Here is a 72089-nt window from a genome sequence, read left to right on the forward strand (position 1 = left end):
TGTAGGCTGCCGGCTCGCCCGCTCCCTCCGCCGCGCAGCATCCCAGCTCCGCCGGGGACGGACCCTCCGCCCCATGGTGCACAGTCGCTCCCTCCGCGGTTCGAGCGCGGATGGTCGCGGAGCGCCCCGCACCTCGGCGTGTGGCCCCGCGCCGCTCCCGCTCTCCTCGGGGCAAGGAGGTTGGCAGCGCCTTTCCCTTTTTTTTGAGGGGTGTGGGGGGGTAATGCTGCAAGGTGCGTCCGCAGCCCCGCGATGCGACCCCCCCGCCGCACCCTGCACGGCTGATATTTAAACCTGGGGTCCGTGCGCCCCCTAAGCGCCAGCGCCGCGCAGCGCATCCCCCGCCCGCCAGCCCGAAAAATAAATAAATAAAGCGTGTGGCTTTTGAACTGCCCACAGACTGTCACAGGGAAGGGGGGAGGGAGGGAAAGAGGGAGGGGGAGAGAGTGAGAAATGCAGAGGCAGCAGCCGCGGTAGCGGCGGCAGTGCTCCAGCAGGCACTAGGCACTCCAGTCCCGGCGAGCGAGCGGGCGAGAGCCACAGCGCTCCGAGCGAGGCGAGGGGGCTCTGGGCTTCCTGGGACTCTCTTTGTGACACCGCAGCACACAAACACACCGACAGGGACAGAGGAAAAACACACAAAGGTAAGACGCGGTGTGTCTCACTTATGTCATTTAAACAGCAGCCCGCGAGAGTTCTGCCATTTTTATCATTTCCCCCCCTTCCGTTGTGTCTCGATTGTGGGGAGAGGAGATGTGCGTGTGAATCAGTAAAAGCAGAGAGAGCGGAGCAGCCCCGGGAGGCGCCTGCCCGGGCACATTTTAGGAATATCGCTGCGAGGAGCTCGATTCCTCGAGAGGAGACCACCTGGGAGCGGGATCGAGGCACACAACGGACCGAAGGCGATTCCGTGAGGTTTAAATGCTCGGGAAGGCTCTCCTGGGGAAGGGTGGGGGTAGCGGTGGGTGTGGTGGGACTAACAGTGGTTTATGCTCAATTTCTTTTCGGTGCTTTTAGCCTGTTTCCAAAGGGAGTCTGCTTATATAGTAATATTAATTTAAAATAAAAAGAAAAAGAAAAAAAAAAAAGAAAGGAAAAAAAAAAGGAAGATGCCCCAAGCTCTCCATGAAAGGAAGCGCTGAGAGAAGAGCACGCACGGCGCCAGAAAGATGGCAGGGCGGCTGGGCGGGGGGCGGCGGTGCTGCAGGGGGATCGCGGGGGGCCGGGCGGCTGGTGGTGGGCTCCGCGGGGTGCGGGGTGCGTCGAGGCGGGCGAGAAGCAGGGAAGCGGCGCTTGCCCATTGTGGCCGGCGACAACGCGATTGTCCCCGGCGGGGAGGCGCGGAAGCGGCGCTGCCTCCGCGGTCACGCGTGCGCGTGGACGCGCCGGTGGGTTTGCAGCGCCGCTCCCGGCGGGGCAGGACACGCCGGGGCTCGGCTGCCCGAGCAGGGGCTACAGACCCGCCGTCAAACACGACAGGGACACCGCCGCTGCCGCCCGCCGCGCTACGCCCCGATGCGCCTATTCTATGAATATTCACCGACTGCCGCCCCCCGCTTCCCACAGGTCCCCATCAGCCCTCTGGCTTTCTGTTTTCCGTCCACCAAAGAAAGCTACAAATCCCCTCGACCTTTTTCTTTCCCCTCCCGACCCGCCGTGTCGCCTCTCCCACACGCACACGCGTGTCTTTTAAACGCGGCTCCCGCAGGGCGCTTTCCCCGCGCCTCAGCTGGGCGTGGCGGCTCACGCGGGGGAAAGGGAGGCGGACACGCGCACACCCCCGGGACATCCCCACCCTCCTGCCACGCCGGGTGGGCGCCGCGCGGGGGGATGCGGGACGGTGGGGGGATGCGGAGAGGAGGGGGATGCAGAGCGGAGGGGGGATGCGGGAAGCCCCCGCCGCCCTGTCCGCGCCTTTGTCTGTGCCCGGCGCATGCGCGGAGGCGGCGGCGCCGTGGGGAGAGCGGCGGAACAAAGGCTCCGCGCTGCGCCGCGACCCCCGTGCGCTTCCCCCCGCCCGCCCTCTGCCAGCCCCAGCGTGGGTTCATCGGGGTGATGATGAACCCTGGAAGGGTGCCCAGCGGTACCCCAGCACCCTTCCTTCCCCGTGCTGCGCCTGGCTTGGCTTTGGCGTCTGTTACTGTGCGCGATGACGAAGAGGACCCGTGCGCCCCCGCCCGTGTCCCCCCCTCATCTATCTCACCGACACAAAATTTGGCATTTAGGAAGGGGAAAAGGCCGGCCGTGCTGGCCTCCCCCTAAACCGCCCGCAGCGGGTTTCAGTCGGCGGCAGGCGAGCGCCCGCGGGTGCCCCCAGAGCTCCCCCGCCCCGGGCTCCAGCACCTGCCCCGCTCCTCTCGGCGGCCGTGGGGGGCAGGAGGTGGGGGGCAGGGGGTCCCTCTGCAGCAGCGTGGGGTCCTTTCTGGGTCCCTTTGAGCTAGGAGGGCGAAGCGGGTGCCGCGTACGTGCCGCAGGAGGCAGCGCCGCAGGGACGTGCTCCCTGCCGGGTTCCGTCCAGGAGACACACGCGTGCTCTGCGTGCCCAGGCGGGCGGTCTCCTGGAGCATCTCCCTCTGCCGAGGGGAAGCAATCTATCAAGAGAAAGATTGTGTGCGTGCGTGTTAGTGCGACATCTTGAGATCTCTTTTGTTCGAATTGTTGCGTCTCGATGCTGGCATTGGTGCCTGTTCCTTCTTCACCACTCGTCTTTCTCAGCTCTTGTCCAAAATTCGGATATATATCTCTCTTTAGAGGTACCATGCTTAAGCCTGTTTGAAATGGATAATTTTGTAACCTAATGACAGTTTCTCAACAGAAGACAGCTGGTTTGTTAGTCAGGCTGGAGTTAAAGCTGACAAAAGAATATTGCCGCTGGGCTGCTAAACAGGCGATGGCAGTGGATTTTATTGCTTTCCCTCGAGGGTGATGAACAAGCACTAGAAAACATACACCCCAAGGCCCCTTGCATAGCAATTACTTGATATTTCCAGTGTTTCCAATTAAAATCTCTTCTGAAGAAGCTATCAGAGCCCTAAAATATGCCTAAATGCCCCTTCTCTGCTTTCCAGATGCTTGCCAGGCACCACCTAAACTGGTGGCCAGGCTTCAAACACTGAAGGGTTTTTTCCCCTGCGTAGATTTCTCCATTAAGCCAGGGAGAGTCTGGAGTGGGAGTGCCATACTGAAGGAAGATGCAGCATCTGCTGCTACTGCTCTCTCCAGGGGAAGATACCTTGTCCCACACAATCCTTTTGTATTCAGGGTGTTTCTGAGAATTCTAGGCAACCTTTAGGGGTGAGAAAAAAAGAAGAAGCAAGGACATGGCCAAAGGTTTTTGCGTTTGCTGTCTACTCATTGTCTCACAGAACTTCCTTTGAGGGAGCTTTGTTTTGTGATCTCCCTTGCTAGTGGATTCTATGCAGTGGGTATTTTCTTTTTGTCTGGCTGTTTCAGTTTAGCCGGGGAACACCAACTGTGATCTGTGGACAGAATAAACACAAAATGTTGGGAAATTTATGGTGGCTCTGCCTATTCTTGGATGGTTCATGTATGAAATAGCTGGTTGTGTAATACAGGGAAATTGTATGTAGCTGCCAAAATGCAATCATGAAGCAGTACTTTTCTGTTGATTTGAACCTCTGAGTATATAATATCCAGTTAAAATCAACATTAAAGAGGTAAAAATGGTAAAATCACTGTTCAAGTTATTGCCCGAAGCAATGATCTGGTGAATTTTTTTCTCTTTCCCCCACCCTCTTCCATACGTCTTTGCATTTGAAATGCAACACTCTCTGAAGCAATGTGGTGACACAAAGTTGATTTATTTCAGAGAGTGGAACACTTTGGGCGCATATCCTTACCCTAAGACTACAGGGTATGCAACCTCCATAATTTTCGAGCCATGTCTAGAGCTGTCTCCAGTCCTTAAGTGTTCTGATCTTTCAAAATCAAGTCTGTGGAATAAATTGCATTTTCCAAGTGAAGCTTCTTCTGTTTGTGCTGTTTTCCACTGGTAGCTTTGTCCCATGCAGTGAACCATGAAGTCCTTCAGCAGAACCTCCTGCATACACAGCAGCTTCCTCCTGAACAATGATAAATTCTTCCCTTGTTCCAGCACTCACCCATGGCCCAATGGCACACACTGAGCAGGGTAGGAAAAAAAAGTTGGTTGCAGGGTAGAAGCAGGCCTTCCCATTAAATCTTGGGAGAGTTCTGTGTAGTTACATTTTCAGACACTCAGCTGCCATTGAGCTAGTAATTATTTGGAAATCTGCCATGGAAAGCTGATGTTGCACTAATTTTGAAAACAAGAATTTTGGAGGTTTTTTTTTTTTTTCCCATCTGTATGAAGAGTATTCTGCAAGGGTTTTTTGTATGTATTTGTGCACAAATCCCTGGTCTTAATTTAGTGTGTAGGTGTAAGCATAGTGTCCATGGGTGCGATGTGAATTTAATGGGTATAATCTAGTTCTTCAAGTAAGAAAACTGGATGATCTTCAGTTATGTAATGAAGAGTATAATAATCAACCAATATTCAAGGCTTTACCTTCATCCATATAAGGGTAGTAAAGGCAGGCCATTTTGAGGTACGCTACAGAAGTATGGAGGCTGATTTATAACTAAAGAAAGATCCCTAGGAATGACTTGGATTGTTTCTTCTGTGTCAATCAGGAATGAAAAGAATGAGGTAACTACCAGAAATCAAAGAAATTCTGAAAGCATTATAGACTTGATAACAGAAACCATATGCAGCATAATGGGGGTTTCATGCATAAGTAGGAAATGCTTTCAAGATTAAAAAAATATGCAGGGGGAAGAAGGGGAGGAATCTCCTGCAGAATGGAAAGGAGTTTGAAGTCTTCCTTACCATATCTTGTATCTCACAGTTCTCTTCCCTGAAAGTGATGCCACCTAAGCTTCTTACTTCAAGATGGAGAAATGTGATTTTTATATTTAAAAATGTATCTCTTGGTTATTTGGTATGAAAATTCATAAGTTTAAAATAGAAATAGATTGATGGCCATGTGATTCCTCAAACATGAAAGATTCCTGACTTGCCAGAATCAGAAAATAAATCCTTTGACTTTCTTCTGCTCACCAGTAAATGTGAAGATATACTGATTTGTAACACATGTGGAATGGTCAGGTTTTTGCCTGGGAGCAAGATGTGTAGTAATTCCATCTTAAGTACGGTTAATGGAATTTAACTCTGAGGAAACAGCTTTATTAATAAAAACCTTGTGTCTTAGGATATAAATCATAGACTGATCTCTTTTGATGTGTTTGGTATTGTCTTCTGCAGAATAGGAACGAAGCAGTCTGTGTAGTTGCCTGACTTGTTGGGTATACGCTGCCAAGTACCCCACCAGTGTGATAGCATTGGGAAAGCCACATGCTTTTTAGTCTCATGTTACATAGTTTAGATTGTAGCCTGGTAAGTGGTGCCACATATGATTATGATCTGCTGATCCAGGGATTGTTTTTTCAACCTTTAGGAATTTGAACGCCTTTTCAAAATATTTTATTTTGTGTACACTGCCTTAGCAGTTGTTCAGAGCAGCGTGACCTGGTACTTCATGTAAACCATAGGACTGATGGCAGGATCTTCATTTTGATTAGAGACTTACTGTCCTTACAAAGGATACAACCCTGAATGTATACTAAGACTGGGCCTTAGCTACCAATCTTGATGAATGATATCACGATGGTGATTGTAATACCACTGATGCCTTGGCATGAAGAGGATATGAATGCATTGCTGAAGCATAACCTTTTCCTTCAGGCATAAGCCTAGTATCAGTAATGACAAAGTTTCCCAAGGGTTAATTTTAAAGACAGAAATCTATGCCATCATGACTTTGCGTGACAAATGGAAGCTAGTTCTGTATGACAAATGGAAGCTAGCAGTGAAATCGGGGCTGCTGGCTATTTCCTGTTTCAATAGTCTTTAAATACTCAATGGATGCAGAGTGTAACCCCTGCAGAAGGACAGAGCCTGGTTACAGTTTTTGAACTTACTTGCTGCTATTACTGTTTTTCTTGTGTGGTTGGTTAGTGATGGAGGGGCTCATATGCAAAATTTCATCTTGATGTGATTAACTATTTTAGGATGAAGTAGAAGGTCACATAGCGGGATCCTGTAGATGTGCATCTGCTAGAAAAATTTAAGATAATTGTTCAACTATGGAGAAGAAATGAAGCAAAGTTAGACAAAACAAAGGATGATCAAAATGATAGAACTGTGACACTGATGCAAGTGTCTCTCATGTTCCTACCTTAGAAAAACACTTGCCAAATGTGCACAAATCGGGATGTAGAAAACAATAAAAACCCGATTACTAGCATAGTCAACGTGGAAGAGTTGCACCATGAGAAATTCTTTGGTATGTGCTTGTCTGAGATAGACTGGAGCCAGAGAATTGCTACATCAGCTTCCTATAATCATCCTTCCTCAAGGCAGTGAAGCGGTGTCATTAGCAGAGAATGAAAACAAAAACAAAAACAGGGTAGAGGTGGTATAAAATTATGAGTCTGGAAAAGAACAGGGTGAAACTTGTCACCCCTGGATGAGGTGTTCAGACTATTTCTACATTTCCCTTTCATACACAAAGTTTCCAGTAACGCAGAGTTGCTGTATTTTGGCCAGTGCTGGTAAGTGAATGATTGACTTTTGCTGCTAATTTTGCAGATCTGGTGGGAGGAGGCAAATTCAGGGAGATCTGAGCTGGTGAAAACAGTCCTTATGGGTTTCTTGCTCTCCCCATAAAAACTGAAGCAAATGGGGAGGATGTGCTAGCTGCTGTATCCAGCCTTTCCTAACTAGATATGCTGAGAGAGTGGGGCTCATTTTCCTCCCACAGTTTCACTTAACCCTGCGTATAAACCCTGCTCCAGTGAATGTATAGTCCGCACTGGGAATAGCTGGTGTCACTGAATAGAAGCTGAAAGATGTGTGTTGGCCGTTGCTTTGCTTTTCAGATCTACAGGCCTTGCAAAAAGCAAGGGAGATGGAATTTCTCCAGAGGATAAAATTAAAAATCAGTCCAGATTTTCCATGCTCTTCCATTCCACACTTTGCTTGAGATGTAGGAGAGTAGTGTTGGTTGGTAGCTTTATTTCACTTGGAGCTTTCACTAGGAGCATGTGAGGCTTCTGTAGGGTACCTGACTGCTCAGGAAAGCCCCTGAGCCTGTAATTCAGATGCTTAAATTAGCAGAACAAAGCAAACGTGGAAATGTGGAAACCCTTTCCTTGTTTGCAGTCCACACATGCTCTATGTAACTCCAGCAATCATAGCTAAGAACTTTCTGATAGCTTTAGAATGCTGCATGCAGGATGTGAGAGTTCAAGGAGAGTGACAAGTTGTCCTTGAAGATATCTTTTTTTCTGAAGGATCTGGTATTATTTACAGGAGAAAATGTTAGTTAGAGGAATTTATTCGTTCTCTGCTTCTGTATGCAGAGAATAAGGTACAAGTCCTTTTCTCATTTCCTACTCTTGGAGATACTCATCTTGAAAAAAACCATCCTCCAGTGAGGAGGTACCAGCAGAAACCTTTTAAGCTGCTTGTAGCCATCTGATGTTCGACCAGTATTCTGCATTTTAATGATTTATTCAGTGCTAGTTTCCCTAGTGATATCTAGAGGAACATTCAGCTTTCTGCATAGCTTTCCATCCAGTTGCCTTGAACGAATGACAGTACCCTAATGAATTAGCTTTTAGAGCCAAGCTAAGTAAGAGCTGCCATGTGCACTGAAATATGATAGTTCACCGGAGTGCACTCTTTTCCTGTTCATGTAATAATGAGTAGAAGCCTCAACAGAGCTCAAGAAAACTAATATTACAGTATTTTTTTATAAGCACTAGAATGATTATTAGGTCACTGAAAGTTCAGCTGTCATCCTCTTCTGTGGATGAGTCAGTGACTGATAGATTCATGAAGAAATTATTGGTGCTGCTAGCAATAGGAATGTGGCACTCCTTGTGGTGTCTCGTTTCCTGACTGAACAGCACACTGTATTGACAATCCACTAGGCCACGATGTATTGGAAGTAGTCCTCAGTGCTGAGGTACCTTCTTTTACCAAGGGTTCAAACTGGACTGCAAATCACCTACAGGTGTTTTTGCAAATGCCTCTTGGAACATCACTGTTACCAAGACATTATGGAGAAGAGCAAACATATCAGCTAACAGACGACGAATGCTTGAAACAGGATAAATATTGTGTCTTTAAATACTTGCCATGTGTGTTCTGAGTTGGAGTTGATATATGGAGTATGGTGTTGAGGGAAATGAGCTGGCGTTGCATGCTCTCTCACAGCCATTGACCCTGTGAGGAACATCCGAGTGCCTCACCATCTGAAACACAGAGGTGATAGAGAGCGAAGGAAATTCTGCACTGACAGATTCATGGTTCAGAAGAAAATGTCTGTCCAGGAGTTTTCTGTGGAACAATGACAGTAAATTTATAGGCTGAGAACAGAAATATTTATCTCAGCAGCTTTTATTTCCTTTCTACTTAAAAAACAAGTTCTTTGGCGCATTTTCTCCTGACTGAAGAAGCTGTTTTAAATGCTTCTTGTTAGAAACTGTATTCTAACCTGTTGGGATATGCTGTATTTTCTCTGTCCATTTTTGTAAACGTATCCCATTAAAAATGTTTTGTTGCCTTCAAACTAATTTTTGATCTAGCTTTGGCTCTGTGCCCTTCCTTGCCATGTTACTGTAGCTCACTTATCTGCATTTAAATTAAATTAAAGTAGCATGATGACTATATAGCCATTTCCCTTGCTTATCCTTTCTAGAAGTCCATATTTTCAGCCATGAACTAACTCAGCCTATTTCAAGGAAGACTTGGTAATCACAGAGTAACATGCAGTGTGTGCATTAGCAGACATGCAGAACACAGGAAGATCTATGTCATCAGCTTAATTGTGTGCTGGCATTCATATGTAATGAACAGGGGTACGAGTCCAGAACCACGTCTTGTAAAACTTTAATTTTAAACTCCATAACTCATGCTAACAGACCTCAGTGGTTTGCATGCATATGGCTCCCAAATCTAGATGTTCGCTGAAGTGAGATCATATCAACATGAGAACTTGGTCTTAAACGAAGTTTCATGCAAATCCTGTAACAATATGGAAAACTTGGAGCTCTGCCAGATGAAAGCATTCAACAGTTTTAAACTTCTTAGCAGCTGAAGAAATATTAATGTGATTTCCTCTGCTGACTGAAAGGGGAGAGAATTTTTCCTTTTTACACATTGTTTTAGTTTTAAACAAAAGTGACTCTTGACTAAATTAAAAAAAAAAATCCACCAACGAACCCAAACCTTCTGTGATAGCTCTAACTGTCAGTCTTATTTTCAAGAAGAGCTAGATTTGTTTGATTCCTGTAGAAAATTAAATTGCTGCAAGCTCATAATTAGACTGCATTAGTGAGTTGAAAAAACCTTCCAGAACACAGTTTTAGGGGAAACATTTGCTATTATGAAAGACAAAGCTTGTCTGTCAAGCTGTGGCTGTGCTGGGTTGCGTATTGCATAAAGGCCAGTAGTTGTCACAGTCATACTGGCCTGAGCTTCTTTTATAGAGAACCATTCTTTGGATCCACTTCTAATTGCTCTAGATTTTTTTTTGTGTCTAAATAAAGCATAACATCTATAAATGATGGAGATGACAACGTGACTGCTGTGGACATTGAGTATGGTGCCATCAAGTGAGTTCATGATGACAGATATATATGTCTTTTATTCTGAGGGGCAAGTTTGTAGCTACACTAAATAGTGAAGACACAAAATAGTTTTTGGTCTCTGTAGAGGGTCCCCAAGTAGGGGGCCAGGGTATTGAAAGATATTGATTTAGATCATCTGCTGTACATTTTTCTCCCAAAAAAACCCTCAAAGGAGATTATTTTCATTAGTATTACAGCTAGTCATCTCAGTTAACTGACTTCATACACAGCGAAAACTTAGTGTTGATAGAGCCAAAATAATAGATAAATATAAGGTTTATTCCCAGCCTGATGTCCGCCCACAAGCCTTTTCAAGTTTTGAATACTAATGCTTGTTTCAAGTACTCGTAAGTTTTGTGCATTGGAATGAAAAAACAGAGTTCTCCCTAGTCCTGAACTTCCTTTTCAACACCTTTAAAATTAGACCATGGGTCTACTTCCTGGTCCTCGGCATTTTAAGGTTTTTTTCCTGAGCTTCAAGTTCCTGGCTTGAATCTCTTGCCTGTCTCACCCTGCTGTCTTTGGAAACCTCATCTCTGATCAGCCTTAGGGATTCCACTTGGGTAGGAGCTCCTCTGGTCTTCTTAAAGCAAACAAATAAAATCAGACTGTCCAAGGGAGCCTTCAGGGCTGTCTTGCCAAAACAGTGGCTTTGGAGACACTGCGTCCGTGGTTGGAAGTCATTGGCTGCTGCACTAGTGATGTTCATTGACTCCCTGCTCTGGAAACAAGACCAAAGAGATGACTTAATTGTTACTGATACCCTGTTTTATCTTAATTAATCTAACCGTATGATCTTGCTCCCCTGATCTAATCAACTAGGGAGATAGTTAAATAAAACTGCATGTATCTAGGCGCATTTAGCTATTTGTGGTTAAATCTGCTCACGGTTCCTAAGAGACTGTATTTCAAAGTTACAGAGTCGCAGCCAGGAATACCTTCATATGAAATAAAAAATACAGAGAGTTCATCTTAACTAGCAGTGGAATATTTTTGAATCTTAGCAATACACCTCACAGCTTGCAATCACCTTAAAGCCTTTTATGGAAACAAGAAGTCATCTTTCTGTGTTCTGTCACTAAGGACTAACAGGTAACTTGCTAGTTGTATCTGAGTTGTACACAAGAAATGGGATTTCCACTGTTCATGTGGATAACTTTGGATTGCGTGAGGAAAAGAGTGGTTCTTTGCTCCATAACAGATGAAAGATGATCAGTAAGCTGAGTTAAAACTATTTAAATAATTTTTAATGAATAAATCATAGTAAAAACTCCTTGACAGTGGAATAATTTCTTATAAAGACAGTATGTGGTAGTTGTAGGGAATACGTGGTCAGAATTACCATAAAGATGTTGTTGACAAGAAAGGGAAAACAAGGATAACAGAGGTCCATTCCTTGGTTGTGTTAAGTGTTTAGAACCAGAATAGAATAAATTGCCTTTTAACGCTCCTAAAATGGACATTGAGGAATTTCCTTTTTTATATTGTGCTGTGGACATTTAAAGATATTACTTGCATAGGTCATATGGCACGTAAAAGAGAGCTACTGTTCAAGTGGATGCACATGTAAACAATGAGACTGATCAAACAGGACCTATGAAAGGGAGAAAGAAATGAACGCTGGTGTTGTGCAGTGTAAAGAAGAAAATGATTATTTTAAGACTAGGTAAGAAGTAACCATTGGGAGATTACTTATGTGTGACTCATTCTGCGTTGGGGCAAGGAGAGGAAATATTTTGTCTTCTCTTGAGGTATCTTTCAGTCTTGTGGTTTGTGTGATCAGAGACACGGGGAACCTTTGGAGTGAGCCAGTTCTTGAGTGCAGAAAAATAAGTTCAGATGAAACAAAATCCTTCCCAGGTATACTGATTTGTTGGCAGTGTGCCTGTGCTCTGTTAATATTGGGATCCAAGGATGAACTCTCTGATAAGATGCTTTATGGGCATGGTATATACTAGAGATAAACACACAAATAAGGCTTTTCTAGAGCCGGCAAGAGGCTATTTAGTTTATTGGAGCTGAACAGCATAGTTTGCTAAATGGAGATTTCTCATAGTACTTTTGCCAGAATTCTTTAAATGGGCTTTAAGTTTGAGGCTATTCTTCAAGTTGGAGCTGATGTGCAAGAAGGGGAGTAAAACTTACAAAAATGATTGAGGCTTTTCAGTTCCTAAGTTTTATTTCAAGACAGTGATAAGTAATCATGTGTGTATGTTTGAAAATTTTACTCTTCAAGCCCAGAATGAAATTTTGTGACTGCATCTGAATCAGTTGTGTACTTCTGATTGATTCGGCACTAGGATGTCTTTTGCTGCTTAATCTGTAGGCTGCAGAAATGTTTTCTGGGTGGTTCCACAGATGAGTGGAGAGGGCTGTTCACATGTTTTCAACACATGGTGACTGAAACTTAATGGTATAATAACAATAGCTTGGAAATTTATATAATTTCTAAAGAAATCCTTGGTGTATTCATAAATGCTTTTGAATAAACATAATATTTAGCTGAACGAATGTCTTTGTGCAGTTTATCTTTTGTGTGCAGGTGGGCAGCTTCCGTTGAATTTCCTGGTTCAATATCAGGGGCTATCCCTCCTACTTTGGACTCTGTGTTTGAAATCAATCAATCAATCAGTCAGTCAATCAATCAATCAATTTTTCCTACCTGAGGCAACCTAGGAGGTGTTTAGCTTCCATATGTGCTTACTGGTAATAGTCTGCTCTCAAGAAGCACTTGCAGATTTTGTCTCTGTTTTTCTGTTTAATGTACCAGATTCTTGGCTAGCTGCCCATGTCTTGGTACTATTAGAAATAAGGGAATGCTCACCTTCATTTAGCTGCTAATTGTTAGATTATTTAGCAACGTATGAATGTCAAGCCATGCACAGCAGCGTGTTGGCACTTTTTAAAGTGAACCTTTCCAAGAGGGAGGCATGTTTAGGAGCAGAACTAGAGTGGTGGGCTTGATTCTGGTTTTATTCATGTTGATCAGTGAGTATCTGATTTGAATCTAATTGAGTTGCACTAATAAAGTCAGAGCTGTGAGCCACTAGAATTTCACTGTAATTTGGATGGTTGAGTGGGCAGCATTGATTGGGATTGATGTTCGGATATCCATCTATATAGATTATAGATATAGATATAGATATAGATATAGATATAGATATAGATATAGATATAGATATAGATACAGATATAGATATAAATACTTGCTTGTGTTTGCAATCATAATACAAAAGCATTTACCAGAACATTAAATCCCAATGTTCTGTCATCCATCTGCTTTTCTGCCTTTCTCCTTGCTTCCTGTGAGAAACCAGTGGTAGGTTAATTTGAATAGTATCGATGTTGAAGGTGAGTTTTCTGCTGCCTGGAGAGGAGGAAGCATTATCTTTTTAATCTGTGCAAGGTAAGTGTGTGCAGGAGTTCAGTTTTCATATTGAGAAGATAGGTCTGAAAAAAACATGCCTTAGGTTAGAATTATTTTGGTTGGAAACAAAATCCCTGGCATTAGGTCTTATTAATATTAATAAGCTCTTATAAACCGACACAAAGTACTACAAAATGGAATGTTTGTTTTTTTTCCAGTTCATGGGTCTGTACATGAGAAAGAGCACACCTAGTAATTATGGCAGTAAGGAAAAGGAGTGTTCCCTGGATAAACCAGGTTCTGCAAGTGTGTACTACTATGCAGTAGCATGTACTATGGTAGGTAGGGAGCATGTAGTAGTGTATTCACAGGCAGTGCCCTCTTCTCTGCAGGACATCTCTGCGTGGGAGCTATTGAATGAGGGCTGTGGGTTAGAGTGGTTGTGGGGATTTCACTGCTTCTCCTGGGTTTGAGTCAGCATCCTGCATCAGAGCTGCCTTCAGCTGTGTTTTGGTGGTTAATCTGGTTTTGTTAAAACTGGTCACTAGTAATCCAATCAAGCCTGTTTCATCAGCTGCCTTATGGAGCTCTGCAGAGCATGGAACAGGTAAGCAAGATGAAGGACTGAAAATGACATGTTAGAACTTCATTTACAGATTGATGAATCCTAGAAAACAGTTTTTGTCTTTAAGTGTTATGTGCATGCCAATGCCTAAACTCAGAGCTGGTCTGATTTGTCATAGAGAAATATCTCCCAGGTATCAGTCAGATACGGTTGACACAATGAGTCACTTTTACAGAAACCTTTTCTACCGAACGACAGACCAAGAAAAATAAGCATGAATTTTAAAATCAGCACTCAAGTTTGTATTTCAGGACAAGAGTATGTTTTTGAGACTACTATTTGCAGCATCCTCTGCTATGAGGGCAAGCTGAGAAGGTTAGAGTTGTTCATGCTGGAGAAGAGGAGGCTACAGGGAGACCTTAGAGCACCCTTTCTATACCTGAAGTGGCCTATAAGAAAGCAGGAGAGGAGCTTTTTAGAAGGATATGTAGGGATAGGACAAAGGGGAATGGCTTTAAACTAAAAGGGTAGATTTAGATTAGATATTAGGAAGAAATTCTTTGCTGTGAGGAAGGTGAGGCACTGGAACAGGCTGCCTAGAGGAGCTATGGATGCCCCAGCCCTTGGTTTGGCAGAAGGTGTCCTTGCCCATGGCAGGGAGTTTAGAACTAGATCATCTCATCTTTAATGTCTCTTTTGACTCAAACCATTCTGTGATAGTAAAAGCATTTCCATTTTCTACTGTAAGGTAACTAGCCACTTAATAAAGAGTACAATTCATAAGAGTTTCTAGGTTTAAGACCTAATATGGCACAAAGCCTATGGACTTACTAGTGTTAATTGAAGAAAGATGTATACAACATGGACAGTCAGGATGCAAACCCTTGCTCTTGCTGACTTCAGCTGGGGTGTTAGTCTTGTCTCCTATAAAACATTCAGCAGACTATTATCTTGTTTTGTTTGGGTCAGGCTCAGCCTCTGCTGATAGAGCTGTCTACTCTCTGCTATACCAAGTACCAGATGGCAAGAGAATGTCTCTGGTCTGAGCCCTCACTGAGGTGTTGAAAGCTCAGGTTCAAGTCTAAAATCTGCAGGGGAGAATTGAAACATGCTCTTTTACAGAAAAAGTGACCCTCTTTAAGCAAAGGGTAGCTAAATTTTTGCCTGTTGGACTGTGAAAGCTTATATAAAAATACCATAAATACCAATCTTTTGGAGGACTGTGACAGGTTTTTTACCATATCGTTCTAGTATAAAGAAAATGTCTTTGTTTGAATTAATAATTAAATATGTACTCCTTATGCTGTTTTGCAGTATTTTATTTGTAGGAGTTACTGGAAAGATGTTCAAGTCCCAAATTGTCAGTTAAATGCCTGGCATGAATCACAGAGCTGGTCCCATTACTTTACATTAAAGACAAAAAACATAGTATGAAAATTTAAAATCTACATTACAATGTCTGTTTTTTTTCCTTATTTGAAAACTAATCCCATCTATGGTGTTAGGTACTTCCACCCCAAGGGTGCAGGTATGACAGCTGACCTTAACCAGCAGCTCCATGGGGTGGGCTGGCTTCATGCTCTCCACTGTTTGTTTTGTTTTTCTTCTGGCTGGGCTCCTTTCCTCACAGCTCAGTGAGCTGAATCATCTCACACAAGGCTCAGCTAAGAGCCAGACCAGCTGCAAGGGAAGAGGAGCTGGCAGTGGCTGTCCCACTTGACAGCAAACTACTTCATTTGATAAGATACATTTGGCTTAGCTGTATCACGTAAATACACCTTCATTTCAAGATTGTAAAATTTTTAATGTTATTCATGTAAGCATGCTTTTCATCTAAACCCACATTTGTAAGACGATTCATCTAATGACTAGAACATGGAAACATCACATTATGAAATTTAAAAAATAATTGTGCTTTAAACCCAATTGTGAAGTCTTCCAATAAAATGCATTTGTTTTAAAATATTGCAAGTAAATTACTTCAGTCACAAAGGGCTAAATATGCCCAAAGACCACTGTATGTCATGCAAGGGAGTTCCAGTGTGGGAAATCAGAACTGAGTTAACTCAGACTGTGACCTTTAATGGCCATCTACTTCTCTTACATCCATTATTTTGTGTAAATGAAGACTGACTCAAATCTTAAGCTTTTTTTTTTCTTTTTTTTTTCTTTTTCTTTTCTTTTTTTCTTCTTTTTAAGTAGTTTCCTGTTAAAGCAGGCAATAACCCTTATGGTTTATCATGCAATCCTTTTGTTTACATCTGAGTGAAGATTGTTGTGTAAAACTCAGGTGTGACTAAACTGGTATGGTGAGTAGAGGAATGCCTCTAACCATTAGACATTTTGGTGTCTTGGTCAGGAGCCAGATCATTCAATGGATATTGCATTCCTGGCATTGCAGTAGAGTTGCAGAAGTCTCACTAAATTCTCATTTCATGTTGCCTTTTGATTTGAGTAATTAAAATAGTGGGTAGGTTGTTATTATAAAACGGTTATGTTGAACTGGAAACTTGGGTTCATACTTTCAAGTTTCTTAATGTTTGCTTAATGCTGGTTGGAGGGAGTTTGGGGGGATTTCCATGAGTTTGAATCAAGGGGCCTCTGTTTTAATTACAAATACATATTTATGATCTCTTCAAAGGAGTTGTGGGGTTTGTTTGGGTTTTTTGTTTAATATAAGAGTCACTTAGAGTTTGCTTCAAAAGGTAAAGGGTATTTTAGCTTGACAGTTTCATCTGTAATTCTTGATTCCCACTACAAAACAGGTCGTTCAGACTACAGGCTGTACTCCTTGATAGAATTAGTTCAGTAAAGCAGCAATCAAAACATGTTGCACAGAACAAATTGCTACACAAGTGCTGGTTTAAGAAATCCTTTTTATCATAAACAGGAACTTAGCACTTTTTCTGAAATGTCTTATCCTGTGGAAAGCTGCTCAGCATAATTTATGATTTCTCACTTAGTGTATTTATGAAACAGCTGTAAATCTGCACTTCAATTTGTACAGGGGTTTTGTATTTATGTCTCCTGTGTCAGCCATTTGGTTGCAGGAAAACGGTACCACTTGCTCAAGGGAGGGGAAGTTAGCACTGTTAGCCAAAAATGAGAGTTTGTCAGGACAGCAAGGTAAGTGTGCTATTCTTGTGTAAAGCTGTGTTTTATGAGGTGAGCCCAGCAATCATATTGTCTTCTCATGCAGTAACTCATTGAACATTTCCTGCCTACCGAAACTCCCAGAGAAGTCTTTTCTACCATGTCCTGAGGCAATGCAGTAAAAAGAAAGGCCTATTGATGGGATTTTTGAGAAACCAACTGCAAGTAAATGCATTTTCTGATTTTACCTGGAAGTGGCGAGTAGTTGGACCAGCCCCATCCATCAGATCTACAGCTTTCTGCTTGTTTATATTGCAGCCATAAAAGTGGGAGTTGTCCATCATGCATTTGGTAGATTTAGAAGTGCAGGAGTTGGCTCTGTTCACAGCAGCGCCATAGCCACATTCATGAGGAAGCTCTGTGGGAGCTAATTTTATCCTTCTGAGAATTTTAACCGCCTCCTGTAGAATTTCACATGCATTTTGCCCTACTGCTTTCCCACTAGCATGGACACCAGTATGTTATACTGTGCTCTGTAGTTCTGCCTTCCAACTGCATGTTTCAGTACCAGTTTCAGTATTGCTTTGCCTGGAGTAAGTGTCCTTGTTCCTTTCTTTTCAACTGAATTAAATTGAACAAAAATAACCTAGAAAAGATCAGTGGTAATCATACCAGTTTTATCTTTTATTATAAAAATTTTTCCACACGCAGCTTTCAGAGATGCTTGTAAAATCTAGCAGACCCTCTTCAGTCTTAAAAAGCTGAGTAGTTACAAAATGACAACATGAGAGATGACAGTAATGATGGAGATCCTGCTGCCTTACATTTGCACACTTCTACATGTGAATGGTACTAAAGAGACTGAATCCATCCTACAGGCGTTAATGGGTCCAGTATCATTCCTTCAGCACAGGTAGTCAGGATAAATGCAGGTTAAAGCACACCAGTGTTCCCTCTGATAAAGGCATCAGGACACTGACCCCTGTTTTCTAGTGGTTTTGCTTCTGTAAAGCAAACTCACATTGTGTGAAAGAATGAAGCTTCTATAAACTGTGATGTAACTTAGATAACAAATGTATGGGTAGCATATCATCCTTGATATAAATACTAAAAGCAGTCAAGGAGAACAGACTGAAAAAAACCACCAGTTTTTGATTTGGAGTGAAGCTGTGTTCTCACAAAGCTTTCTGACCTGACCACACGTTGGCAATGCCACCTGGCTTCTTGGTGAGGAATCTTCTCAGCACTGGGGATGTGAGGAGCAGTGTCTGAGAGATTACCCAATGGTCCTGCTGGGCAAGCTGCACAACTGTGCTACTGCATCAAAACCTGCTTCCTTCTCCTTCTGCCTGTGAGGTTTTTTTGCACATCTACACTGCTGGTGCTGCTGGGTGGCTCTGTGATGCACCAGTGGTTTTGAGTTAGCCCAAGGTACATGCTAGAGCTGCATAGCAGCACAGGGCTCAGCAATCTGAAGAAAGCTTGCAAGCAGCATTGCAGATGCACAAAACATTGGCCCAGGCTGTGCTTTGGGTAGCCACATGGCCACCAGCACCTGGTGTAGCTGGTGTTAGAGGCAGGCAGCATGCCTTGGCGCAGTAGGAGGTCTTGTGCAAGCCTGTGCCTGATGAGGCCTTGGAGCACTCCAGCACCTCACCTGCATTAGCATGTCTGATTGAAAAGCTGTTTGTTAAGAAGACTCTGATAGGTACAAAAGCTGCTGCCTCTGAGAGGAAGAAAGGTGACTTTTTGAGAAGAGCTTCTTGAGACAAGGAGGAAGCTCTATGAATTTTGATCTGAAACTCAAGTGCTAATAATACATAATCACTGCAAAAATCTAATCTGAATATTAACAGGTACCTCTGCTCTTTTGCGAGGACAAACATTTCTTTCTAAATCTCAACAAAGCAAGCTTTTAATGTGGGTCAAATGGAAATCCTGTTTATTAAAAAGCTGCTAAAGACAACTAGATTTTTAATTTCAATGGAAGAGGCTTCTCTGTGACCCTTAAAGGCATGCCAGTGGACTCTTCCAGCACATGCCTCAGTAAACAACAAATGAATCACTGAGGTGCTCTAACAAGGATTGATGTGTCCACCCAATTAGAGGGATATAAAGAGCTCTCCCTTGAAATTCTGGGTTCATTTGGGTTGCTCTGCTATTTCCGCGGTCTAGCGCTGAAGCATTGCTTCAGGGGTATTGTTGGCCTCAACAACTGGCTTGTGTGCGTTGTCCCAGCTAACAAGTACAGTTTTTGTACAGATACTTCTCCTACGAAGTACTCCAGCAGAGAAATAAAAAAAAAAACAACTCTGAATGTCAAAGACAAATCCCTCACTAATATCTGTTTAAGCTAAGAGCAAGATGTTCTCCAAATATAGCACTGCAACGAGTGTGATTGATAAGACTCATTAATCACCTGCTTTCAGGGGCTTGCAATTTCTTAATTTTGCATGGGTTTAATTTTCTTTCTGTCTAAAATACGTGCAGTTTTGGGAGGTGAGAAGGTGCAGTGCATGTTGTATGGTGTGAGTAATGCAACTGGTCAGATGAAGCAATGCATGGAAAATTCATTAAGTATATTCTGAGGCCGTTTCCTCTTTCTCTTGGGGCAATGTTTCTATTTTCCATTTCAACTGTACATGTAACTTGTACTGCTTCGGAAATAATTTCCTCGCATCATCTTAAAAGAAAATTAAAAATGAAAACTTTTTTCACTCTGCAGAGAATTACTATTTCAGAAAAATAGCCCAATTTTTTGTACAGAACAACACATAAAGTACTTCTGTACAAAGCCTAAGGAAGGATGTCATGCACACCAAGAATCAAGCAAGGATGAGAGTATGTTTTGTTTTTCAACCAGCTGCTACCTCAAGAATTGTGGAGCACTTTAAGACTGCACAGGGTATCTTGCAGGTCCTATTTAAGGATTCCATCTGACAAAATGTGGTGGCAATTTACAATTCCCTTACCATGCTTCTAGGAAGAGTGTATCATGTTACTTCATCTGAAGATAGCTGCATATTGACAGCTGAAATTTCATTTCCTAGACCACAAATGAAACCCTGACTTTTTTGTTGAATTGCCTAGGCTAAGCAATAAATCATTACAAACCATCTGGTTAAGATATTCAACTAACTGTTATAGGAGATGTTTTAACTTCTGCCTTTTTGTTGCTTCTTTTTATCCCTTCAGTGTGACCTGGGTCTCAAAAGGGGATTGTAACTTAGCTGTGGTTAGCAGGTATTTGAATTCAGTTACATGCCTGGGTTAGACGGTATTCTGAAGCCTTGATTCGTCATCTGTGAAAGTCCTTGCCCCAAAGGCCCAGTGCTCTGAAACACATCATTGTTACATAAAAGATTTTGCTCTGTTCTGTAGGTTTTACAAAAATTGAAAACATAGTGTTGCAGTTCTTCCCAAGTATTTAAAAAACAAACTTAAATGCCTAAATGAGAAGCCTTAACATCTACCATTGGTGGAGAAAGTCATGTTCGTCAGTACTCCTAATTACCCACTGAAGATAATTAGCTGACCATTTTTGGACATGTTTATCATAACTCAGATAGGACAGCAATGAAAATGATCTGAGGGTTTCTTTGAAGCAAAGTAAAGATGTGAAGTGTCAGTCAGAATCAAGTTCTCTAAGTTACTGTCTTTCCTCTTTGTAATAGCCAGAATCCTAAATACAAAGTGTTAAGTGAAGCTGAACATATTTCAAAAAGTTTTAGATAATGAAAATTGATTTAAGCCAACTTTACTTGAGCTAGAAACTTTAAATTTGGGATTGTGCTGTCTTTTAAGCCCGGAACCTTCCTAGATTATCTTTTGCCAATTCCTGATTTTTCATACACAACAAGACTTCATTTTATTAATAGGTTGGCTGCACTGGGAATTGTTTGATCTCTTATTTTCCACTATTTATGTAATCAAGTCACTGACCCACTGAAAATGCTACTGAAAATTCAGTAGGAGGCAGTTGTGATACAGAGTGTATGTGCCTTATGTCAATGGCCTTTGTGTCCATAAACCTAAAAGCTTCTGCCTGGCCATTCCTCTGCTTGAAAAATCTTCCTGTTTGCCAAGTCCTTGAGGACATAAAAGAATTGACATGTTTTCTTAAAATTGAAGTGTTTGTGTGTTTGTGTGTGTGTGAGGATTTCCCATTAGAGTGAAAAAAGAAAAAAAGCGGCACAGTGAAAAAATCCTGGAATTACTTCAAAAAATATTCCCCTACAGTAGTGAGAGAGAGCTCTTTATTTAAAATAGCCTTAATAGAATTAAATACTAGAGTGAATGGAAAAACAGATGAACCCTTTGCTTGTATTTAATCCATTGCTGTCTGCCAATATGTGTGGGTTTTTGTTGTACTGGAGATTGTTTCACCTCTGTTCCTCTTGGACAACTGCTTTGGAACTGGACCAGCATAATGGACAATTCTTCATTAGCTTAGATAATGGGAAAGAAAAAAACACAGATGAGAAAGGCTTGGTAGAGAGAAGCTTGATTGTTCAAAACTCCATGGTTTTAACCACGGAGTTCAGTGCCAGACACAATCTAGCTGTTACCAGGACCTCGTGAATCTTTGTAAGGCAGTAAGCAGGCACAAGCACTTGTTCTCACGGAGCAAAATTTGCTTGTATAAATCAAGGATTGCCTTACCACCTTGAACAGTTTGCTTCCCCTTGTATTTTCTTTCCCCTTGAGCCTCCCCACCTCTCAGTTTCCAAACCAAAAGAAGGTAGGTAAGATTGTGCTCACCTAGCGCCTCTCAGGCTAGAACTTCATCTCTTCTTATCCCTTAACAGGGTGATTCTCCCCTATCTGGGCCTTCTGTGTTTCTGCTCTGTGGACATTGCCCTAACAATTTGTCACAATTGTCCTATTCCTTCTCACAGAAACATCTTCTTTCAAATACATTGCTTTATTGTGCTGAACCCCCTCTAGTGAACTGTTGACACAGCCATCTCTGCCGTTAAGAATCCCTCTTGTGCCATTTCCTCAACCTTCTCCCAAATCCCGCATGTCTTTGGATCTTAGGACTTTACTTGGAGTCAGTTACCATCTCAGTTCTGCTTTTCTTCCCACATGCTTCAAGTAGTCCCAGAGCCCTGACTGACCATGGGCTTCCCTTTGTGCTCATCTGTTCTCCTTCATCCCCTCTCCCTGTGTTCACTCCTGCCTGGATGCAGATTAGGTGAGAGACTGCCTGGTGCTGCCAAGGCTCACGGGAAATATACTTCCAATAGACATTGCAAAGGTTGCCAAAACCTTGCGCCAGGGCACAGGATAGTTTATTCTGGCAGGCTGTATGGTCACCAACCTGCCAGCTGGCAGTCATTCTTTTGTGTATTTGCAGCATCTCAAAAAATACTGGTCCTTCCTTACTTTTAGTTTATTTTAAATCCTCTCTTACGTGTCTTAAATTTTATGGGATCAGCTTTTCCACTGTGGGCTATAGGAATGGGTGGAGCCCAGGAGGCACACACTTAATGCACCAGTGCAGCGTATCTGTGAGCAAGGAGCTCTTTTTGTTCCTTCTTGATCATCAGCCACATCTTTAGCTGCACGGAGTTGAAATCCTCTCATGGGTTAAGAAATTCTCTGTGATAGATTATACCCCCACAACCTCCCCAACAAGTGGGAGGTGCAAATGAGTGTCTCAAAGCAAAAGTCTCTATCTCTGGATTACTTCCTTTGCTGGAGAAAATACTTTTAGCTGGCAACTACATTCATTTGGATACAGAGAAAATTTCCTGTGGGCTTGGTATGTTGGAAGTAGTGAATAATTGAGGTATGTAGAATGGAAAAAACTTACATAACACAGTTTCACAGACCTGTGGGGAGACCTAAATTTTCTCAGCCCTGCTCTGCTGCACGAAGCTCTTTAGTTTTTACCTTGAAAATACTGATTAAGCATAAAAAGTGTATCAGGCCAGCCATCTCTTGACAGCTTCTAGATCTGTTATCATCTTTTCCCATTGTCATTAGGATGTTTTTCCTCTCTGATGAAGAATTTTTCACTCTCTAATGAACAATTTCACTTTTTCATCTTGCCTTTTGGAATACATTCTTATACATGAATGACTTTACTCATATCAGCAAATCCTAATTCTTTTCCTTTCCATTCCTGGAACACTTCATGGCTACCACTGTCAACACTGAGTGATGACGAGTTTTCCTGCAGTCACTTCAGACCACTCACTGTAAACAGCTTCTATTTACATCCATTTGACTTCTTAAAGACTTTCTATTCTAATCTGTTGGTGCACACAAAAAGTAGAATATATAAAATGGAGATGTCTGAATAAAGTTCTTTTTTGTCATGACAACATGACTGTTTCCTTTAAAATAATACTGATTAAATATTGTCCACATCACTGTTGTACTTTTAAAATTTAACTTTTCTTTATTGAAGATACAAGAAAGCTGAGTCACTTAAAATGGCAAATGTTTAGTTACATTAAAACTACTGGGATGATCGTCCAGACTGCCTCTCTCACTTGCAGATTCCGTACCAGAATACTGATTAATTCTCTTGTTAGTTTTACTGGATTGGTGCAAATCACCTGCTGTTTGTACTTGAATTTTCATTTCCATTTATTTGACACACTGATCAGAAGATGAGAGTTGCTTGGTTGAGAAGCTGTGAAAATATTTATCAAATAATGCTGTGGCTCTGACGTTCTTGTGTGTAAAACACCTTTCTCCTACCACAGGTGGACTAGAGTAAGTTACTGCATTTCTTAAAATAAATGCAGGATGGAAGTCATAGTGTTGACCGTGTCTGTGAGGTGTTACTTTCATTTTTATTCAGATCATTGTGCTGAGTCTCTGTTGTTGCAATAAAGGTCCACTGCACTCCTGTGAGAAAGCCCCGCTTAATGCTGAACACAGCAGAATGTGTAGTTCAGATAGGTCGGACACCTTCAAGCCATGCTAGGAATGAGTGTGTAAAATTTAAGGAATAAATTTAATCAAGAGCAGAAGAAATGTTATCCTGGATCTGGCATTTTTACTGTGTACAGTGGAATAAATACCACAACTGCTTTTAATAATAAGGCTGGTGCCTCTATGAGAGAATGGCAGTTTAAGTTCTCTTGAATTTGGAGAATGTCTTTCTCTAAATTTGTTTTATATTACACAAAGCTAATATCTTGGTAATGTTGAGTTTTGAGGATACCGACAATTTATATTATTACAAATATTATTTGCAATTTATTCCCTATTGTCAGTCTCCATACTGATATTCTGGCATTGGAATCCAATTTATTGCAGTTATTTCCATCTCTCCTTCAGAAAGATGTGATACTCCTTTCTTGTAGCATGTCTGGGGCAATCCCACAGCAAATTATTTTGAAGTTTTGCACTTCACTTTTACAGGGTTTGTCACTGTATTGAAAAGGTTATATTCGTTTGAGTTCCTGTCTATCCCCTTGCAGTGGCTGGTGTGCAGAAAGGAACCTGAGCTTTCTCTGAAACTGTGGCTTGCCTTCTGTCCTATGGGGATTCTTTGTGTCAAATTATTTTTAAGACAATAAAGCAAGCCAAGTCCAGATGAGGGAGACCCAGTTCCTTATGATGTATAGTTGTTGGTTTATAGGATAGAAACAGCTTGAAGAAGTCCTGGTCATCCAGATCATTGATTCTTAGAGAATCTGATGTTAAAATTGAGGTGAAAGCCTGTTTGTGTTTCGGTCTGGAAGCAGCAAAATGCCCTCGGAGTCCTCTTTTCTGCTTGCTTAGGCTTGTACCAGACATGTTTCACACTACTGTGGTATGCAGGTAAAATCTCAAATGTTGAAAGAAAATGTTGATGATCTCCTACTCTTTCCTTTTGGCCTCAGAACTGTTTCTTTCAGGGTGGTGGCAAATACCTCTGTGCTGTAAGAAGCCTTTCCTGGTTCTGATTGAAATTCCAGTCATGCCTGAATGCCTGCTTGTATGCAGATCTTGTATGGAGCAGCCTATCTCCAGTTCTGCTGTTAATTAGCTCAGAGCCGACAATCATCCTAAATTTGTAGAAATTGAGAACTCTGCCAGTGCAACCTGATAGCTGGCCTTAGATGTTTAAATGAGTTTTGCTGCAGAACTTCAAAGGTATTACAACACCAGGGTTAGTGATGACCTGGTGACCTACAAGGTTCTCATTTTGTTAGATTGCCCAAAGCTCATACAGTTTGTCAAGGAAACAACAACAACAACAAAAAAAGAGAGATATTATTTGTAAATTCTCTTTACAAAATATAATACATGCGGAATGTCAACCAGTTTGACCACCTGTGAAGTGCTTTAAAACCCCATAAATTCTTTGCTCTGAGTTTTTCTGTCTCTCATTGCTTTGCATGAACCCAATCAACTCTACGTTTTTTCTTTCCTTCCAGCTAGATGGTATCTATACTCAGCTGTATATTAGAAAACTTGTGAACTTACGGTAGTTTCACTTCCTGCACCTTTTCTGCCGTCCCAGGCCAGTGTGTGGTATGCTGGCGCCTGTTGTGAAACTTTCCTCTTTCAGAGGCTGTGCCCCGGGGTGTGGGAAAGATATGTTGTAATGCTGGGGAGGAGGGAAAAAAAGCACACCAGCCCCATCTACAAAATGGTCATTTCTCAGAACCTGAGAAATGGCATGGTCATCTATCTCCTCCCCTGAAAATGCTGAAACTTGGGCTGCATTTGTATTATTTTTTCCACTTATTTTTTTATGGAAAACTGTTGACTAATAACACTTACTGAAGTAATAACTTTGCATATGAGCTACCTGTGCTGTACCTTTTCAGACAGAGAAAAACTTATTCTGACATTAGCTGTATGTCTCTGAAAAGCTTAGGAATTCTGACCTGGCAGAAAGACACGGTATGGAAAAAAATGGTCTGCAGTATTTACTTGAGCCTTCCTTCTGTCCACACAAACCAAAATTAGCAATGTCAGTGTAGATGTTGGGTAGTTCTGCCACACATGAATTTATGAGCTTGCCTAAACATCTTGTTATTGAAGGTTTAAATATTTACACTGAGAATCTGCTGCCTTATGGACTCCTGTGAGATTATTTCTAAACAGTGAGGATTTTTTTTCTAATTCAGAGTATTCTAAGGTTGACTTTAACATAAAACTGATTTAGTGCTCTTCTAATCAACAGTTACAGATTAATTTATGCTAAATCGGGGCTTAAGTATTGCTTAATCCTTTTAGAGTTCTAGCAAAGACTGACCACTTGACTAAGATTATGTAGCTTAGAAAAAACCCAGTTTTAAATAGGACACTGAAGCAAAATTAGGTAGAGCTCTGGGTGCTGACTTTTCTGGTATTTTCACATTGGTGTTTTACAATGATAAGACATATTTTTGTATGAGAGCCTTAGGAAATCAAGGCTTGTGCTGTCTATTCCTCTTAAGGGCCCACTATAAATCCCCCTAGATGAGACTTCTTGTTTTAGGTGAGGCTTGAATTGGAGTCTTAAAGCAGAAATCATTATACTGGATTAAACTTTAAACTATTTTCTGTTTAGTTGTACATACATATAACAAAATATGTCCTTGGCTTGCCAAACGTTATCCAGTTGGCAATCACATGGCAAACAACATGCTGAAGATGAAAAGACTGCGCTTTAAACAACACTTTCTGTACTTGATGTAATATTTCCCTTTTTATGTTGGGAACTAGCATGGTTAAGTGGAAGCAAATAATTCCTATGAAAAAGTACGTAATTTCTGAGTAGAAGTTTATCTTCAAAATCATAGTGGGTGGTGGGAGATAAGAAACAGCCAAATATACCCAATGGCTTATAAGGGATTGTTGTGTGCTGCAGCTGAATATAGTGGGACCTGGAGGAGCTGCAGACTGCCAAACATTACCCATTGAGGAAGGCAGAGACAGCTCTCTTTTAGCAAAAAAAAGCAATGGTCTTCAGTCAGTGTGGAGAGGGGAATCATGGGATGAAGCAACTCGTGTCAGGGAGGCATGTTCTAGCAACCAGTTGTCTTCAGTGGATCTTTTAATTCTAAGATTTTTAGGAAAGTTTTAATTCATTCAAAGAAGAAGATAATCCTATTTTTTCCCTCTTGAAGAAGTTTGGACGGAGGTAAAAGAAGGATTAAGTAATGACTTAGGAATTTTACACTGAATGTGGATGTTGGCTCTGTTGCTGTAGCTACATCATCCATCTCAACATACAGTAGCTATGGGAACAGAGCTATTGGACCTTGCAAAAGGAATGCAAACATTTCATTGCTGGTTTGCCATTTGTCAGAGTCCTTTTCTCAGATGTCTTAACATAATTTCTATTCTAGTCTTAGCTCATTCAAGCCGTAAATTCTAACCATGGCATCTCCCTCCTACAGAGTCAGTCTCAGTGCAAACAGGTCTATTTTCTCTGTATTCTTACAAGTCTTTCTATCAAATCCTACACTGAGTAAAATATACCTGTAGACAACAGGGGAAACCAAATGGACATAGAATAGCAACACAAATAGCTTCACTCCTCAGGACACACCTGCAGTTGGACAGTTCAGTCACAGAATTCCATGGATATTGCAAGTCCAGATGTTCAGGTACTGCTGGATCTCAGGGAATATGGTGGTAGTGAGCATTTTAAAAATACTTGATAGACAAGCTTGTCAAAATAAACAGTAACAATGTACTTATTTCAGAAAATGTTGCAATCACCTGAAAGGAGTTTTAATACTGTAATTTAAATATAAATAAAAATGAATGTTGTAACTGTTTAGTGCTTTTTTTTTTTCCCCCCTACACAGCATCCTGACATGTCCAGTAAAACTCCTGCTTTTTCCTGGCTGAAGAATTAACAAAATTAAGTAAACTAGATATGTCTACATTAGGCTGCTATACCTGAGCGCTCTTAAATGTTGGTGGCCTTGGGAAGGAACAGAAGTAGCGTAAATATTGCTCTGTCAGAAAGCTACAGGAAAAGAAACGGGGCAGTTAAAGTAAGATACTTACATTGATGAAATTAATGTTCACAGCACGATTCTGTCAAAACTTGGCTTAGTACATTATAAGCAACTTACCAAAGAGAACTGGTATATTCAAGATTAAAGACAGCCACAGTGTCCTGGTTTTTGAGAGTGGAATATAGTTGAATTTGAACCTCAGGAACTTGATCCAGTCTTACAATTTTTGGCTTCAAATCAGACCAGTAACATTCTACTTCCTAGGAGATGAACTAAAATAAATCATCCGTGAAGCCTGATTCTGTTTCTTGCTTCTATCTATTCTACTGCAAGTAAGATTTCTTATTAAAATCACCATGGATACATGATCCTTATAATCCTGTGAGTCTTTTTCTGATAGTCTGCTTAGCTGCAGAAGGTTAACTAATGCTGTGCCTAAAAGAAATGAGCTGCTCCCTCTTCCAAAATCCCAAATCCATGCAGCTCACTTTTAAATTAGCCATGAACATATTGACCTGGTTTCACCATGGCAGATGCATTTGACAATGCTTCATATCCATCCAAGTGGGATCTGGGCTATGTGCCCTGTGCTTCATGGCCTTTTGCAGTAACAGAGAAATAAAATGTGTGGGAAGTTGCTTAGGCATTTTTGGGAAGAGTGGAGTAGCAGTTCAGAAGCAGTTGCCTCAACACAGAGCTTTTTCACAGAGGTCTGTGCACACTGCAGACAGCAAACTGCCTTTATTCAGCAACCAGTACAATTGCTATGGAACAGCTGGTTATTGCTGGTAAATGGTAAATCAGTTTTCTGATTTGTGTGTCCCTACTGTGAAAATATGAATGCGCAATCTCTGGTCTTCTATCCTACTGCTTATATGTGACTTGGTAGTCATTGAGAGCATCTCCTGGCTGCTGGACAGGCAGTGGTCAGAAAGGGAGGGCAAGGATTGAAGGTCCTGATTTTAGTAACTGCAGCAATATTTTGTACATAAACATTCTGCTGTCATCACCTTCCACTGGTATGGGCTTTAAAAGGTAGCACAGATGACTTACTGTACATGTTGTTTCTGGGCTCTTCCTTAGCAGCAGTGATGTGGTGTCATTATGTGCTTCTCAGAGAAAGAGGCCAAATTAAAAACAACTTCTGTTGCTGTTTAATGTACTGCAGCAAATGCTCTGTAGATCTGTAAATCAAGACATTTGTTCTTCTTTTTTAGCAATGCCCTTTCCCTGAACTCATTTAATGAGACAGTTGTAAGATGTTTGTATGTTCTCCAGCTGGACTGGGTGCACAATTCTTGAACTCTGTCTCTTACTACATTCTCATTTTAAAGTGTCCTGTGCCAATAGTGGCAGCTATACTCTTAAGGCAGCCTTGCTCCACACGGTACCACTCTGATGTTGTAAGCAGTGCAATAGACAGGAAGATGCTTGAGACTGAGAGAATTTGGGAATTTCTTTGTTACTGAAGACCTTGACAGCTGTGTTTTATAAAAGTGAAGGGGCACTGCAAGTAAAAGGGGAGGGTGAATTATGAAAGGTACTGTACAGACCAAAATGTGACATACAGCATAAGGGGACAGTGAAGAACAGAAGACTCTTGTTTATTATCCCTGCTTGTCACAGAAAACATGCACAGAAATCACTTCCAGCATATAAATGAAGTTTATGCAACTATAGCAATGTGAACAATTATAAAAGTAGTTTTAGAGATGTAGATTATTGCCTCTAATTTAATCTATCTCTTAGAATAAAAAAAAAAAAAAAAAAAAAAAAAAAAAAAAAAAAAAAAAAAAGATTACATTGCCAAGTAACTCTACTATTTTCTGTCCGCTCTAGTTTAACTGGAAGTGAGGATTTTGTCAAACCATTTAACAATTTCATGCCCCTTTTCTGCTGAATGTTATGGCAAATGTAGATTGCTCAGGTTCCTGGGTCAGCCCTACATCTCAGCCCAAGTGCACTGAACAGCTGTTTACCAGGAGTGGGTTATGTAGAGCACTTTTCTCTGGACACTTTGCTTACATTTCACTTGATGCCTTGCTGGGCTTACCCTTGTGCTTTCAGACTGTGCCACTTCCGTGATGACACCAGGCACTTGGGCAAGCCAGCCTTGTGTCCAAACAGATGCCAAGCTCCATTGCTGGAGTTTCTACTACTGGTCTGAGAGAGCTTTTGTTCTTTGCTGATTTGCTGTTTTGTTTAGGTGTTTTGTTAATGCTGTACCTTTTTTTTCTAGTCCAGGGCATCATCTTACACCTGTGTACAACAGCTAGTGCATCTAACTTCCACTTAGAAGGGTGGAGAGAACCTTTTGTTTGCAAAGATCCCATGGAAAAACAGATGAAGGCTCATCTTGTATTAGCATATTCTTGCTCTTTTTGAACATATGGAGGATAGATTTCTTATATATCAGCTTTTTTTTCCGTCTTTTGTCCCTCTCCTCCCCCCCCACTCCCCAGAGTCAAAGTGTACATTTACTTCTGGCAATTCCAGCTTTTCATGGGATCTTTTGCTATATGCCAATGCAGAGGAAGCAGGAAGATGATGTTAAATGGTGTTAAGAAAAGGAAAATGGGGCACATCCCGTGCTGAACATGCACAGGTCAGCTTGAAGCTGAGGTGTTCTGTCATGGTACTAGAGAACGATATGAACCATACTGACCCTGTATATAAGCTGATTTGGGTTTTTTGCTTAGAAAAGAAGACATCTTGCCTTCTCTGTGTGACAGTCCAAACTACCTTGCATGCTAGAATAATTTGCTGGATATTTCTGCAGTGAGGAACATGGTAAAAATCCAGAGGAAAGACCAGAAGGAGGTGACCTGCCATTTTCCAATATCCACTTAAAAGCAGATAAAAGACATCCTTTCTTCAGAAATGTTCTGAGGGGAAAGGGTCACCCTTTTGTCCTTTCTCCTTATTTTGCAAACTCTGTTGGATGTAGAAGCAGTTTCACTCTTTAACATTTAGATATATTGACCTCAAAAATAATCAGTGGCATCCTAAAATGACTGTTAATCCTGGGGGCTACAGAGATGTCTGCCATTTCTCAAATACTTATACAACATTTGAATTATCAGAAAAGCATAAAGACCAGTTTAGTAACCTTTTCCTGGCATTGTTTGCTAAACATTTCCTATTAGACCATGCTCAGTATGGACAATATCATCGAGTAACTTAATTTTCTGAATTACAATCATAACTCATGCTTTAGTACCTTACGTTCTGGCTAGTAGTCTTAATTTAAATCTGTGGTTTAACTTTCCTCTATAGCTTTAACTTGCAGATTCTGCATAAGAGCTTTCCTTGGCAACTATGCTTGTAATGTCCAGATTAGTGCCCTAATGCCTTAATAATTTTGAGATCTAAAACACTGCTGTAGAAAAAAGTTAAAACGTAGCCTGGAATGAAAGAACTATTTAATAAATGTTATATCCCATTTCCATGGGATGCATTAGCCAAGTATAGGTTGGTCAGGCTTCTAGGTCTTCTATGCAGGGTGACCTCATGATACCAAATCCAGATGAGATGCAAAGTTCTGCGTCTTCTCAGGGGGAAAAAATGTGGTAGGATAGTGTATATTTTATTTTCTTTTTGCATTTGAAGTACAGTTGAAAATTTAGGAGGATTTAGGTGAACAGGAATATTAACTTCCATGAACCTGTACTACCAAAGTTATGCTAATATCTGAAAGGAATGGGTCTCCTTAGTGCTACAAAAACCTCCCAGCATTATCATGCTCCAAGAACAAAAGTATCGCTTGGAGGTGTTCATACAATAATTCTATGGAAGTGTCTTCATATAGACATCATTGTTTCAGGCTGTGATTTTTTTATTCTTCCCATAGCGTCTAAATTTGCACAGAGCCCTGGAGTGCTGGTGGTCTCTTAAACCTTCGCAAGATCAGCAGTGGAGCATGGACTCTTTCAGAGCTGCAAGAGTCCCATATCAGGTGTTAAAGGCAAAAATAATGATACATTCCTATTTTCTGTGGGTAACCATTGATTCAAAATAAGTGGAGACTGACAGGCTCAATGAAGTCCCCACATCTGAAAGTGAATGGAGAGTGTTAACGTCTAACATTTACTCCTTTTTTTTTTTTCCTCTACCTTTCCAGTACCAAGGGAAAGGGAAAAAACACTCTTTTCTCAGATCTTATTACCTCTTTACAAACTCCAGACTTTGTTTCCTGGCAAATTTAATTGCAATCAGACTCTAATGTCTCTCTTTTTTAATACAAAATGGGTACATGCACAAAATTGTTCTCCTGTTGCTCTCTCCTCCTGTCTACTTATTAACAGAGCTGTAAAGTGGTTGATCATGTCACATGAGAGGTGACAAGCCTTTATATTTTCTTAGACATAAGTCGATGGTAGAGTAATGGAGGGCTAGTGGAAACTCAGGCTTTTAATTTCATCCGTCTGTAGTTAAATATTTAATTAATAGTTGAATGTTTTTGCAGCTGAGCACTGAGTCTTTTGTTCCACATTGCTTAATTCCACATGCTGAGCTTTCACAGTCTCCATGGTGCATTCTGCTACTCAGCATCATGCTGAGGTGCGAGTCAAGGGGAGGCTGAAAATCTCAGCAATTTGCAGTGGAGAAACGGTGGTGTATCTTGCAAACGTAAAAATTTGCTTCCACTAACTTTCTAAACCCTGTTTGAAAGTCATTAAAGTGATCTGGGGAGAGTGATGCTCAGTTGAGAAGAGACTTAATTGCTTTCAATCTGTATAGGCAGCTGGTCATGTATAGCTGCAATATTTCTTTTCTCTGGCTATTAGCTTGCAGATACTGATATTCACCCAGGTTTACCATTGAGACTGATGTTTTCCAGCTGGTGCCTGCTAGTATGAACATATTTCTGGCAACTGAGCACTGCATTGGAGGAACTGTAGATGTCATACAGTTGGGCTGCATATGAAACATTCGATTTTTGAAAAAAAAAGTTGAATTTTAGGTTCAACAAAGCCAACTGGCTTCAGAGCCTCTGGTTAAGTACTCTTTGCTCCAGCTTCTAACTTCATTCATAGAACAAACACACAGTGCTGGCATCTTTCTATCTCTCACTGCTTTTTTTACTGAAAGAGATTTTTACTAGTAAATGCTGGAGATGTGATCAAACATCCCAGTTAAATGCCACCTTCCTAAATATAAAAATTGGTTTTTTTAATACTTACTAGAGTACTGAATTACAGATATTCATTGCAGATTGCTTTTGTTTATGTTTCTAAGCATTATTTTGTAATTGAGTCAAACTGTTAAATTATTCTTAATGCTGATGGCATTTTTTAAAGACCGAGTTCTTGCTTTGCACTGTAATCTATAGCTATCTTTGAGGAAAAGATCATAAGAAAAAGCTCTCAAGACCACTCAACTGAATTTTGAAAATGTAACTCATGCAAATAAAATCAGAAACTTAAAAAGATGTGAGGAAGACCCCATCTCTTCAGCAGTACTGAAATGGCACACTGATTTATATCTGAATTGCCACATTACTCTGAACAAGTTTTAGAACTGCTCTTTTAATCTTGTCTGATAGCAAATAGTTATTTGTCAGTTGCTAAAAATGAAATACAAAAATGATGTTGAAAAATATCCAGGAAAAACAGTTGAAATGGCCTTATAGACCAAAAGTTGAAACGGCCAGGTTCAATTCCCATGTTTTAATTTGTGGATTAATTGAATTTTATTAATAAAATAAATAAAATCCAATGATTTTATAGTGTTCCAGCTGGAAAACCAGTCAAGAACACCAAAAATAAAAATATCAGTTATGTGCAAATGAGCAAAGGAATTTATGTCAGAGTGCTCAGTAGCTGGACAGTTAATGGCATAGATTGTCTTACAGTGATTAACTATATCTAGCTTGTAGATGACAAATTTTGTCTCAACTTTATAAAGTTAATATAATTTTTTAGGGCAATTTTGGATTTTTTTATGTAGTTTTGAAATGGAAAAATGCTGGAGATATCTTCTTTCTCTACCTGTGCTGACTTTGACGGACTCTCGTCTCTGTACTCCTGACATGCTAGTCACCAGAGACTCATCTACAATCAATCCTTTGGTTTTCTCTATGGCCTTCTTATACAGTCCTTTATTAGGTTTATTTCAAATGGTGCTGCATATCTTGGCTTCTGAGTACACACAGTTAACTTGCCATAACAAAACATTCTAAGAACACTCGCACAAATTTTAAAATAAATTTAAAGGACTCTTGTGTTCCTTGAACTTACCTCAATTCCAGCCTAACAGGTATGAATGATTGAAATAAATTGACATCCACTTTTAAAATGAATATTTTACATACCTTGCTTGCAAGCATGCAGTATTCCCAGGCATACACATTTAAAATGAATGATGTTGTAAGAAAGCATGAGTCAAAAATTGTCTTATGATTTAGGAATCTTTCAAGACTTTTCTTGCTTAATCCAAGATTAGAAGTGAAATCTAGAGTATTTTTGTAATCAGTACTAGAGCTGATGCTTTGAAAGAAATCAAAATGCCTTGAGTTTATGATAAAATTATGAGCTGTCAATTTACAAGTCCAAGAGTTCATAGAAACTGAGTAAATTTGAAGTTGAGTGTTGTTTGGTTATGATCCCATATTATTTATTTACTTTAACCTCTCTTCTTTCTCAGGCTAGAATCTCTAATGTTTTTTGGCACACATGAATATTTTCCTGACTGGTCTCTGAAAAATATGATAATGAAAGTAGTTTTCTTTTAGTTTTAAAGGAAAAAACTGAGTTGATTTTTTCTTTCTCTTTTGTAACTTTTGAACTTTTTTTGTGGAAAGTATGTTTGCAAAAGACTTGTGTTTATGTAATGTAAATGTTCTGACATAACTTGTAGAAACATAGACTCATAGAAGCATGTAAGCTGGAAACGACCTCTAAGATCCAGTCCAACCCTTAACTCAGCATTGCAAAGTTCAGCACTGAACCATGTCCCTCAGTGCCACATAATCTACTCATAATGAAAACAAACAAACAAACAAACCAGTGAAAATGTACAAAGTTAGAGGCTCACAAATTCAATGTGACTCTGAGGCTGGCCTGCAGTCCTTTGTCTGTCTGTCTGTCTGTCCCTTGCTGCTCGTACTAAGAACTGAGAGCTGTGGGGCTGTTCTTCATTCCCTTGATACTGACCTGGTCAAATTTGTACTGCTGATCTTGATTTACTTACCAAGTCTTCTGAAATTCCAGAACAGAAACTAGTTTGAGTGCCATGCTAGAGGGGGATGCACCTAAATTTGTAGCTACATTCAAATCCCTAATTTCTGCTATTTCTTTCAGATGATCCTTTCATATCCTGCTCTGTTGAATATCTGCAGCAGTGCCATGTTGCTGTGTCTACTTGATGCTTAACCACACTTTAAAAGAAGACACTTCCGATTTTCATTACTTTCTATGACTGTAATAATCTGAGCTACAGCTCAGATCTGTGGGTAGGAAAAGAAGCTTCTGCAGAATGTGACAAATATAACTCAGAATTTTCAAACTTGTGTAATCTTTAAAAAGGTCTTGGAAAGTTAGTGAACCAATTTAGAACTTCCTCTTGCGTGCATCTGTTCGAATGTGAATAATCACCCCTAAAAGGGATGTCATTTTAACAGAGACATGCATCTCATTGATAAACATAAAATAAATATAGCAGTGGCCAGAATGTGTCCAATGCCCAGAAGCCTAATGAAAGCAGATTAAAAAGGGCTTATGGTTGTTTTTCAAGCATTCATAATTTTCTGTTTAAGAAAAAATGACTTTGTTTTCTTACATCTGTCTTCAATAAAGCCCTAAGATGGCTGCCAAGCAGTAGCTTCATCTTCATCCAGCTGGATACACCTGAGCTTTCTTAGCTTGAGAAAAAATCCTTCTCAGCAAGTCAACCGAAACTGAGTGAAATGTGCATATTTGGAACTATAAATCAAAATGTCCATGTACAGATGTTCTCAGCCTAGAGGCATAAATGTCAAGGAGCTTGGTTCCAGAAGGATTTTTCAGCAATACCTGAAATTGGTCAGAGATGCTTTACAACTGCTTATTGCAGTATTCACATAGTAGCGTAAAATCACCATGAGTGACTTGCTTATTATGCTGTTCTCATATGTGGCGTACAGTGGGAAACTTCAGAGAGAGCAGTTCAGTGCAGTGCCAATATGCAGGTAAACAGCCTTCTCTAATAGTGAATTGGGGGGAAGGAGTCATATGGGATGGGCTTGCTTTTTAAACCACAGAGAAGTATCGCCAAGCCCGTACAGCACCTGTTGGCATCAGACAGAGCTTTTCTGAGGATGAAAAGGGATATTTTCCCATTTTGCAAATGGGGAAGTTGGGCTGCAAATTTGATGGCCTTCCACACAAGAGCAGCTCGTAAAGATTGAGTAGGTTTTGGGTTCTTGCCTCCTCTGACCCCAGGCTGCTGTGGATCCCTGAAAATAGAAAGAGGGAGAGAGGTAGCCTTATGACTTTGTGATGTGTTACAGTTTTAGTGCAGTGGTATGTGTCTGCTTTGAATGGGAAATCTCATCTGTCATTTTTACCATGGTACACTTTTCTACTATGAGAGGTCCCAGAGGCTTAAACCAAAGAATATTGTCCCACTGCTCTACGATGGCTATTTCACCTTGAGAATCAGATGCCTTCTACTGTAAATCAGCATATTGTGATTTTAGGGAAAATGTGATGGGTTGGTGTTGTCGTTTTGCATTATTTATCTAAGTTGGCCTGAGCAAGGAGAGTAACTCCTTCCGTATCTGATTTCTGTTTTGGAATGAAGCGGTTCATGTCAGATTCTGTGAGGGGCAGTTTGTGACATGAGCAAAGTTTGCAGTCATTGTCAAACAACATAAAAGAATCTAAACTTTTTAGACTCACATATTCACACAGAGTAGAATTTGAAAAGAAAACTTTTTTTTTAATCACCACATTGCAAAAGCTAGTAAATACTTGAATAGAAGATTTGTCCACTTATAGTGAAGAGTTACTGAGCTGAAAGTAGACAGGGAAATTACTGGCCATTTCTAGAAAAAAAAAAAAGATTTTATTTTGGTTTATGTGTAAATCATAGAATAATCTTACCTGTGGTATTGCTTACCAGTTACCTGTGATTAAAAATAAAAGAAATACAGAAAGTAAGAGTTTGTGGTAGGTAAGAGACTTAAATGAATATATTTGAGCTTGCAAATATTCTAAAAATAGTTAGGTGTTTCTTGTGACGTATTTCTTGAAACTGGTTCACTTAGCATTTTCTGAGATAGCATGAGACCTTTGAAAGTAATATTTCCAAATATGGATAAGAGACTTCTGTACGCTTGAATCATATTTCAACACAGCCTCTGTGTTTGGGATGTGTGATTTCAGTGCTCAGCTTGTGCATATTGGGGGGATTACCCAGAAAACTGCAGTTAGCAGAACTGTGAACATGATTTCTGCGGAGCTAAATGCCTCCTGGCTTCTGACAGCCAACTTCTTAATGTTTATGAAGTGCAGCTGCCTCTCCACATCGCCCAAGCAAATGAATTGCCAAACTCAGGGAGCCAGAGCTGAGGCAGCAGGGCAAAAGCACTAGCTCAGTTCACATTTCTTGATGAGGTCTCACAGGGGAATGCATGGGACCTCTCCCACCTGCTGAACTGCTAGAGCAGAAAGGGAAAAATCCCCAGATTGAAGTGTTGGCCAGTCTGACCACTGCTACCTCACCAGCCAGGAGAACAGATTATGAAAGGCCACTGGAAAAGCCACTTACTGTTGGGTGTTGTAGCAGCTGTGTTCTTTCAATGGAATTAAAATGAATCTTATTCCTCTTACTCCTACAACGTGGGCTTCCTGGGACACAGAGGAGTTCCATGGATCTGCAAGTATGGGGGACAGAGAAATGGAACTGCACTGCTGGTTTGAAACATGGGCTACTACAAAATATATATTAGTGTTGAAACAGCTAGCTGAACATTATTTTTCTTTTTGTTTATGGCTCTGTCTTGAAAAATGAAAACCAATTTTCCATATTTCTGAAGTCTCCATTGCTTTGATAGACTTCTCTCGTTTAAATCCTGAAATAGCTCAGTTATGCTTTATATTGATGTCTGCTTACCTTCTTTGGTTAGAAGAAATAGTTTTTCACATAGCCATGGGCAGAAATCTTCTTAGACTGAAGGAATGACTGTAGGAATTCTCTGTAAATAGCATGTGGGTATTGGAAAGTAAGCTTTTTTCTGTTATATGGTATGAGGTGACCAAAACTGCAAATTGGCCTACATACAGCCTTAATGGAGGTCTATCTAAGAGCTGTATCACCAAAGACAGTTGGTATGGATTCTGAACTGCTAAAATTAAATTGTGGCCATATTAGGTATTAACTAAATTCATTGACATAAAATGCAATTTAATGCTGAGGTGAGGGGGTGGAAAAGGGACTGCATCCAACTCCACAGTCATCCCTGCAAAGTTATTTTTTGCTTTCATTTGATAGCTCTTATGGACATATTTCCTACTGATACTTAAATGGAAACATAAACCAAGCTATTTTATTGAGGAGATACGCATCTAATCATCTTTCCTGATTTCTGATTTTCATTGCTGCTGCAATGTTTTTTCTTCTTTTTGGGTAGTTGCTATCTTGGAATGGTTCTGAGTGAGTAATTATTAAATTGGATTTCTGCCTCTCCTCTCCTGGTTTGAACATGAATCTCTTAGTGCAATTCATGGATTGCAGTAGCAGCTCACTTCATATCTTGCCAAATGGACTTGCTAGCCTCCGGTCTTACGTAACCTTCCCTCTAGCAGAGCTGATCAGGCATTCCAATATAACCTGAACCAAAACAAGCAAAAAGAGGAGAGAAAGTACAGTCAATGAAGATTTCAGAAAGAAATTTAGGCAATCAGTCTAGGCCTGGGAGTCTTGAATCCAAGATGATGTCTAATGGCTTAAAAACGTGACATGGTATAGCCTGCCATGGCTCTTACAGTGGGATGATTAGAAACACTTTAAGTTTTTTAAGTGAATTTTTTAAAGCTGAAAATTATCCTGTTGGATCAGGAGGTGAAACTCTCTAACAGGTGTTGGTTTTATTCTGCAGTTCCCGCTGTTGTCTTGCACCACTGAAATCAAAAGGCAAACTGTGGTTCTGTCCTCTCAATCCTCTGGCATACACAGAATACGCTTTACCTTATGACCATCATGAGGGAGTGTAAAAGGCTCCACTGACAGTGCTCATTGACATATACCTATGGTTCTCCATCTGCATCAGGAAATAGAGCTCTCATTTTTCAGGATTTGGAGAATACTGCAAGTCTTAATTGAAGATTGCGTAAGATGTCTTGGTATTTTTAACAGCCATTAGAGGAGTGCAAATGAGTAGTGGTGGAAAAGACGGAGAGAGATGAGACACAAATAAAAATTGACTGGTTAATTCTCTTTTCTTTCAGTGATTTTTGAGTACCCCTTCCATGTTACTTTGATAAACCTCCCCAAGTGACTAAAGTGAAACTGGTAAACCAGCTTCAATGTAAAGTTTTGTTTAAAAAAGGAGGGGGGAAAGAAAAAAGTCAAAATGTAGTATTAAACGTGTTCTTCTAAATAGGATCAAAAAGAAAGTCTGGAATATGAGATTTTCTTTTGTCTTAATGTATGCTGATTAAAAAAAAAAAAAACAAAACCAACAACCCACATATTGTGCTAGTGTGAGAACCAGGAAGTGAGAGAGACCGAAGTGAAAAACTTAATATAATAGACCAAGCTGCAGTCTGGTAGAAAAATGTATATGGCACAAATGTGTTCTCAGGAACACAAATACAGAAAGTTTTCCAAGGTGTTGAGCATTCAGTCTTCCATTTTTCTGATGTCTTTTGAGCATGTCTTTACTAGAAGATATTATTATAACAGAGCTGTGAGAAGCTGAGAGCTGATAAGCTGCTGACACTGATACTGTGATCACGAGGAAGAATTTTTCTTAGCAACACGAAAAATAGTTGTAATTCAGCCCAAAGTCTCACAGGTTTAATGATAGGTAGTTTTGATGTTATGCAAGGCATGACTTGACTTGAATATGTTGACTTCAGTACAACATTTTTTGTTTAAAATGAAACTTTGTACACAGGACTGAAGGTCAGAAGTTTTTATTTCAAGGAGACATGCAGCAGCTCTTTAGGGAGTTGGTGTAAAATACCCTGTAAGTGCTGCTGAGGTGGTGAGTAGGCTTTGTGCTGGTTGCTTGCAGGAGGTTAAATTCCATCAGAGGCATGATGTGTAACACTATCCTAAAGACGTAAGCATGCTCAGCTTTCTACTGCCATGTTAGACGTACAGGTATTTTTGGAATAATGTTTCAATTACTAATTTAACTGTCATTAGCAATTGTGTATTAAGTGGAGGATGGATGAAATTGGTTTTATCCTGTGATTCTTGCATATGCCTTAATTTGTGAGGAATGCTGTTTCTGTGTTCAGGGCTGAGGTTTTCGGGAGGGTGGGCACATCATCAGTGACTGAAGCAGATGTTCTTTGGGAGAAAAGATCTGTCAGTGTTTTTTTAAAATCAACCAACCTCTTCTAATGTCTAAACCCAAAAAATGTGGTACATCCAGGAGCATCAAGTGGATGTGCAGTCATTTCCTTTTGAGGAAAAAGAAAGAAAAGCTATTCCTGCATCTTAATATAGAGCTAAAACAGAAGCAGACAGAATACGTTTGCTAGATACTAAATCTTAAAATACTTAAATAGTTATGTTATGGAATAAAGGAGTCAACAATAAATACTTCATTTAAATTGCTATGTTTTTGTTTTGCTGGGTAAACGAAATCCTGTGTACTTTGGAAGGAAGAGCTTGCAGTGCTCTCATGAGCACCATGGTATGCACAGCAGCAGCAGGTGCTGCATTAATTCACTGGTGGCTGGTCTTGGTTCCATGTTTTCCTCTTTTCAGTGATGCAATTGTGGAGTCATGTGTTGCAGTCCATGTGCCTCATATTTAAACATGAAAAACAGAACTGAGAACTGGATTTGGTTTATAATTGTAAATGGGTTTCATTCCTTGTGGTGAGGGTGTCATGCAAACAGAAGGAAATTACATAGGCTAAGGATTGCCATGACCCATCCTAGGTCTGAGCTGTCTGCTGAAAGTTCTGTTCCTAGGTATAGGATGCTTTCTTACAGCGAGGGTTTAAGAATGTTTGTTTTATAGCCATTGCTTTTTTCAGTGAGCAGCACCATGAGATGGAGAACAAAAATGAGGAAGAATTTAGCAATGACTTGGAGAATCCATTTGCAAAGCAAAACTGGTAGTTCCTAGATTTTGAAGCTAATGCATCTATTTCTTACAGCATACTGTAATTTATATTCTAAGGACTCTTCCAAGTTTTATTAAAACTAGTTTGACCATTTAAATTGGCATTCAAGTAATAGAGGTGTTTTTGACTGTGGAATATTAGACAAATAAAGTGTAAATATAGATCCCCATAAATAACTTTCTCCAGTGAGAGTTCCTTAGTTAAATACCCAAAAGCTTTACTCAAAATGTGAATGTGGCTCTCCATGAATATTTTAAGAAATGACAGGTAAGTTTACTATTTATACAAACAGTAACCAAGAACTTTTGCTATTGAAGAAAACATGTCAAATAGGATCATAGGATGATTTCTTTTTTTAGTATAGAAAGCATGAGTTTCAACTCTCTTTGTGTTCCCCAGACTGTTCTTTGTTCAGGAAGAGGCTAGAAAAATATAAGCTATAGGTGCTAAGCTTGCTTCCCTCTTCCAGTGTGAAGTCCCTTCAGGAATGAGGTCTTCCCACCACTGCTCCTCAGTAGGATTGTAGTGTGGAGGAGGATAATGTTTTCATTGCTTGCTGGCATTTGCCTGTTACATTTTTAATGTAGCCTTTGGAGGCACCCAAAGGAAGAACTGCTCCTGGGTGTATAAGCCAGGCATATTTGCGGTGTTCAGATCCATGGTAGGGATTGCACAGGAGGGACAGAATTCAAGCATAACATGATTTAAAAGGAAATCATCCCATTATCTAGACTTTTATCACCTTGGGTGTTTTTGGAATTATCCATGGTGGTGATGTCTTAGGTATTTGAGGGAGGTAAAATATGGCTGGCCATAATTGGAATAATATGTGTGGAATCTCACGTCTCCCTCAGTGTTGCATGTCCTGGGACCTAAACACCTTCAAAGATGTGGGTAATTACCACCTCTGAAATTTGCATAATTTCCTACTTAGCAACTTGATTCTAGGATACAGGTTAGAAAACTGGCTAGTACAAAACATTTATTAAACTGGCTGTTGAGGAGACATGTGCAAACCCCAAAATGATGTGGCAATTTAGAAAGAAGAAGGAGACATCATATGCTTATATGTCTTGGCTTAGTTTTCCAGGTTATTTGAATCCTGCAAGCTGTTTCTACAAGAGGTGTTCTTGTAAGGTTAATTTCAGTCTCTGCAAGGCAGGTGTTTACAGCAGAGTTTCCTCTTCCAACCATGTGCCTAACAATAGTGTGATTAAGATCTCACTCTGGGGCAGGCTGACTTTTGGCTGCATGTGTGTGCCTGCATGAGCATGTCTGTGAGCTGCTTTTATTATTCAACAAAAAGAACATATGCAGTTAATCTGAATATAGGAGAAATGCTTTGAATGGGTCTTGAATCTGTAAGAAGGCTGGTAGACAGAATGGAGCAGATGAGGCAAATAAATAGAAATTGATGGCAGCATTTTTAATTTAAGCAATCAGAGGATCAGTTGAACTGAATGAAAAGCTGAGCAATACATCCACTGCACTGTAAAAATAAAATATTTTATGCTGCTTCTGTTTTGCTCAGTTTTTAATATGACTTGTTTTTGTTATACACAATGCAAAACAGCCTTGGATTTGCTGCCAAGGATGAAACTGAACGTGCTGGAAGTTGTATCTGCAGTGCTGGGCAAAGTGTTGGATCAGTGAAAAAAGCCCACACGTGGCAAAATACTGCGATTCTGCTTTGAAACCAGCAACAGGAAAGCAATGAAGAAAACACAAAAATGTGTCAGTTGTAGACAACTGTCTGAGGAGAATAGGGGTGCTGTTATCTCTATCCCTATTAGGTGGTCTAATGAAAGATGTTATCTCTGCCTACGAAGCACAGCCTTGCCTGGAGTGAGTATGGAATTCGTGCACAGTAGAGCATTTCTTCTGTGCTGCTCATTGACTCAGGAAGGCAAGAATGGCCTATGTTTTCAGCTCATGTTTTCTGCAAGATGGCTCTGTGGCTGGAGAAGCTACTTGTGTATTGTGGAAATGAGGTGTATTATATTTAGGAACCTGCTCCTACAGAGTGGCTGCAGTATGCAGGTCAGTACTTCACTCAAGTGGTTCTCACATGGAGTGAAACACACAGACTGCATGAGGCTGTGCTGTCTTCTACTGGTTCCCACAGACCCTCCTACAGCAGAGGGAGTACTGGTGTCCGATCACAGTCAGGCTGAGTAGTGGATCTTCAGTCTCTGTTGTGCATCCAGGTTCTTCATCTGTAGGGCCCTCCAAGTCAGGAGGGTGCAAATCCAGAGCCTCCAACATTGGCTTTCAAAGTAGCCCATAAAATCTTCATCAGTATTTGATCAAATAATGGACAAATTTTACTTTTATTCAGGAATTCTGCCTAGCTACCTGCCTTTTTTACACATGGGTTGCAATGCTGGATTACACATGTGAAGTACTTGTGGTTTCAGGTTGATGCTTTATGAATTGATCATTCTGGCAAAACCTCTACCTGCTATGAAACTGCTGACCATCACCCTGCATCTGTTCTCAGAAAATTTGGTTCCTAACTGATTAATTAATACACACCTCTGACCACAATCACATAGATCTTAGCAGTATCTCAGGTACAATTTTTAAATTTGCTCTCAAAAAAATTGTCATGTGTTTGCTAACTTTCCTGATAACTTGCTGTACTAGTAAAAGTTGTGCTTCTCAAATGAAGCAGTTTTTCATGTATGAGTTCTTTCTTAAATAGACAGAGAATTTTATGTCAGCCTTCAGTGTGCTTAAATTATTGTAACTCTCATAATTAAAGTCTAATATCAAAAATAATAATTTAGATATATTTATAACAAATGGCTCATATTAAAAATCATGCTTCCCATTTTTGTGTGGTGCACATGTACCTGAGAAATTTAAAGTAATATAAAAATTGAAGTTCCTTTTTTTTCTTTTTAAAGAAATTTGCGTTAAATGTATTCCGCTGCCCACCAGAGAAAACTAGAACTAAAATCTGGCTGAGAATTAAGCACTTAAACTTGACACTATTACTTCCTAGAATTCCGTTATTGTCTGCATTTTAAAAGAAAACAAGTAGGTCCCAAAATTGGAATTGGCTTCTTTAAAGACTAAGATTAGGAAATCAAGTGAGCATAATTTCTGTGTTTTAAGCATTCACTTTTACTCTATATCCTTTTTCTAACTCTTGACATTCACAAGACTTTGGAAGAAGGAAAGGAGATCCAGTAGTTACAGAACTATGCACATGTTGAGGGAGGCATTAAAAATTATCTGTGGTCTGTGAAGAAAACAGCACAAGTGCCAAGCTGAGATGTTCACAGTTTGTTATTGTGTCTCACTGCAAAAAACACACAAAATTGTATGGTGCTAAAGAGGAACCAGGTCTTTTTTTTTTTTTTTTTTTTTGTGTGTGTGTGTGTGTGTGTGTGTGTGTGTGTGTGTGTGTGTGTGTGTGCACTTCATGTCTGAGCACCTTGCTGCTCTGGGGTCTGTGCAGGTGTGCAGGTGACACTCACAGCCCCACAGGTGCAGATTTCCACGATGTGCTTGGCCTCCCCTGGCACAACTTTGTGCCAGCCCAGCTTCTCCTCAGAAGGGAGAGGTGGGCAAGGGTGCGTTTCCTTCTGCCTCCCTCTCACCAGCCTGCCTGGCTGTAGAAGCGCTGATTCCCATCACTGCTCTGAAGCATAACATAGAACAAGAGGGGAGGGGAGGGGAGGGGAGGGGAAGGGAAGGGAAGGGAAGGGAAGGGAAGGGAAGGGAAGGGAAGGGAAGGGAAGGGAAGGGAAGGGAAGGGAAGGGAAGGGAAGGGAAGGGAAGGGAAGGGAAGGGAAGGGAAGGGAAGGGAAGGGAAGGGAAGGGAAGGGAAGGGAAGGGAAGGGAAGGGAAGGGAAGGGAAGGGAAGGGAAGGGAAGGGAAGGGAAGGGAAGGGAAGGGAAGGGAAGGGAAGGGAAGGAAAGGGAAGGGAAGGAAAGGAAAGGAAAGGAAAGGAAAGGAAAGGAAAGGAAAGGAAAGGAAAGGAAAGGGGAAAGGAAAGGGGAAAGGAAAGGAAAGGAAAGGAAAGGAAAGGAAAGGAAAGGAAAGGAAAGGAAAGGAAAGGAAAGGAAAGGAAAGGAAAGGAAAGGAAAGGAAAGGAAAGGAAAGGAAAGGAAAGGAAAGGAAAGGAAAGGAAAGGAAAGGAAAGGAAAGGAAAGGAAAAGCTCACTGATTCTGAGGCTTGAAGAGGCTTGAACCTGAATGAGACCTAGCATTTTGGCCAATGAAATCAGACAAAAAGGAAAATGAGTGAAGATAATGGAGAAAAAACGGAAAAACATGGCTTTGTTGCTAAAAGGCAAGGCTAGCAAGTCTAAATCTAAGGGTATGCAAACCGACATTTTGTAACATTAACCTGGAAAACTGATTGACCTGGCAAGGATAGGAATGTCTCTGAGTGTGCGTGTGTACGTGTAATGGGAGCGTGAAATTCTGTTGCATATTTTGAGAAGTAGTAAGTTTTGGGTGTTTTTCTTTCATGAAATTTTCAGAAAATCTTTTAAAAACGGCATTTACATACCTCTTGTTTCTTTCAGTTCCCATATGTGTCCCTTAATTAAAACTTTTTGCCCTTTTTTTTTTTTTTTTAATGAAGGTGTAGGGTGAATCAATGAGGTACAGAGATGTAATGGTTTCTTCAAGATCTTTCTATTTCTTTTCGGCACCTGGGGGATAGGGCAGTTCCTGGGATCGGTATTTCATTTGATTTGGAGTGTTGAAACTCTGCCTTGCGAGGGATGTGCATTTTACAGCACTTGTCTGCAGGCAGTGTGAGATAACTCATGCCTGGGAACAGGCTTGTGTAAGGGCTACTCTGGCCTGACCCACCACAGATGCCTGCCCTGTGCTGGAGGCAGTGGAATTTCAGAAGGTTCCTATTGTCTTCCTGAACTGGTTTTTCTGGCGACGGACTGAACTCCCCAGGCTTCGCATGCAGTGGAACAGGAGTTTTGGAAATTTAGCTTTGGCAATCAGACTGAGGTAACATTAGGTGCAATCTGTGTGTGTTTGTCCTTTCCCGTTGCCCTGCTCGGAGTACGGTGAGGGAGGGTGATAGAAAGCCCATTCTTCTCATAGTCAGACTCTTAAATGGCATGTGAAAGCCTATGCTAAAGGAAATGTTTAGAAGTTTAGAGGTTTATAAGCACATAAAACTAATCAGGCAGACAAACCTTTACTGACAAGAGTGATAGTAAGAGTCTAATTGTAGGGACTTTTTCAATATAGAAGTACAATTTGAAGTATAAAACTTCCAAATAATAATTCTTTTTACAAACTGTAAAAATGTGTGCTGCTTGTGTTCCAGGGACTCATGTCTATGAATCTTCAGATGGAAAATTTGAAATGTTTCATGAGTTCTTCTTCTTCCATTATGGTCTTATGGACATTGAATCTTTTAGTTCTGATTATCACAGATATGCAAATTTCAAAGTGTTTAGCATTCTCCAAGTGGCCTGTACACCTGATATTTTTTATCCTTAATAATCCACTCCAGAGATTATTTCTGCTATACAATAGGAAAGATAACTGTGCAAGCTCTCTAGTTCTGTTCCTGCTTCCTACAGGAGAATGGAAACTTGAGGATGTGCAAAATGTATAACAGCTTCTAGAAACTGAAGAAATCCTTGCTCCTGTTGCAAGGAATAGCTCTTCAACAGTGGGACACAGTGATCTCTGGTTCGGTTTCTTTTTCCATAAGAAGAGCAATACAAAGAGTACTGAGCAGCCTGGGAAGCAGACAAAGTCTATTGTAGCTTCCAAGTGTTATATTTTACCTCACTCTTCTGAGGCACTGCTTGGCAGAGTTGTTCACCAAAGTTCCCTGAAAATTACTGATACATGGCAACTTCTTATATAAAATCAGCTTCTGGACTGTCTGGCTCTAGACCCTTTTCTTTCCAGCAATAAGAAGGCACAACCATCAAATGCTGTGCCATTTTATAGGAATGATGCTCAGCACCAAAATTTTCAAGGATCTGCGTTTGGGACGTGCTTGCTACAAAGAGCATTATGTTCAGCTGGCAGCTGCTCAAGCTAGCTCAAAACCTGTACCTGTCAGTGGAAGTGCAAATAACTGGAGGCATACTGGGGTTCAGCCTGCAATGGTGGTCAGTAGTTGTAGGCAAACTTTGATCCTGCATCCATCATTCATAAGGTGAATGCAATGATTGTGGGGTTAGGGAGGGGCAGGGGTAGTGGAAGAGGCTGAGCAGTGAAGCCAGGACCCAGTCTCGCTGGGACAGAGGCCAGCCAAAAAGTGGCTGGCCATCCCCTTTACTTTTTTTTTCATAAATAGTCCTTTGGTGATGGGGTGGGAAAGATGTCTGTACTCTTTCAAGTGTTAACATGTAGGTAGTAACACAGAGTGGATTTAACACTGTGAATTCTCATCTGAATGACTTTTTGCACTTTGCTTCACTTGGGAGACATTTCACTGACATTCACTTTCGTTTAGTACCAGGCAGGATTATCCCCACAACAATATCCAGCACAATCATAGAGACGCTTAGGTGTAGTGGTCCACATGATGGTCTTCTTGCAGGTATAGCTGTTTGTAGTTTTAAAATACTTTTAAAGGCCTGCTTTGTGTCTGCCACACCTTTGGACTCTGCGCTGGATGCTTCAGAGCTGTGCTTCAGGCTTGGACAGGGGTGAGACCAGCATCTGTTTGAAGAAGTGGACCATATGGGGCTGTTTCTGAAAGAGGTTACGGGGAGGCCCAGATGTGTTATCAGAAGTCTGGGGACAGGAAGAATGTTTGTAAATCAGATCTAGGGAAAAAAGGACATTGTAACATTACTACCTGGGTGATGACCTGAAGGATTGCTCTGCTTTTGCATTATAGCCTGGCACAGCTATTATCATGATGATCTAGGCATCTTTTAAACAGGGTGATAGGAGATTCAGTGTCCTAAAGAGTGAATTTTTTCTGTTATAAAGTAGTTAAAACTATGGTGGAAGATGGCAGTCCATTTGTAAGTGTAAATATTTGCTAACAAATCATAATGGTAGTCTCTGAACCTCTTCCCCATCTTCTGCTCCAGTATCATGAGCCCGTTGGCTGTGATGCCATTCGAGACACAGATTTCACAGTGTACCTTCAAGCAAAGACAGTGTATGTTTCTTAGTTTGGGAGCACATTTCTCAGATGCATGCTTCTCTACTTTTTAAAGGTCTTTTAGCATAGACCTGTATAGATCTGTATCCAGCATTCTGTGTCTGAGGTCAAAAGATTGTTGTGGAAGGAAATATAAATTGTGGTGTGTTACTACTTTCCATGAAATTGTAAAACCTTGAAAAATAGAGAAGACACAACAGATGAAATTAGGCTCACTTTACCTGGGCTTTGCTGGAAAACAAGTAAAGGCTTAATTAGGGATTACAAATTGGGATACACACATGGCTTCACACATGGCTTCAATATAAATCTCCAATCCAACTGACTTGCAAAAGCCCTTTCAAACTATTTGGTTGTAACTGCATATAAACAAGCATCAGGGAAATATTTATGGAGTAATCAAGAAGGCTATACATTTGTCAGATAACAAACTAATGTCCACAGCCTGCCCTAAATACCTAAAAACCTGATAACTCTGCCATGAAGGTAGAGATTAGATTGCTCAGCTGTGACTCTATGGAAGTTAATCCTTTTATTGCTGTTCCTGTAAAATTTCAGACAATAAAGCAGTGTTTCAGAAACATCACATTACCATTTTGCAGGGCTGTGTGATAACGTTTCAACAGTATTTGCAAATACTTACTCTTTTTGAAAGCTGAAGTCAGAAATATCTCTGCTGGTCATAATATCTGAGTTTTGCCCAAGACATGTGGATATTTGGCTGTTGGGCTCTGCCTGGAGCTTGTATCTGTGGTAGTTGATGAGAGGCAACTAGTTCTTAGTTTAATGTAATATTACTTTATATTCAGCCTGCTATGAGCAGTCCTGTGAATTTTTACTGATTTGTATTCACAGTTTTAGCAAGTGTGTGAAAACTATACAGCCTATAATTATATCTACCTGTGCAAAATAGAAAATTAGAATGATTCATCTCCCTTGGAAAGGTTCTTACATTAAACATTTGTTTGACAGTTCTTTGAAAAAAGTAAGCTTCTCCTATTTTCAAATAATAGGAAACCTAGAAATTTTTTTTCTTAACCTTTCATTAATCTTGAATTAAATATTTCCTTTAATACTAGCAATGTAATTTTTTCTCCTTTCATAGAGGTTTTTGTTTTCATTAATGGCCCAAAATATCTGTGTCACCTTCTGTTTTCATAGACGAAGTTTGCTTGGAAGTACTGTGAAAGGTTTTGTATATTCTTGTTTAAGACTCCCACATAAAGGCTATATAAATACTGATATGGTTACACACGTGGTCATCTTTTTTTAAATAGCTGAGCAGTGTACCTGTTGTCATGCTTGAAAACTGGGAGCAGAGGCTACAAATATGCCCCTCTCTTCTCCCATTTTTTATTGCATCGTGTCACATGCCACATGTAAACTTGTGGTCAGAAGTACCTGTACTTGTTTCTTTTGTCCCATGGAACGGTCACAGTCTTGCTGTGCTTCAGGCTCTGTGCCTCCCATCCTGCTGAGTGTGGGAATGCAGGGCTTTGGGTAGGCAGTCCCTGTGGAAACTGCAAGGCTGGGTGGGACTGTGTGTGGGAGCTGTTCCTGCTTCTGGGGCAGACGGATGTGGGTGCCCACATCCCTCTGGGTGAGGGAAGCACATGCTTCTGGCCCCTGGTACCATGAGCCCTCTACAGAGGCTGTATTTCCAAGGGAAACTGGCTGTGAAGGTAGCAGGCTGTGAGATGTAGGGAGTAGATGCAGTCTTCTGCATTAGCTTTCTCACTGACTCTAGGCTTTGATTTCTCCAAACCTTGATGAAACAGTGCTTCAGATCCTTTGCTATAGGGATGGTGGACTTTGTGTTAACCAGGGGTGGATGCCATGACTGACAGTCAAATTCAGTTAATTCGCAATGTAAATATAAATATGTCCTTTTTCTACTGCCACTCTTTCTCAGACCACAAAAGATGGTGGTTCTGTGTTAGTCCTCCATCATCTTGCTACTTCTTGCTACTCTGTCCCCTTCCTCCCTGCTGCAGTGTAACCAGGGTTAGAGGTGTTTGGAGGACTGTTTTTAAGGGGATGTGGCAGAAGGGTGTTCGCTGACTGAAATTCTGCAGGGCTGAGCAGGGCATAAGCTCAGTGGCAGTGGTGCTCTGCAGTGTTGGAACGGTCAGCTTACAACATCTTACCAAACCTCACGTGGTCTCCTTTTCAGGAGCCAGAATCAATTTTTGCTTTGCACTCTGTTGATCCTCTCAGTGATAAATACTGGCCTTTGGATAACCAACCCTTTCTCTTTTCTGTTACAGAGCTCCAACATGGGAGGCAAACTGAGCAAGAAGAAGAAGGGATACAGTGTCAATGATGAAAAAGCTAAAGACAAAGACAAGAAGGCTGAAGGAGCAGCAACTGAGGAAGAGGAGACTCCAAAGGAGGCTGAGGATGCCCAGAAAACCACAGAAACCACAGAAGTGAAGGAGAACAACAAGGAGGAGAAGGGAGAAAAGGATACTCAGGTCACTGCCAATAAGACAGAAGAAAAAGAAGGGGAGAAGGAGAAAACAGTGACCCAGGAAGAAACCCAGAAAACAGAACCTGAGAAATCAGAGGCTGTTGTCGATGCAAAAGTAGAGCCACAGAAGAACACCGAACAGGCACCCAAGCAAGAGGAGCCGACTGCTGCCTCTGCTCCTGCTGCCAGTAGTGAAGCACCCAAACCCTCTGAGCCTAGCACCGATGCAAAAGCTTCCCAGCCTTCAGAAGCCACAGCTGCCAGTAAAGCAGATGACAAGAGCAAAGAGGAAGACGAAGCCAAAAAGACTGAGGCTCCCGCAACGCCTGCAGCCCAAGAAACTAAAAGTGAAGTGGCCCCAGCTTCAGACTCAAAACCTAGCAGCAACGAGGCTGCGCCTTCTTCCAAGGAGCCTGCGGCAACAGCAGCACCTAGTTCGACTGCTAAGGCCTCGGACCCTGCAGCCCCTGCAGAGGAAGCGAAACCTTCTGAAGTTCCAGCGGCTAATTCGGATCAAACCATAGCAGTGCAAGATTAAAATGGACAGCCTGTTGAAACAACCACTTAAAACAACCTGTGTCTTTTTTTTATTTTTTCAGCTATACTAACTCGTTTCAGATCTGAAATAGCAAATATGTATTGCCCAGAAAAGAAGGAGAAAAAAAAAAAAAGAGAGAAAAAATGAAAAGGATGTCCCATCAAGTTGGGAGGGAGGGAGGGGGGAGAATCCAAATAGTATTTTTGTGGGGAAATATCTAATATACTTTCTGCCAACTTGACACAAGTCCTGGATTAAAATAAATAAATAAATAAATGGATGTCTGAAAGTACAGCACATCTTTTGTATCTGAACTGCTGTAAATGCACTCCACCAGTGTATCAAAATCTTCTTTTTGTTCTGTAATGGGGTTTGGGAGTGATGCGTTTGATTCTGCCCACTAGGTTTGTGCCAAGGCAATCAGATCTTTATGAAAGCAGTATTTTCTGTGGTTTTTTTTTAATTTACAGCCTTTCTTATTTTGATATTTTTTTTATGCAGTGGATGAATGCCAACTTTCAGACAAAACCCACTTAGCTGTCCACATATTTCTCAATGCCAATCCTCCAATTCTTCCTCTCCAAATATTTTTTGGGAGTAAAAAGCATTCTCATCCTACTTAGCCTACCTAGATTTCTCATGACGAGTTAATGCATGTCTGTGGTTGGGTGCACCTGTAGTTCTGTTTATTGGTCAGTGGAAATGAAAAAGTCTGCGTTCATTGCAGTTCCAGTTTCTCTTCCATTCTGTGTCACAGACACCAACACACACTCATTGGAAAACAAATGAAAAAACAAAATGTACAATGGATGCATTGAAATTATATGTAATTGTATAAATGGTGCAACAGTAATAAAAGTTAAATAATTTAAAAAATATATAAGTGTAAAGACTGATTAAATCTTCACTTTCACCCCTTGAGAACTAGGGAAAGGAGGTTCTTAGAGAAGAAATATTACATCTGGGGCTGTTTGCTTTCCTATAAATAGTCACTCTCCAACAGCCACAAGTGTTCTTAGGTGAAGTTGGAAGAAGTGGCCAAGCACATCTCATATATGTTTTATCCCAGTCAAAGTAGAAATGGCTTTTGCCTGCCTTAATGTGTGAAAAGAAAATGCTCTCTTGCTATTTTGAAGGGCCACAGGCATGCTGACTTTTAATTGGGACTAAGACAGTGGATTTGATAAACTGATCTTTTAAAATGAGGCAATTAAATTTAATCCTAGTCCTATTAAAGTATTTCTAGTGCTGCTACATTTGGTTCTTTTCCCCATTACTATTGTGTAGGAGATTAACCACTGCTGGCACAAAAGGCCAGTCCTGTGTATTTCAAATATGGATAACATTGTGTAGCTGAGTAGAGTTTAGCCCAGCATAAACATTTTTTCACTACTTTTGCCTATTTGTTGTTTTTTTTTTTTTTTTATTCAACAGAACAGCTGAGTAATTGCACTTTCTGCTGAGTGGTGTCATTGATGGATACAGACAACGATTTCAGTGCAGAGCCCAGGATTCACAAAACCAGTTAAAACAGCATGTTTGGCCTGCCTATTAGTAAACTTTTAGGCAGAGCAGAAGTTCTGAAAGAAGTGGGCAGTGGTAAATAGAAACACAGCTGGTACACATACCAAAGGGGTGAGTGGGCTTGTATTTAGTAAATAAGGAAAATGGTGTTTTAAAATGGTATAAATTATTTCAAACACTTTCTCTCCGTGCAGCGGGGATGATTCACTTTACAGACTTGCATAATACTAATCCTAATTTTTTTCAGGAGTACAAACTTCCTATACCATGCTGGCAATACTGTTATGCAGCTGTGCACCTGGGAGAAGCTTACTGGCAAAGGCAAGAATATTTCAGTTGGGTTTAGATCAGGTCATTCACTTCCATGAATCTTGCACCACCATGAAGCATTTGCATCCTTAATGTGATGCTGAATGCAGTCTTACTTTAATTCTTTGATGTAATTAAAAATACCCCTGTGCTCCAGAGCTGTATCCAAACCCAGCAGCCTCTGCAGCTGAGGACAACAAAGTCTTAAAATGCGTGCTGAGGTTCTCACAACCTTCTTGCTGATTGCAGTTTTGTCCCAACTGTCAGTACTGCAAAGAAATGTTTTCCATGGCTGGAAATCAATAGCATATAGTCAAAGGCATACACACTTGTGTTTAGGAAACTGAGAGTCAGCCCAGCCAAAGATCAGTGCGCTTAAAAGTCTTCAGTAGTCTCAAAAGATAAAAAAGAAATGTTGCCGTATGATGTTTTAAATACTTTTATTAATAGAGAGGCCTGCAAAATAGTTTTTTTCATAGTTACTAAATTTCTTAGTGTATAACTGATGGTAAAAGGCATTCTAGCTGAGGCCACTGCTCCAAAATGCAGCTATTCTACACCTACATACACAAGAAAAGAAATAATCTCTGTTCAAAGAGCTTATGAACTTAAAATATATGGTTAATAGAAACGTGATGCATGTTGCTTGCCTGAAGAGCCATGAGAATGGGTGAAAGCCTAGAGGCTAGCTTTTCTTCAGTCCAGTGTCTCATCTCCAAGATACTCCTTTTTCCTGCATTATAATCACTCTTTAATGATGGTAAAAGTATATACTGAGGGTACAGAGCTAACAGGCATGTTAATGCTCTGAGCATGAGCACATTGCAGATAACCTCAAAGGACCCAATCCTTTTGTGAAAGTGTGCCAAAGGAATAGAGAAATTCAACCCTGGGAAAGAACCTTTGCTATTGTTTAGAGCCCCCACAGAGACATGTTTGCAAGGTCTCCCTTGTTTTGCCCTGGAAACTGTAAAGAATCTGTTGCTTTCCCTTCAACAATTGGAAGGTCAGTGCCATTGACTTTGCTCGCACTTTGATTGCACTTGTACACCAGAGAGAAGCTCAGATGCCTTTAAATGTACAGCAACTTTACCTTCACTCTCCTTTTCTCTTTTTTTTTTTTTTTTTTTTTTTTTTTTTTTTTTTTTTTTTTTTTAACTGTGATTGAACTGTTCCTGCTACTATTTTTATAGTATTTTGGGGATGGAAAAACCCCTAAAGTTATGTTAAGTTATTCATAATTAAATGGCTTCTTAGAAGCAATGCCTACTACTTGCCCTGTAATTGGCTCCATACACTTCTGTGTCTGTACAGGATAGACACCTCCTTGAAGAAACAGTGCAACAAAATATTACAGGATGTGTTAGTGTCCTCTGTGGTAGCATTTCCAGGCATGTCTGTGTGCCTGCCAGTATCTAAACAGCCAGTGGCTTCTGAATTTCAGCTGGTGCTTCCTTTTTCCAGCATTGAACTAGGAGGTCTGTCTGGTCTCTGTCTCACCTGACCATTGCCTTTTCCAGATCACCAGGAACTCCAGCTTCCTGCAAGTGTACTGAATCAGTGGGTCTATCAAGTCCTCAGTCTTCTGTCAGAAGCTTCTTATCACTATATCACATTTCTGTGAATTTATCCTTATTTTACCAAATAAGGGAATGTCTAAAACAAATGCCTCAGATTTGTTGCCACTGCTACAAGAAAGCATTTTCTTACAATACATTTCTTTAGTACATCTGCTATGCTTTCACTGTGGTCTCATTGCATGTAATTCATAGTATTTAAGGTTCTTTTCAAAGATTTGTGAGATGCTAATCAGGTGGTTTTTTGTTTTTATTTAGCAATGCATATTTTCTTTCTGCATTAAACTCTTGACATTTATCTTGCCTGAGATTTGGTTGACTTTCTGCCTTTCACTTCATTATTTATATACATATAAAATTTTAACATCCTGTTTTATGTTTAACCTCCCTACCATATTTCATGCAACATGAATGAATATCAGCTGTTAAGCAGTCAGATTTAGAAACCATAGCACTCCAGCCATGGGAAAAACATAGCCAGCAAAAGAAACAGCAATGTACCTTTGGCTTCCTTCACTGCTATGAAAGTGTCTTCTTCAGGACTGGCAGAGCTTTGCTTGCTGCATTTATCATGGTGGGGTCAAGATCTAGCTGTAGAGTTAGGTAAGCAGAAGAAGTTTTTTTCTTTTGTTGTTGTTGTTGGGGAAGAGAGGAAAGGACTGGGTGTTTTGAAACATGGCCACAGGAGTTGGGACACACAACACATGACACAATCCTTTTGTTTCCTGGAGACAACACTATTGTATGTTAGCTGGCCATCACAGAGCTACCAGGTATTTTCAACTTATCAGGATTCTTGTCTCTCTTTTAGCATATTTGCTTGTCTGGGCAATAAATATTGATGCGAGCTCTTACTCTCATGGCTGTTTAAATGTATTGTCTCTATCTTTAGCTTGTCTTCCTTCCACAATTGAGATCTGACATCTCTTTGAGCCTCCTATTGCATCAGGAGGCTAACTTAATTTCTTGATGTCTTGGCTTGATGAAGATGACTTTTTTGAGACTGTTTAGTCAAGTGACATGGAGATTTGATGGAGTTACAAGGTTTTTTCACTTACTAAGCAAAAATTTAAAGGCTTTACAGGATATTCCTGCTGAGGTGACTGTCAAATCTTCCTACAACTCCTACCAGTCTGTTTTTTGCAATGTCATCAGGTGCTGCAAAATACATAGCTTGCTAAACATCACTGCTGGTTCAGCTGTCCAGTAATTTTAGATTAACACTTGGTAAAGTTTGACATTCAGTCTCTCTTGAGAATCTAACAAATTGTACTGGGGTCAATTCAAGGACAGAAACAGAGCTGTTCACTTTAGGGGATAGAAAATTAATAGAATAATTTTTTAAACTTTATTCAGTTCCATCCTGTTCAGAAACGAGGTTGGCCCCTAGCTGGTCTTTTCACTTTGGGAACAAGGCAAATCTCATAGCAGCAAGACTGTAAGTTTTCTAGCCACAAAATGGTCTTTAAAACTTTACAGTTAGTGCTTTAAGCCTTAAACTTGAATAGCAGATGTTTTAATCACAGGCTACACACACCCCTGAGAATCAGGGCTACTAGAGGTACCCAGTGTGGCAGGAGGACAGCTGCTGGTCTTTTGTTCTATCTATTCCAGTGGCTCACATTTAGCTCCCATTTTCCCCATCCTTGTTTTATTGGCTTTCTATCAGTGATAGGTTTATTATGTCTTAATGAGAATAGTGTGCAGCAATGACAGTCCTGACTGATGCTTCACAAATCACATTTTTCTGGATTTGAAATTTTTTATAGGGTTCTGGCGTTACTCGCAGGATTCTGGACTGAGGCGGCAAAAGCTTCTCTGTTTATCAAGTAGAATATTGATCTGGTGAAAGGAGAAGCTGAAAAAATAATTTTGTTATTGGAAATTGGTGCATACCTGAAAGAGCAAAGCCTTTATTCTGCAACAGTCCAGGATTCTGCAATGGCTGACTGTAAGCTAAAAGACCCTACAGAGATTTCAAAAGATACCACATGTCAGTATGCTGAATACATTGTTGGTTTAAGCTCTGCTGCTCTGTCCAATTATCTGAACTTTGTCATCTGCACTTCATTTTTTTTTATTTTTAAATAAAAGACAGCATTCCTAAGCTAGCATTTTTTTTTCAAAAGGCAAACAACAGTATCTCATAATGACTGCATTGCAAAAGAAAATTTCAATCCCATTACAACTTGAGTAACATTTCCCAGTACAAGAAGCTCTAAAACTACCTAGAAATATTTTCCACCATTTCATGTGGAATAAATTTTGAATATTTTCTGATAGTTTTTTGATAGTTTTTCAAGGACATTTCCATAAAATCATAGTTTTGTAATATAACTGTTGGTGGATGATAAATGGACAATCTAATGATGTCTGGCCACACATTGCAAGCTAAGTAAACAAAACGTGGACATGGAAGGCCAGATAACCAGCTGACATAATTATTGATTTGGGTCCACTGAACTGTTTGAGAATAATTTTATTTCAGTTATTTCATACAGACTAAAAAAAAAAGAATTAGCAATAGAATGTCACATTATATTATATAGCACTGAATGGTCAGATATGAGTGAATTAAACTGTTAACTTTAGTGATAAGCTAATAACAGACAGATTTGGATTTGAATTGAAGAAGTGTATGAATACTACTTATGAAAGTAATACAAGTTCTGAAATGGCACATTTAAAGGGTTTATTTAAGACTTTAGGTAGTCAGTGTTAATGAATGATTCAGAGTGTTTCTGGTAGTCATTGGGGACAACATGAGGATTATCATATTTCTACATACACACATGAAAATTAAATGAAGATTAAAATAAATGCTAGTGGGGAGAAGTGGTTTATACTTCTTGGTAAGTGTTAAATTTAAACTGGTGTGTCATACTGCACTTAAACTGGTGTGTCATGCTGCACTTATATTGGGCCTGAATTTTGCCTTTCACTTCATCTTGATGTTCTAGCTTAGCTGTATCACACACATGTTGGACCAGACTTTTCACTGCACTGCCACTTTTTCTAGCTGTACCTGACCCAATTCTACACCATTTTTCTTGTTTAATCTGCCAGGACCAAGATGCCTACATTAACGGAGACCTAAGCAGGTGATGACCCAAACAATCAGATGGACCTTTAACACTCAGACTAGCTCTGTGGTACTGTGCTCATTACCTCTGACTTTGAAATGTCTGTACCAATGGCAGGGACTAGAAAAAGATTTCAGAGGGTTTTAATGTGTGTTGATTCCCTCTCTTCCAAGTCCCCCAAAAGTAAAGGTGGCTGATATATTCTATCATGCTGAGCTGGAGGGTGCTTCTCTCAGCTGAAAGTTTGAAAACTTAAAAAAAAAGCTATTCAGTTCCTTGATCAAGATGAGCAGAGAGTGGAAGAGTTTGAAAGTCCGAGAGCTGGTATAAACGTAAAAGTGATATTTAACTTCGTGATAGAGCGAAGGTGATAAAGACATGGGCTGTGTCCTGAGAAGAGCAGCACCTTAGGAATAGCGTCTCATACAGTATTGTAGTGGAGGAAGCTGAGTATAAAAATGTAGCTACCACAAGAACAAATATCACTTTTAGGCAAAAGCAAAACTGGTCATGATTGGAAGAGCATCTAGTTTGGCAGAAAGGCATTTCCACTGTTGCAATCATTTTTAGAGAAGTGATCACATTTGAAATGTTTTTAAGGAGATTTTTTGTGTAATATTCATATTCCTGAGATCGATTTTAGATGAGAAATGCAATAAAATATGTTTTGGTGTACTCCATAAAATTTCTTAGCAACATGAGAAAACATTTCTACAGCAGGATATGGGAGTGTAAAGTGAAATGGTCTCTGATGTCAGTGAAGCTCAAGTTCATCTCTAGAGCCCTGAATACGTGCAGTGTTGATGAATGGACAGGACGGAAGCTGTGGCAACAATTCCATACAGTGATCTGAGCTAATATTGAGTGAATTTCCTGTTTTAGCGATGGTGTCATGAGATACTGTCAGATCCAATGGTACTGTTAATCAGATCCAATTGCAGACAATTCTAGTCATAATGCTTCACCATAGATATGGATTTTTGAAGGGAGCAACTTTTATGTGAATGGCTGTTTCCATTGATTTTATACCTTGCTGTCCAGTTTTAAAATCCCAGAATTAGTTTGATGACATTGAAAGTAAGAATCAATCCATCTGTGGCAAGTCAATGACAGGGTATGTGTAGATAGAGAAGCTAACTGAAAAGGCATTACAAGGTCAGACAATCATCTGGGAAGGAGTCAGTCATCAGGGGATGTCAGCAGAAGTTTGCAATCACTGCGAAAGGCAAGGATAATGATTTTCAGAGCAACACTTTAAATGAATGTGGAGGCAATGCATGAGCTGGCAGTCTGGTCTAGATAACATGGGTTGCAGGTTAGCTGCACTATGTAAAAAGAAAGCAGAGGGGTTTTCCTGCATGAGAAGGCACAGAGAAATTCATACACTGCTCTGAGTTTTCCTTTTACCCCAGCCCTCCCATGTTGATATTTACTTCCTCTTTCAGGCTAACCTTTCCACCAAAGATCTCTTTCTTTTCCCCAGTACATACTTTATTTAATAGGCCAGATTTTCCTAAAGTGGCCAAAGCACCTGTTTAAAAGGAACATGATACATACCACATGCCTTCCAGAGAACTTCCGTGCTTCTGAAAAGGCTTCATGTACAACCTTGAACCATGTACAAAACAAAAGTGTACCAGCTCACCTGGTACCTGCAACCATCACATGCTTTAACCTGGTATCATATGGATTTTCTCCCCTGTTCTATCACTATACAGGCAGATGTGTAGTGTTTTAGTATTTTTCTTTTTTAAAAAAATTGTCCTATTAACCCAGTGAGGTCATTTTACGGGCAGTTTCTCTGAAAGTCTTGTGTGCTGCCAGGCCTGGACTGACCACGAGGGTAAGAAGAGCTGCCCACCTTTAGCTCACCAGTGCTCCCTGACTCTGTCTGCCCTCCAGCTGCTCTTCTTTCCTTTTGGGATGTGGCTGCACCAGGTCCTGCTGAAGATACTTGGCTTGAAGGACAATAAATTATCTGGGGAGGCCGTGGAACCACCTTGAGGGAGCTTACGGATGGCAAAAAGAACTCTGACAGGATTTACATACATACGGTTGCTTCTCCCTTAGGGCAGGGGAATGGAAAGCCCTAAAAGACTTTGAAAGTCAAAGTCTTTCAAGATTTCTATAGTCCTGTGATTACCAAAGGTTGTCCCAGTAAGTACTATTTTCCTTCATCTGAATAAAAGTTAGACTGTATCTGCTTTCATGGAATAATAATTCAATCTACATTGCCTTCAGCAGGACTAAAGGCAGTACAAGGTACTCTTAGGTGGATTTTTGAAGTGTTGTCTGCCTGCAATGAAATATTTCTCAATTTTACTTCACTTCTCTCCCTCCCCGCCACCCCTTACATAGTTTCATTCCAGCCATTCTTTTCTCCACCAGGCCATCAATAGGCAAAACTGTTTACTTTTTTTCTGTGTACATTAATCACTCCTCAGAGGAGAAACAACAGCATGTGTTTTGGTCACAAGCCTCCATGCACATTCTTCACTTCATGTCTCAGCCTGCTATAGTCAAGGACAATGTTGCTGTTTCAACTGGGCAAAATCATCAGTCGTTATAAATCCCCTTGGGGATATGAATATGTCCAGCAGTAGTGAGAATTTTCTAATCTTTGTATACTTTATTTAAAAGTGTAACTAACAATGGATCTCTGATGAAAAGTGCCAGTAACCCTGCGAACTCTTAGACTGCTGCCTGTGCAGAACTGGGCGAGGCTTTCTTTTAAGAAGTACTTTTGCTGATTGGGCAGAATTGGACCAGCAAATAGTAGTGATGAACTGGATAAAAATGACCTGGAAAATCCCTGCCTCATGTACAGTGCTGACTGCTGAGCAGTCATTGCTGTTCTGTGCTTTTTCCTTTGTGCTGCCCTGTGCATAGATATACTAGCACTGAGTTAATTCAGAGTTGGGATAGGCACAGCGGAAACCACAAAATTTTAAATTCCCTCCTTTTATCCTGAAGAGAAAATTATTTTCCAAGCCTTTCATTTTTGTTGTGGGGAGGGAGCAACCAGATTAGAAACTGAAGCTAGGTCAGACTCTTGAGTCCTCATGCATCTCCACACAGCCACGTTTGGGCACAAGAATCTGCCCCTAAGTGACTCAGCCATATGTGTCAGAGTAATTCAGTCCATTTAAAACCCAGGAACTAAAAATTTTGAGGATTGTTTCAAACTCTTTCCAGTTGAAAGCTCCATGGGTTCTTCTCCCTCTGAGCTTTACCTTGACTTCTGGCTTCCATCAGCACCAAAGCTTCAGAGCAAAATATCTGCAGAAACTTCTGGATTTTATATGAAGATTTTTCGGAGACTGCCACAGATTTCACATATCCCCCTTGCACCCGGTCTTAGTTTGTCAAAATTCTTCCAAATTTCAGTGAACTTATGGACCAGACTACACATTCAGCATCCCATGATTTTAGTCAGGAAAGTTATGCTGTCAGAAAAATTATGCTGTTAAAATAATCATTAAAGCTACTAGAATGAAATTTTTTTAAAAAAGGAAAACTTTGCTCAACAGGCGCACCTGCATGTAGGCAAGATGCATCTTTTCCATAAGAAAAAACTGGAATTGCTGAACAATCAGCCATGCCCTTCTGCAAGGTCTGTACTGTTTATTCATGGGTGGTTCCCAAAGATTCCTCTCACCTGGTATCTGAAACAGTGAATGGCTTACGCTGTTACCGTGTAGGTTTTCTCCACTTTTATCACTTTTCAGATACAGGCAGGCATGATATGCTTTCATACTTGCTGTCCCTATTTATACTACTCCCACAAAGTCCCTAATCTTTATTGAACAGCTTTATCTTTTACAAATAAGAAACATGAGTTTCTTACAGACTGTACAATTGGAATCTTCGTAAGAAGTTACTGAGTAACTAAGGGGAGAGCCATGTTCCTTGAGCCATTGTATCAAGGCTAAACATGGTTGATGAAGAGAAGGCAGCTCCTTTTTCTCTTCCTGATGTGGTTAACAAAGATCTAAGAGAGATGAAATAATACTGTGGTTTAATTATTTCCCCCCCCCCCCTCTGGAAAATTTCAATATTTCTAGTTCTCATAATTTTCTTTTAGGGAAATATTCCAAACTTCTCCTAAGTGTAAAGTATTTGGTATTACAATGATTGCAATGGCTCATAATGGTCATTACTTGCACTAACTGTTCAAAAGTGTTGCTGTTTCTGTTTATTAAACAAATGGAATTATAGAACACGTACTTTGGCATTTTCCACTCATGGACTGAGGTATGTTTCATATGTTGATTTCTCTGTGGAAGAAAAACGGCAGTGTGTGTATACCCATTACATATTGCTGTTGCAGTGGGCCCAGTCATTTTGTACAGTGAAGTGTAGCCACATGCTATGGCTGGTAACCCAGACAATCACAGATATCCCCACTTTATCATGACTTTATGTTTAATGACATATTTTTCTACCTTGGGACAAAGACAAAACAATTTTTTCAAAACTTTCTCCTTTTGATTCTCTTGGTTTTAAAGCAACTGCCTAGGAGTATGATCAGAACAGCTCCCAAGAGGTCCTGGAGGCTTGAGACAGACAGTGGAAAGTTAGGGAGAGAAAATATTTTTATTATTATTGATTTCTTATTGTGCAGCACTTAGCAGCTGCTTTACTAATGTATATTGTTTTTAGGAAATCAGTTCTATTTTTAAGATTTTAGAGTCTGAAGCATTCTGAAGATATTCTCAAACATTTTCTCTACTCTTAATGAAGGGAAAAATAACACAGAAGGTTAAAATAATGGTCTAACTCTAAAACAAATCTTGAAATCACTTTAAAGCTGTCACACCTAGTTTGGGCTTCAGCTGCCTAGCAGTAATACAGGAGATAAAAAAGTAGTGTGCATTAGAGAATGACAGCCTAATTCACTGCAATTTTCCAAAATCAAACTGAAAACAACACAGCCTTGTCCTGGAGACGTCATCTATTCTTTTCTTTATTAACTGCTGTTCTGGAATCAGGCATATTCTAGTTCTTCATGTAGTCTACTTTTCCTCTCACCTCCCTTGCCTCTCAGAGTCCAAGGGACTTGCAGCCAAATATTCTGCTCTGACTAGGCAGCGTCACCTGAGGGGGGAGAAAGGTGATTTGACTGCTATGCTGTACCATTGGTATGGCTGCTGATAAAACGGTGAGAAATAACGCTGGTGAGACACAAAGCTTTAGGCCTTGTGCTTTCATGTATTTGTAATAATACCAACTCTATTAAATTATCTGAAAGTACAGGGATTTATTAAACCTCTGTGTACAACGCTGTTCCAACTGAGTATTTTGGTAAGCTGCCTTTATGTAGATATCTGTGCAACATAAGCTGATGCTCTGCTAAGAAAGAAAATGTTTCGCATTATCCTGGGACGAGTCATTATGTGAATTACAGAAGTATAAATTACTGTCTGTTGGTTTAACTAGTCTGTGAAAGGGGTAAGTTGCCAGAGAAGCACCAGGGAAACGGTCAGTGAGAGGATTTAAAAACACTACCTAAACTTAAGAGGTTAGGAAAGCATGAAGGGTGGAGACTTCCTTAGCTTTCTCCTATTCATTTTCTCTCTTTACTTATAGACTCAGTGGTTTTTGGCACTTCTCCCTTTGCAATAGTTCTATGATCTTCTGCAGGTGGACACTGCTGACATATTGTAAATACAGAGTCTCTGTTGTGGACTTTTGCTTTACTCTGTAGCTCTCCTGACCATTGTTTCTTTTAAAGAATCCATCAAGTATGATCTAAAAGAATTATCTACACTTTTCCTCTTACATACCAGCACCTGACTTTCCCCATGCTGCAGGGTCTACAGTGGTGATCTGATTTATTTGCTTTAAAGGCTTTCTTATTTCTCTTTGGTTTTGGTTTTGGTTTTGATTTTTTATTTGGTTGTTTTTTAACCACTTTGAAATCTTGACAGAAAGAATATGAACTCCTTCTCTTTGGGGAACAAAGTTCCCAATTAATCTGTTGTTTTTGTTATTGAGTAAAAGAAGTCACTGCACTTGCTTATTCCAGTAGCCTCTCTACTTTATCAGTGTTTGTCCTACCAAGCACTGCTTCACATGTTAAAAAACAAAGAAAGAAAAGAGAGTATATTTCCTAATCTTGTTCTGAGTGAAAGTGAGGGAATTTTTGCTTTGACTAGTAATGAGTGAAGAAAAAGGTCCTTGCAGAACAAGGCATTGGCTTGTGCAAAACACTGCAAGAATTATTTACACCATCTCTGATTTTGGTGTGGGACAGGACAAGTTCAAAGTTGTATCAGCAGCTGATTTTTCAAATTACCATTTTCTCTGAATTTCTCTTTAACTTGGAAGAGTCACTGCTATAAATAGCAGGCAGGCAGAGAAGGCGAAGGAGGAAAAATGTTTGAGGGAGATGGCTGACAACGATTTAAATTTTTCTCTTTACAGGACAAACATACTTTGAATCCTTGCTATGGTGAAAGGCCAATCCAAAGCAAGCACAGTGACTACTCAGGCACAGAAAGAGAGACTTAAATTCCCTTGGGGAAAGTTCCATCCTTTCATCTTTCAATTACAGCTCATTGCATAAATAGAGACTTTCTTTCTTTCTTTCTTTCTTTCTTTCTTTCTTTCTTTCTTTCTTTCTTTCTTTCTTTCTTTCTTTCTTTCTTTCTTTCTTTCTTTCTTTCTTTCTTTCTTTCTTTCTTTCTTTCTTTCTTTCTTTCTTTCTTTCTTTCTTTCTTTCTTTCTTTCTTTCTTTCTTTCTTTCTTTCTTTCTTTCTTTCTTTCTTTCTTTCTTTCTTTCTTTCTTTCTTTCTTTCTTTCTTTCTTTCTTTCTTTCTTTCTTTCTTTCTTTCTTTCTTTCTTTCTTCCTTCCTTCCTTCCTTCCTTCCTTCCTTCCTTCCTTCCTTCCTTCCTTCCTTCCTTCCTTCCTTCCTTCCTTCCTTCCTTCCTTCCTTCCTTCCTTCCTTCCTTCCTTCCTTCTCTTTTTATCTTTTTCTTTTTTTCTCTTTTTCTCTTTTTCTTTTTTTCTCTTTTTCTCTTTTTCTCTTTTTCCCTTTTTCTCTTTTTCTCTTTCTTTCCTTTTTCTCTTTCATTGTTGTTGTTCAATTTCATATTCAACTGACACATTCTCCAGCTGCATTGGACCAGTACAGCTTATTAGGCTTGAGACATTCATTGTTCTTAAGACTTCTTAAGATTTTAGCCTCAATTTTTATATTAAATGAAGCTAATACAAAATTAACACAGTTTCCAGAAACCAGAGCTCTCCTCTGCTGAATTTAGTATAGCTTGTCACATTGTATACAAAGTACATTTATTTAACTGCAAGGCTATTTTAGAAGGAATTTATTAGTGTTTCTGAGTTGTTTCAAACAGGCAAGCTGAGTGAAAGTGCCATGTGTACTCGTACTCACTAATTAACAGAATAGTCACAGTAAAAATCTCCAAGTCTGAGCTACACTATGATTAACAGTGAGCCCCCATTTAAGATTAATGTCTGATGCATTCTGCCCTTGGAAGGTTCATTTGTGCAAGTTGAGTTTTGTATTCTGGTACTAGTTGTATACATAATGGAGAAGTATTTTTTTAATAAAGGAGGCTGTTGAAAAGTGGATTTCCATGTTTACTAGTAAAAGGCTGCAGGAGAAATAAGTATAGAAGGTTATATCATCTGAAATACTCTAGAAGGTGTCAATAGAAAAAAATCAAATTTTTCTTCTATGGAAAATTGAACAGTTAGAAATTTGGTTTTAATCTGAACTGAAAATGCTTCTATTTTAAAATTTCCCACAGAGCATAAACCTATGAAAGTTGTAATTCTGGAAAAGAAAAATATTTTGTTAACTATTTAAACCATTAGAAAATTGTGATTATGTACATTAATGTGAGTTTGCATTTTATGTTTATACATGTATACGGTATTTGTAATTAATATCCTGAATATTTATATAAAAATACTAATGTAACCTCAAAATTATAAAGCTGCAATGACATTTATCAGACCTAAAATTATATATTAGACCTGAAATTATTTACTTTTATTTTTCCCATAGGATGAAAGGAATGGTTATTAAATACCTCAGTTTTGAGCAGAGTGCATTTTAAGCGGTGTTGAAAAAACTCCTCTGACCTTTCAGGGAGGCCTTAACATTTTACATTTCTCTGCTGAGAGGAGACTGTATAAAAAAAGCTAAAGAACACATGTCAGAGCAAGAACTGAAGTTTGGCAGAAGTGCCGAACTTCACACACACAATACCTCCCAGGAATCGGCTGGGAGCTGACTGAAGTCAATGGGAATTTTTGAGTGTGTGTTGGATCTGATCCAAAAGGCCTCTGTTCAGCAAAATACTTAGGTGGATTTTACTTCAGGCATGAGCTTAATGAGACTTTAGCAGGTACTTAAAAGTCATGCACACTTGCAATTTTTTTGAATGCATGCTCAATTTTTTCGAATTTATTGAGATCTCTACCATGTGATTTGCTGCAAAGTAATAATAAGAGAAATTTTGAAGCGTGGTCTTTAGTTGTCTAAATACACAGAGAAAACAAAGTTCCAAGGAGATGCTGGGCTACACTTCTCAAAGGAACCACAAAAAAGTCTACTCTTTTAGAATGGGAAGTGAGAAAAAGCAGACGTTATAACCATGGGATTTTCCAAGTTTTAAATATGAGGCCAAATTTGCTCTGTGGTAGGACTGAAAGATCAAAGCAAAGAAGGTATAAATTGGTATATCAATCACTCAGATTAAAGGTTTGATTCGTAGTTTATCTGCTCCAGAAATGGAAAAAAAATGTGAAACAGCATTTAATAAAAATGTTGGCCTCTGGATTGTAGTCATTTCCATGCCAAAGCCTGCTTCAATTGCAGTGGATCTATTTGGAAGTGAGAAATGGATTATAGTTTTTATTTTAAAAATAGGAGTAGGAGAACTGCCTAAATACCTATAGAAATTAAAATGAAGCTTAAAATGCAGCCTCGTGGATTTCAGCAGCTAGAAGCTATTGAAATAAGATTGAAATTTTCAAAGAGAACATTTCCTTTCTGACATTAAAGAAAGTATAGTCTTGGGCTCTGTGGGGAGAAAAGTAGGTATGAAGTTGGTAATAAGTCGAGATGGATTAGAATTGAATTCCCAGATCTGGATCTAAGCAGGCTTCAGAATTCAAACCTCATGGTATGGGCTGAAATCTGCAGTCTGATGACACAGCACTTGAGTAAGATAGGATTTGAATTCAGTGGTAGAACTGGTATTCTGAAGGGTTTTTTTTTTTTTTTTCAGTTATTAGCAATTGTGATCTTTTCATGTCCCTCAATAAATTGGGACTCTTAAGTCACTATGTTGTTTTCCTGGTTTTAGTTCAGCCACTTTATAGTGATTTGGTTCTGTGGACCTATTTTACTGTTCTGATGCAGACAAGTTTAATACGTAGTGAAAACATGATCACAAATGTATTCTAGGTTTTCTTGATACAACATTAGAGGCCTCTGTAAGTGTAGTCACCACATTACTACACTGCTCATCTAGTAACCAAAATATTCATGCAATTTTATCACGGCGCTCAAAAGGAATCACTAGCCACCCTTGGGGGATGCTTCCATCAGATCCATTGTAATTTTCTGGAATGTCAGTCCTGCAGTGTGAAACCTGAGAAAAAATAAACCCCTAATAAGGGAAATCGGAAAGCTCAGCCCTTGCAGGACCACATTCTGAGGTCGGGTGACTCATATAAAAGCAATCCAGGCAGTCATGAGACAAAGTTTTTGTAGCCACATCAGCTTTCCAGCATTTGCTGCAGTTCCCAAGTCTGACTTGTGCTCATTGTGTTCTTTGTCAGATTTATTAATGCATTGTTCTGGTTTTAAATTACAGCCCTTAGCAATCATGTTCATACAGATCTCCTGTGGCGGGCAGCAGAGAAGCCTTGGAAGCTGAAATAAGCACACACACAGTCTCTATGCAGGATATTGCTTGCTTAAAACAACTCTATTTTAAGATTGAAACTTTCTATGAAGTTATCTAGTTTGTCCCTTCCATTTTCCATTTCACAAGCCTGTGCTGTGGTTCTGGTTTATGTCTTCTATCCTCAGGAAGCAACCTGCCAGACCACTGTGAGGATGAGGCATTCCTCCAGGCTGGGTTTACTGCCTGGCTTTCTTTTACCTCAAACCATTTCCAAATCAGGAATTTTAATCAAGTCGATTAAATCAGATTTCATTTAGGAAGAGCACTGGATCTTAGTTCATACTTGTGAATTTAACCATGGCAGCTTAAGACATGTCTGGCTTCATGCACCCATATTTTCTATCTGCTCTGTTCTTTGTCCTTTTCTCATGCTTCTGGTAGCAAGGGAAGCATGACCGTGTTACTCTAAATCCCAGTCCTGTGTTTTTAAATTGTTTAGGAAGTTTCATGTACAGTATGAGACTGGAAAAGCCTGGGAATGGATGCATAACTCCCCTGCTGTTCACTTTCTGCAGAACCACAGTGACTTACTATGCTGCAGAGGAATCACCACTGATTGATGCTCAGAAACATTTGAATTACATTTCTTTAAAGAGGCTAAATAAAACTAAGGATATCAACAGTTCCCCCAGGAAAAAACCCTATAAATACTAATAAATAACTGATACAATAAATAATAAATATATAATAAAATCTTTAGGTCACACACATAAAGCCACACAGAGTTAGTGGAAGTTCTGTATCAGATCAAGGGTAAGTGACATGTGGACATTCATACAGAAAAAAATAGTTTGCAGATATCTATGGGTGATATATGATGGTTTGGACATAAGCAGGGCAGCTACTTCTGTGTCCTTCATGTACAAGAGAGTATGACAACCACCATCTCAATGGGCAGTGACTGAAGCCACTGAAACAACTTCTCAGATGTATCTGGGGTTTGCAGAACAACCTCAAATCACCAGGAGACAGACACCAGAAGGTTTCCTTACCCAGTGTGAAAGGAGAAAGGGGATATTCATCTCTGGAACCATGGAGTGAGAAATTCTGAAAGCACAGAAGTTGCTAATACTAGTTACTAGTGCATTTTTTACTGAATAAATGAATAATGGTCAAAGAAAAGCAGAAGAGGAAGCAGCATTCATAGCTCAATGGATGTGCTGTGTCTGTTTCAGAGTCATTATGCTGGACTTCCTCATCCCACAGAAATGTGACTTGGAAACTTTACCAAACCTAATTGGAGTACTTTTTGGAAATGATGCTTCAGCTGGGCACAGCGTATAAAGAAGGAATGAGGAAGCTCTCAATGGCAGCTCTTTAGCTGAGATAGCTTTTACTGGGTTTCACCAGTCTCACTGACTCAGAAACAGGAGGTACAGGACAGTTTTCTACATGCTAGAAGCAGACTTTTTGCGATCAAGTAATTTTCATTTCACATACAAAGTTTAAGGTGCAAGAGATGTCACTGTTACAGGCAGTTGTAAGAGTGCATACTGTATAAAGGGGTAAACTTTTGATGTGTTTTTAGTTTACAGACTAAACTGCATCTGTTCTTACTTAATCCATCTGTAGATTAAACACTTCTCTCAAATGTCTGTGAATGGTAGCTTTTAGGACTTAGGATTTGTGTATGAAAATAATATTTGGACTTGGAATGGAGGACTAAAGTCTGACTTAGGTAATACTTAACCAAACACAAAAATCATAGCATAAGCATAATGTCCAAAACATTCATTATTTTTGCTGCTGTATGACATCTGAGGGCACTGTTAGCCCTGACCATGCCTGCCTAGCCTGCCTTGGGGCTTTTCCCATGATTCTGATAGCCTAAGACTTCACTTAAGGTCTTTCCTGAGCTGTTTCACAGGTGATTTTTTTGAATTGTTATGATTTCGTGGAATGATCCCTTACTTGTCTCAAGTCACCTGCATGCATTTATTAGATGATCCCTGGGCCATTGATGGGAACTCTCTGTCATAGCCTTGTCCTTCTGAGGTGCCACAGGCTGGTTTTCCCTCATCAAGGGCATGGCCACTAATGGGACCGCCTTTAGGTCTTGGCTTGTCCCCCATTCTCTGCTCCCAAAAGGTCTCCCTTTTTACTGACCCAAAGGCAGATGGCTTCACAGAGTGTTCTGTGCTCACTGCTACTCTCCATCAGTGTGCTGCATTTGCACAGCCAGGTTTTGGCAGTGGGAGCTACAGGGGTGGTTTGTGTTAGAAGCTGCCAGGAAGCTCCTCCATTGTCTGACAGAGCCAATGCCAGCTGGCTGCAGGACAGACCTGTCCCTGGCCAAAGCTGAGTCAATCAGCAACAGCAGTAGCACCTTGGTGATAGCATATTTAAGAATGAAGACAGGTTGTTGTGAAGAAGAAATTGTAGCCAGAGAGAAGTGAGAATATGTAGAGGGACAAATCTGCAGGCACAAAGGTCAGTGCAGAAGGAGAAGGTGCTTCAGGTATGGGAGCTCAGTTTCCCTGCAGCCCATGGTGCAGCCCATGGTGAAGCAGCTGTGCCCCTGCAGCCCTTAGAGGCCAACAGAGGTGCAGAGATCCACCTGCAGCCCATGGAGAGCACTCATGCTCGAGCAGGTGGATGTCTGAGAGGAAGCTGTGATCCTGTGGGAAGCCTGTGCTGGAGCAGGGTCCTGGTAGGGACCTGCAGACACATGGAGAGGGACCCATGCTGAACCAGTTCATGAAGAACTGTCTCCCATGGGAAGGACCTCACACTGGAATGGGGGGAAGAACTTCCCTCCCTGAGCAGCAGCAGAAACAACCTATGGTGAACTGACCCTAACTCCCATTTGCTGTCTTGTGCTGCTGGGGTGGAGGTGGCAGAGCCTGGGAAGAAGGGAGGAGTTGGGGGAAGGTGTTTTTAAGCTTTGTTATACTTCTTGTTATCCTGCATTGATTTTGGTTGGAAATAAATTCAGTTAATTTCCCCAAGTGAAGTCTGATTTGTCCATGACAGTAATTAGTGAGTGATCTCTCCTTCCCCTTATCCCAGCTGATGAGTCTTTAGCTAAATTTTCTTTCCCCTGTCCAGTTGTGGAGGCAGGTGATGGAGTGACTTTGGTGGGTACCTGGAGTCCAGCCAAAGTCAAACAACTATAATCAGTCCCCAGTGAACTGAGTGGGCATCATGTTGAGATTTTGGTAGAACCATTGTTATGATTATGAATGGAAAAGCGTAGGTTTTGATTTTACATGGCTCATTGATACTTGTATCTTTTTAATTCAAGAAGAAAACAAAAATTAATGCAGAGAGGGATCCCAAAAGGTGATTGTGAATTTAAAACTTGTCGTTTCATATTAAACACAGGGTCTTTATCTATAAAACTGTATATGAGTATGTTTTTCAAGCACAGGATTATCTTTCCTTGTTTTGACCATACTGCAATACCCTTTAGAATCTGAAACCAGCTTCAAAGTATCTCAGTCTTAGAAATACTGTACACTCTTGGTGTGCAACTGTGGAAGGCCCTTCCCTCTTCTCAGCTAAGGTTAAAAAGCAACCAAGAAACAGCTCTTGTGTAAGAAAAGAGACCAAATAACAAGTGTACTTCAAAGGAAGTTTGAAAAATAATCATTCTGTAATCTCTCTAGCAACACTCACATGAACACTGAAAAATAAAACCCTTAAGACTTTTCTTTCGGCACGCTCAACAACATGGTTAAATATGGGATTGCCAAAACTAAATGAGGAAATCTTGATGGCACTTATCTCACAAGGAACAGCTTGAAATTCACAGCACCAGGAGGCTGTTGTTTTCATGCTGTTTTGTAAATGACACCATGGGAAAGTGGTAAGCTCTCTTTCAGAAATGGAACTGTGGTAACAAACTGTTTGGAGTTAATTTGAAAAAATGTTATCATCAGTAGGCGACTGGTCAATCAATGGGGTTTTTTTTCATAATCTTATAACCTGGGATATACCTGTGCTGCAGGTACAACACAAAAAGTTCTCCGACAACTTAATACACTAGGTAGTGCTAGGAATTCAGAGCTGGGGTCAACCTACCTGTGGTTGCTTTTTTGACAGGTCAGTTACCCAGCCTGGTGTTGCCTTGTTATGCTTATTACCTGCCCTTAAACTGCTGAATTTAAATTCTACTTCTCTGTCACATTTGTTTTGTGGCTGCAGTCCTTACTGTCCTTGGCCTAAATTTGGCCCCCAAATGTACAAGTGCAACTCTAAAATGCATTAGCAGAAATCAATTAAGTCTCTCTCAATTTATGGTAACTGAAAGCTGAATTTGACCAATAAACTCTGCTGAAAATGCCCTCTAAATGCCTGGATCAAATGCAGGGCTGCTGTTCTAGTTTGAGCCAAAAGAGAATTTAGCTATGTATCAAAAAATCAATTGAGTGAAGCCTTCAAATAATCAGAGCTAACCTCTTATCTTGACAAGCACATGGAAACATGTGTCAGCACCATTATAATAATAAGGAAGAAGTATAAAAGTGGGTATGAAGCGACATTAGTTTAACAAGAACACTATAACTTTGGAAGTAGAGAGGAATATCTACATAAGATCACATTCTTCTAAACAAATT

The 72089-nt window shown here is 40.2% G+C and overlaps 1 protein-coding gene across 3 annotated transcripts; it reads left to right on the top strand.

Annotated features, from left to right (window-relative positions):
- The first annotated feature begins 448 nt into the window (after nt 1-448).
- On the top strand, nt 449-51201 carry BASP1 (brain abundant membrane attached signal protein 1). Of its 3 annotated transcripts, none has more exons than XM_066186432.1 (2): nt 449-644; nt 50349-51201. In XM_066186432.1, the coding sequence occupies exon 2, from the start codon at nt 50358-50360 to the stop codon at nt 51087-51089; it is 732 nt and encodes a 243-aa protein (XP_066042529.1). In that variant the 5' UTR covers nt 449-644; nt 50349-50357; the 3' UTR covers nt 51090-51201. The 3 variants fall into 3 exon arrangements, with proteins under 3 accessions (XP_066042529.1, XP_066042521.1, XP_066042539.1); XM_066186424.1 differs by lacking the exon at nt 449-644 and adding an exon at nt 686-910; XM_066186442.1 differs by lacking the exon at nt 449-644 and adding an exon at nt 843-915.
- The last annotated feature ends 20888 nt before the right edge of the window (nt 51202-72089 follow it).

The sequence above is a fragment of the Chamaea fasciata genome, unplaced genomic scaffold (assembly GCF_029207755.1).
Source record: "Chamaea fasciata isolate MVZ Bird 193981 ecotype frontalis unplaced genomic scaffold, bChaFas1.0.hap1 SCAF_1, whole genome shotgun sequence".
NCBI classification, from domain to species: domain Eukaryota; kingdom Metazoa; phylum Chordata; class Aves; order Passeriformes; family Sylviidae; genus Chamaea; species Chamaea fasciata.

Bases quoted from the DNA above. Each gene is read 5' to 3' on its own strand.
- BASP1 (XM_066186432.1), top strand. From the start codon at position 50,358: ATGGGAGGCAAACTGAGCAAGAAGAAGAAGGGATACAGTGTCAATGAT.